Here is a 72089-nt window from a genome sequence, read left to right as displayed (position 1 = left end):
TTCTGTCTACTTTATGCATTACTTACCTAGTATACACATCCTCACGACATTGCATGAAACTGTACACTTGACATTATGGTAGGATTACATGTGCTGCTTGTTTATGTGATGCTTGACAGTGTGACACTACCCTTAGACTTTTGTGATCCCTAGTTCTGTGATATCCTATGTTTCGTTACTCGAATATGGGGAACCTTTTAGCACGAGTTAAGTGGAACTGAGATAAGCATGCAAATTGCATTATTATTATGGGTGCACACATAATAATAATGTGGGGTGCATGTGAGTCCCAGTGAGGCTTAATAAGTGTGAATGGGGTTCTGTTCCATTATCCGATATAATGATAGAATTCCTTAATCTATAGAAGTCATAGTGATGATTGACTTCTACTCAATCGCGATCCTTATCTTTTGCACTCTTCATATATAGAATCATGAGCGGACGGGGCGGACGTAACGGTGGACGTGGAGGTGGCCGTGGCGGTGGACGTGGCAACATCATGATGACTCAGGCAGAGTTAACATATCTGATTAACACATGTGTGGCTGAGGCTTTGGCAACTCAGCAAGCTGGTACGATACATACCAGACAAAACATAGTCCTTAGTCATTTTACACGATTCTCATTCGTGCGTATCTTCCTTTGTTTTAGGTCAACATGTGAACCAAAACCAGAACAATCCACCTATTTGTACGTTCAAAACATTCATGGATTGCAAGCCTCAAACTTTCAGTGGAACTGAAGGTCCTATGGGACTTCTCCGTTGGTTCGAGAAAGCTGAATCTGTCTTTGCTATGTGTAACTGTCCAGCTGGAGACAGGGTGAAGTTTGCTTCAGGCAACTTGGAGGACGGTGCCTTGACTTGGTGGAATGCTCAGGTGCAGATGCTGGGCATTGAGATGGCAAAAGCGACTAATTGGGACAATTTCAAGGAGTTGATTCGAGAAGAGTACTGCCCACGTGATGAAATTCAAAAGCTAGAAAACGAGTACTATAACTTGAAGATGGTGGGATCTAAGATCGAGGCTTATACGAAACGGTCTCACGAACTAGCGAACATGTGCCCTAACTTATCCTGACCACCACACTACAGAATCGAACTATACATCAATGGGTTAGCACCACAAGTTAAGGGCTTGGTCACATCAGCAAATCTTGGCAACTTACCATGGATCATTAGATTGGCTCATAAGATCACTGATCAGGAGGTGGAGCGTGGCTCGCTACCACCACGTGTTGCTGCCACTACTACTGCCACTACTACAACCCCCGCCACTGACATTAAGCGTAAATGGAATGACGCAAACAAGGCGACCAACTCGAACCAGTCGCAAAAGACGTCTGATAACAACAACAGTCGCAGTTTCAGCCAGTCATCTTCGGTCAACCAGAATTAGAACAACAGTCAGACTTCAGGCTTTTATGCAGGAAAACAGCCAAAGGTGTGACAAAGTGGGTCACATGGCGAAAGATTGCAGAACTCTGTATCCAAAGAAGCAACAACAACAGTGTCACACCCCCAAAATCCCACACGCGGAGTACCACCGCTTGGAGGCGTGACTGACCAGGATCAAACCATCAATTATATCAAACATAGCATTTAATAATAATCATAAGTATAATTGATGTTCAAAACCAAACGTTATATATGTAGCGGAAGCATTAAATGTAAAAACCCAAATCATAAGTATCAATGTGTGAATGTAAAAGTGTTTAATATGCATTCACATGTCCTTGTCCACAACGACCCGCTTCTCCTCTGGTGCAAGCTCCAAATATACCTAAGGTCCTGCAAGGCATGCAGCAAATAATCAACAAACTAGTTGAGCGAGTTCACAGAAAGTAAGTTCTAACATGCATAAGTATAGCTAGTGGGGGCTTCCCATGTTTATCCTGGCTAATGAGGGCTTCTCACTAACGGTACTTACTAGACTAACTTCCGACCATGTGTTCTTCTTTACCGAGAACAGGAAAACGTACAGGGTCACGTAGGCTTTACGTGACGTGCCCTTCCCCGAGGACAGTGGTACGCGTGGGGCTACGTAGGCTTTACGCAGCGTGGCCTTCCGACCTGGAAGCCAGTGAATGGTATTGGGTTACGTAGGCTTTACGTAACGTGTCCTTCCCGACCCGGGAGACATATGGCAAATATACTGGGTTACGTAGGCTTTACGTAACGTGTCCTGACTATTCTGAGGACGATGGTCTATAGTCTGGTATATGCGTAAGTACGAGTAATCATTCCACATTCATCATATCCAACCCAATTCCCAACCCGGGAATCCCATGCCTTGGCTGTGTGAACTCACCTTGGTTTGCTCGGCAGATACACAAGTGAACAGGTAGCAAGTAATGGTTAATCACGTCCTATCAAGCATTTATTCAAGTCAGGTTCGATTCACGTATAACACGTAGGGTTAAACAGAGGTAACAAGTTGCAAGCATAAGTCATGGCCCAAACAAAGCCAATCAAATCGTGCGAGTGGTATCCAATCCGTCCGGATGGGCATTCCGTGCGGGTGGCATTTCGTGCGGATGGCCACTGGTCCATCCGGGTGGACAGTTCGTGCGATTTAGCAGTCCGTCCGGATGGTCAATCCGTGCGGGTGACCATCCGTCCGATTCATTTGGTTCGTCAGTCCGTGCGGACAGTCAGTTCGTGCGGTTGGACAGTTTAGCTCGTGCGGACCGTTGATTCGTCCGGATTGACAGTTCGTGCGATTGCCAATCCGTCCGGATTAGCAGTTCGTGCGGACTGTGCTGACTGCTGGTTCGTGCGGATGTCAGTCCGGTTTACAATCCGTCCGGATTGAGATTTGTGTGAATAGCATACTTTGTGCGATCAGTGTCATACAATCGGTTACAACTAATTAATGGTTTCCTTACTTATCGTTTTATTGATTAACAAAATTCCAACCATTTAGCTAACACCAACAAGATCAAACCAGCAAAATTCACATGTTTATCAATAACCCTAATTGAGCATATCCGAATTATCAACATGTCCGGCCGATCATCAAGCATGTCCGGCCGGTTAACATTCAAATCAAAACATAACAAAGCCGATCCTATTAACCGATTTCATGCAATAGCCGATTAACAATTTTCATCAACAACAAACCCGATTATATAACCTGTCCGACCGATTAACAAGCATATCCGGCCGATCCACAAACATGTTCGACCGGTTATCTCACGAATTTATTAACCTATTACCATGTCCGATTCACAACAACATCATCGTTCACCAATTCCTAACATATAACGTGTTCGATTAATAACATGATGGCCGATTACCATAATTCGAAGCAAGCATAACAATTCCTAATCGTTCTAGTCTAAGCATGCAATCATGTAATCACGTACAATCCGGTTATCATGCAACCAATATCCGGTCGGTTAACAAACACGTCTGGCCGGTTAATCAAACATGTTCGGCCGATTCATTACACATATAAATCATTCAATTAGCTAAACAATTAAACACTAACCGATTAAGAAAAGATGATTCGATCAAGGATGATGTCCGATCGGGAGTGTGCTTGTCGTCTTGGGTTCGCGAACGAGAGGGAGAGAGAGAGTTTAGCTAGGGTTTTGTGTGTGTGGAATGTTTTGGTAACCAATGAGAACAAGCAAGTCCCTAATGTGTTTAATTGGTGCGCATAAGGGAGTGGGCCGGCCCATCCGCTTGGGCTGCCCTTGGGCCGAGTGTGTTGTGCGATCCGATTTAATAATAACAAACACATTCAATACGTAATACACGTAGCATATAATAACATATCATTTATTTAAATCAAAGCTCGTAATCATAACAAGTTCACATACGTTGCACAAGGTGGGTCTAAAGTCCGAGTTGTCACATTATCCCCAACTAATTGGAAATTTCGTCCCGAAATTTGGTATGCACTCACTGAGGAAGCTAGATAAACGGTATTGTTCACTGATTTTCCTGGGGTGTCACATCCTCCCCCCGTTGATAAGGGAGTGGGCCGGCCCATCCGCTTGGGCTGCCCTTGGGCCGAGTGTGTTGTGCGATCCGATTTAATAATAACAAACACATTAAATACGTAATACACGTAGCATATAATAACATATCATTTATTTAAATCAAAGCTCGTAATCATAACAAGTTCACATACGTTGCACAAGGTGGGTCTAAAGTCCGAGTTGTCACATTATCCCCAACTAATTGGAAATTTCGTCCCGAAATTTGGTATGCACTCACTGAGGAAGCTAGATAAACGGTATTGTTCACTGATTTTCCTGGGGTGTCACATCCTCCCCCCGTTGATCTGGAATTTCGTCCCGAAATTCCGAAGTAGTAGCTTCAGCCTCAGTAGTGGTTGCCTGGTTCCCGAATAACTGGGGGTACTTTTCTGTCATCCTGTCTTCGCGTTCCCAGGTGTACTCTGGACCACGTTTGGAGTTCCAACGAACTCGTACAAGAGGGATTCTCTTGTGTTTGAGGACCTTCACATCCCGGTCCGTGATTTCAACTGGTTCCTCGACGAACTGCAACCGCTCGTCGATAGTGAGTTCCTTAAAAGGAATGATGAGATTTTCATCTGATAGGCACTTCTTTAAGTTCGATACATGAAAGACATTGTGAACTGCCCCGAGTTCAGCTGGTAAATTCAACTTGTAGGCTACCTTGCCAATCTTTTCCATAATTTCGAATGGTCCGACGTATCGCGGATTCAGTTTACCCCGTTTGCCAAAACGAACCACACCCTTCCAGGGTGAGACTTTCAATAAAACCCGGTCCCCGACCTCAAATTCCAATGGCTTTCTACGCTTGTCCGCGTAGGCTTTCTGACGGTCGCGTGCTGCCGCCATGCGTTGTCGTATCTGTGCTATCTTTTCTGTGGCGTCCACAACAATCTCTGGACCCGTGATCTGACTATCTCCCACCTCTGCCCAGCAGAGTGGTGACCGGCATTTACGCCCGTACAATGCCTCGAATGGAGCGGCTTGAATGCTGGTGTGATAACTATTATTATACGAGAACTCCACCAAAGGGAGATGCTTTTCCCAGCCGTTGCCGAAATCGATAACGCATGCTCTTAGCATGTCTTCAAGCGTTTGGATCGTTCGCTCAGACTGCCCATCCGTCTGAGGGTGATATGCTGTGCTCATGTCTAAACGTGAGCCGAAAGATTTGTGCATCGCTTGCCAAAGTTCTGACGTAAATCGTGCATCGCGATCCGAAATGATAGATGTGGGCACTCCGTGCCTCGAAACAACTTCCTTAAGGTAGACGTCTGCGAGTGTGGAGAACTTATCTGTTTCCTTTATAGGTAGGAAGTGTGCAGACTTGGTGAGTCGATCAACTATGACCCATATTGTGTCGTTCCCACGCTGAGATCTAGGTAAGCCTGTAACGAAATCCATGGAAATTCCTTCCCATTTCCACTGTGGTATCTTAGGCTGCTGAAGTAGACCAGCTGGTTTCTGATATTCGACCTTGACTCTCGCACAGGTCAAGCATTTTCCAACATACGTAGCAATGTGGGCCTTCATACTAGGCCACCAATAGGTTGTGCTGATGTCGTGGTACATTTTATCCGACCCTGGATGTACCGAATAGCGAGACTTGTGAGCTTCATCCATTACAAGTTCGCGTAAACCGCCATAGAGAGGGACCCAAATCCGGCCCGTTACATAGTAAGCGCCGTCTGCCTTCTGTTCCATTTGTTGTCGTGAGCCGCGTAAGGCTTCAGCCTTGACGTTTTCGGGCTTCAATGCTTCTACCTGAGCATCTCGTATCTGTGCTGGAAGGCTAGACTGAATCGTAAGCTGTAGCGCTCGTACGCACCGTGGTAAAGTGTCTTTCCGACTGAGGGCGTCAGCCACAACATTGGCTTTGCCTGGATGATACTTGATAGCGCATTCGTAGTCATTAAGTAGCTCGACCCATCTTCGTTGACGCATGTTCAAATCCTTCTGCTTAAGAATATGCTCGAGACTCCTGTGATCGGTGTAAATCGTGCACCTGGTACCGTACAGGTAGTGTCGCCATATCTTAAGCGCGAAAACAACAGCTCCCAGCTCTAAGTCGTGCGTCGTGTAGTTGCGTTCATGAACCTTTAGTTGACGAGAGGCGTAAGCGATAACCTTGTCGCGCTGCATTAATACACATCCCAATCCCCGAATGGATGCATCACAATATACTACGAAGTCTTCTGTGCCCTCTGGCAGTGAAAGAATAGGTGCGCTGCAAAGCCTATCCTTCAAGTGCTGAAAAGCAGTCTCCTGGGGCTCTCCCCAGCGATAGCTAATACCCTTCTGTGTTAATAGCGTAAGCGGCTGAGCAATCTTCGAGAAATCCTTGATAAACCGTCTGTAATAACCTGCCAGACCCAAGAATTGACGTATCTCTGTTGGCGTACGCGGTGCAGGCCAGTTTCTGATCGAATCTACCTTGGATGGATCGACATGGATCCCATCCCTGTTCACCACATGGCCTAAGAAGTGGACTTCACGAAGCCAGAAGTCGCACTTAGAAAGCTTGGCGTACAGCTGTTCCTTCCGAAGGAGTTCCAAAATAAGACGAAGGTGCTGCTCGTGTTCCTCCTGACTCTTGGAGTAAATCAGGATGTCGTCGATGAATACTATGACGAACTTGTCAAGATAGGGTTTGCACACCCTGTTCATAAGATCCATAAATACAGCAGGCGCGTTCGTTAACCCGAATGGCATGACCAGAAACTCGTAGTGACCATAACGAGTTCTGAAGGCTGTCTTGGAGACGTCCTCATCCCGGACTCTCAGCTGATGGTACCCCGACCTCAAGTCTATTTTCGAATAGTAACACGACCCTTGCAACTGGTCGAATAAGTCGTCAATGCGCGGAAGAGGATAACGGTTCTTCACCGTCACCTTGTTGAGTTCACGGTAGTCTATACACATCCTGAATGTACCGTCTTTCTTCTTCACGAAGAGTACTGGAGCTCCCCAAGGCGAAGAGCTTGGACGTATAAAGCCCTTTTCCAAGAGCTCTTGCAGTTGCTTTGACAGTTCCTCCAATTCCGATGGAGCTAGACGATATGGTGCGCGAGCTATGGGTGCTGCTCCTGGAGCGAGCTCGATCTGAAATTCAACCTGACGATGAGGCGGTAAGCCAGGCAAGTCTTCAGGAAACACCTGAGGGTAATCACGCACAATTGGAATATCCTCCAATTTCTTTTCCTTTGCTGAAGCGTCTGTAACGAGTGCCAGAATGGCAGTGTGCCCCTTTCGTAAACATTTCTGCGCTTTCAAGAAAGAGATGATGCCTACCACTGCACCACTCTTGTCGCCTTGAACTTCGAGAGGTTCCTGACCCGAACGAGGAATACGAATGATCTTTTCACTGCATAAGATCTCTGCCTGGTGTTGGGATAACCAATCCATCCCAATCACGACGTCGAAGCTACCCAAAACTATGGGAATAAGATCGATAGAGAAAGCTTGACCAGCTAGGATAAGATTACAACCCTGAACTACGTGCGTGGCTTCTAGACTTTTACCGTTAGCTAACTCTACTACGTGTTTGGTGGGTAAAAGTGTTGGTGCACGTTTTAGCAGTTGACACATTTTCACAGACATATAGCTTGTATCCGCACCCGAATCAAACAAAACAGTAACGTAAATATTGTCGAGGAGAAACTTACCCATAACAACGTTGGGATCGTTCACTGCATCGCCTCGACCTAGCACAAAAGCACGACCACGAGCTTCATTGCCGTTGTTGTTGTTGTTCCCGCCGTTGTTGTTGCCATTGCCCTGGTTGTTATTGTTGTTGCGGTTCTGGTTCAACTGAGGGCAATCGCGTTTGAAGTGACCTTCAGCCCCACACTGGAAACATCCCCGGTTTCCACGCTGTGGCTGCTGCTGCTGCTGCTGGTTCTGTGGAGCTGGTTGCTGAGGCTGCTGATTCTGATTTGCAGGCCGTGGACTCCTACAGTCTTTGGCCTCGTGCCCCATCTTAAGGCACCTTTGACAACGACCCTTGTTACACGGGCCGTGGTGATGCCTGTTGCAGTTGTGGCACCTGGGTTGACTACCCTGATATCTCCTCTGTCTGTGACCACTAGAGGATTGCTGACTGGGACTCTGATAGTGATCGATTTTCTGCTGCTGAGCTTGTGGCTGAACAGATGCTGAACCTTTGCTGGAATCCCCATCCCATTTTCTTTTACTGTCACCAGATGTAGCAGGAGTAACTGAGGTGGTGACGTTAGCAGTAGCATTAACACGCTTGGGCAGTTTATTCTGATCCACTGCCTGATCAGTGATGCGATGAGCGAGGCGCTGGATCTCCTGGATGTTTTCGAGGTTAGCCGACGTCACGTGGCTCTGAATCTCTGGCGCCAATCCCTTGAGATATAACTCAATGCGCTTGTATGGAGGGTCCACCATAGTAGGACACAGAACGGCCAGCTCATTGGACCGTTTGGTATACGCTTCGATTTCCGATCCAACCATTTTCAAGTTATAAAGCTCGTCTTCCAGCTTGTGTATGTCTTCCCGCGTGCAATACTCACGCTTGATGAGTTCCTTAAAGTCGTTCCATGGGGTGGCGTTAGCAGCTGCCAACCCTAGGATCTGGACTTGGGCGTTCCACCAAGTCAGTGCTATCCCTTCCAAAGTACCAGTAGCAAACTTGACCTTGCGAGCCTCAGGGCACTCGCACATTTCGAATACTGATTCTAGCTTCTCGAACCAGTGGAGGAGTCCAACCGCTCCTTCTGTGCCGCTGAAAGAGTTTGGACGACAGTCCATGAAATTCTTGAAGGTACACACAGGTTGTTGCTGAGCGGGTTGACCTGCTTGGGCGGCTGCAACTGCCGTAGCAATGAGAGCCTCTAGCTGGGCTTGTGTCATGTTAACTCGTCCAGACATGATCTTCATTGTAAAAAGGTAGCGTAGGTAAGAATGGTTCGCGAATAGGGCGATGACAGAAAAGCATAGGCATATAGGTGTTCTCATGAAATCAAAGCATGTGTATCTAAGCGTAGTGCGAGCAAAGTTCTAAGCAGTTCTAGCAAACAGGCAATAAACATAACCTTATTACCTAGGATGTCGAGTCTTGCACGTGGAGCGAAGCGTCGTTGTGGATCGTTGAGAGCACTGTACTGGTTATAGTCCGGTTTTAATGAAACGTTTTCCCATATTAAAACCAAGTTCTCTATAACCAATGGCTCTGATACCAATCTGTCACACCCCCAAAATCCCACACGCGGAGTACCACCGCTTGGAGGCGTGACTGACCAGGATCAAACCATCAATTATATCAAACATAGCATTTAATAATAATCATAAGTATAATTGATGTTCAAAACCAAACGTTATATATGTAGCGGAAGCATTAAATGTAAAAACCCAAATCATAAGTATCAATGTGTGAATGTAAAAGTGTTTAATATGCATTCACATGTCCTTGTCCACAACGACCCGCTTCTCCTCTGGTGCAAGCTCCAAATATACCTAAGGTCCTGCAAGGCATGCAGCAAATAATCAACAAACTAGTTGAGCGAGTTCACAGAAAGTAAGTTCTAACATGCATAAGTATAGCTAGTGGGGGCTTCCCATGTTTATCCTGGCTAATGAGGGCTTCTCACTAACGGTACTTACTAGACTAACTTCCGACCATGTGTTCTTCTTTACCGAGAACAGGAAAACGTACAGGGTCACGTAGGCTTTACGTGACGTGCCCTTCCCCGAGGACAGTGGTACGCGTGGGGCTACGTAGGCTTTACGCAGCGTGGCCTTCCGACCTGGAAGCCAGTGAATGGTATTGGGTTACGTAGGCTTTACGTAACGTGTCCTTCCCGACCCGGGAGACATATGGCAAATATACTGGGTTACGTAGGCTTTACGTAACGTGTCCTGACTATTCTGAGGACGATGGTCTATAGTCTGGTATATGCGTAAGTACGAGTAATCATTCCACATTCATCATATCCAACCCAATTCCCAACCCGGGAATCCCATGCCTTGGCTGTGTGAACTCACCTTGGTTTGCTCGGCAGATACACAAGTGAACAGGTAGCAAGTAATGGTTAATCACGTCCTATCAAGCATTTATTCAAGTCAGGTTCGATTCACGTATAACACGTAGGGTTAAACAGAGGTAACAAGTTGCAAGCATAAGTCATGGCCCAAACAAAGCCAATCAAATCGTGCGAGTGGTATCCAATCCGTCCGGATGGGCATTCCGTGCGGGTGGCATTTCGTGCGGATGGCCACTGGTCCATCCGGGTGGACAGTTCGTGCGATTTAGCAGTCCGTCCGGATGGTCAATCCGTGCGGGTGACCATCCGTCCGATTCATTTGGTTCGTCAGTCCGTGCGGACAGTCAGTTCGTGCGGTTGGACAGTTTAGCTCGTGCGGACCGTTGATTCGTCCGGATTGACAGTTCGTGCGATTGCCAATCCGTCCGGATTAGCAGTTCGTGCGGACTGTGCTGACTGCTGGTTCGTGCGGATGTCAGTCCGGTTTACAATCCGTCCGGATTGAGATTTGTGTGAATAGCATACTTTGTGCGATCAGTGTCATACAATCGGTTACAACTAATTAATGGTTTCCTTACTTATCGTTTTATTGATTAACAAAATTCCAACCATTTAGCTAACACCAACAAGATCAAACCAGCAAAATTCACATGTTTATCAATAACCCTAATTGAGCATATCCGAATTATCAACATGTCCGGCCGATCATCAAGCATGTCCGGCCGGTTAACATTCAAATCAAAACATAACAAAGCCGATCCTATTAACCGATTTCATGCAATAGCCGATTAACAATTTTCATCAACAACAAACCCGATTATATAACCTGTCCGACCGATTAACAAGCATATCCGGCCGATCCACAAACATGTTCGACCGGTTATCTCACGAATTTATTAACCTATTACCATGTCCGATTCACAACAACATCATCGTTCACCAATTCCTAACATATAACATGTTCGATTAATAACATGATGGCCGATTACCATAATTCGAAGCAAGCATAACAATTCCTAATCGTTCTAGTCTAAGCATGCAATCATGTAATCACGTACAATCCGGTTATCATGCAACCAATATCCGGTCGGTTAACAAACACGTCTGGCCGGTTAATCAAACATGTTCGGCCGATTCATTACACATATAAATCATTCAATTAGCTAAACAATTAAACACTAACCGATTAAGAAAAGATGATTCGATCAAGGATGATGTCCGATCGGGAGTGTGCTTGTCGTCTTGGGTTCGCGAACGAGAGGGAGAGAGAGAGTTTAGCTAGGGTTTTGTGTGTGTGGAATGTTTTGGTAACCAATGAGAACAAGCAAGTCCCTAATGTGTTTAATTGGTGCGCATAAGGGAGTGGGCCGGCCCATCCGCTTGGGCTGCCCTTGGGCCGAGTGTGTTGTGCGATCCGATTTAATAATAACAAACACATTAAATACGTAATACACGTAGCATATAATAACATATCATTTATTTAAATCAAAGCTCGTAATCATAACAAGTTCACATACGTTGCACAAGGTGGGTCTAAAGTCCGAGTTGTCACAAACAGCCCTAACAACAGCCCTAACAACAGCAACAGAGGCAGCAACCCCAGCAGAATCGGGGCAACCAAAGGGGATGTTACCAATGTGGCAATGAAGGGCACTTTAAGAAGGATTGCCCACAACTGAACCAGAACGCTAACAATAATGGGAACAATAATCGACAGATCAACAACCACAACGCAGGAAATAACAACAATGGGAATAACGGATGGAATGGCGCTCATGGGCGAGTGTTTACTATTGGAGCTGGTGATGCAAGGAACGATGGGAACGTCGTGACTGGTACGTTCTCTGTCAACGGTATTTTCGCTTCTGTATTATTCGACTCTAGTGCCGACTTGAGTTATGTGTCTTTGGGGTTCAGTCATCAATTAGGGTTAACCCCAACACCTCTCGAAACCAAACACTTACTTGAATTGGCTGATGGTAAGACAATTGAAGCCTCACATGTACACTTAGGGTGTAAACTCGATCTCTTGGGTCAAGTATTCGACATTGACCTTCTTTTCGTCACTCTTGGTAGCTTTGATATATTTTTTGGTATGGATTGGTTTTCAAAACACCCAGTCGATATACTTTGTAAGGAGAAAATCGTGCTTGTACCTCTCCCTAGTGGGGAACCTGTAACACCCCGTGTTACGAAAGTCAAAGTCAAAGTCAAGATTGAAGTCAAAGGAAGAAAAGATTGCTAATTGCGATCTGCCACTCCTTGCTACACTACTGTTTTGACTTCTTTGATTTGTAATCTATCTATTTATTTTATCGCATTAGTTTTATTATGTGGAGTACTTGTTAATGATCGAGGTTTAATCGCTATTTATCGCATGTTTTATCGCTTTATCACTTATCGCATTGCAATCGCATTCGCAATCCGAATTATGCGTTCTGGATATTGTTTTACGTGTGTGTGCTATTTATGTGTTACTTGTGCATGTTATTTATATTTATGTTGTAGTGAATAATCGAAACGCAATCGCAACTCTATCGCAATCGAATCGCAAATGCTAAACGCTGGTTATTTAGGATGATTGTATGTTAGATATAGTAATTGTGTATTTATTATTAATTTATTTCATCGCCCGCTCGAAACGCATCGCAACGCTCAACACGAGAATCGAAACGACAAAACTCAACACGCCGGACACCAGGATCGAGTGGCCGACCGATCGAGTGGCCTTCCGATCGGATTGCCATCCGATCGGTGGCTCATCCGATCCTTTGCACCTTTCCTCTTTTGGAAACCCTATAAATACCCTCCTATCACATCATATGTGATGTGACCGCTCTCTACTCGACCCAGCCGCACTCCAGCCTTCTTTCTCTCGATTCCTCGCGATTCTTGTAAGTATTCAACCTAAATCTTGTACTTCTATGATCTACACGCACTCCTTCATCTTTTTCTCTTTGGAGTCTCGACTTTTAATCGAGAAATCAGTGGATTTGAGGTGTTCTAGGATGATGTCATCATGGAGTTCTTATGAACTTCAAGTTTTGACTTCATTCCACAAAGAACAACTTAGATCTGAATGATTTCCACATGAATCAACAACGGTTTCGCATAGATCTACACAGATTCATGGTTAAAAGGATTGAAAGATGGTTTTCTAACTTTCTTTCAACTCTTTTACACTCAATGCACTCAAATCCGATAGAATCGGAGGTTGTTCTGATCTTCTACTCTTTCTTAGTGATGCATTGGTTCAAGATCTGAATTCTTTTCGCAAGACAACCGATCTCAAGTTAAACAAAAACAACTGTCTCGAACCGTGGACTAACCGGACTAGGGTGATCCCTGTTCGATCGGATCACTTAGGTAATGATGGGGTTTCTTTTGTTTAGCAAGTTATCACACCGTCTCGATCAAAACTACAAAACTTTCAAAACAATCAAGTGTCAAAGACGATCAGGCCGTTGGGACGGATTGTCGTCCGATCGGATTGCCATCCGATCGGACAGCCATCCAATCGGCTCACACTTGGTTCCACACTTAAACTATTATTTCAACTTTTCAAAGTTTTGAACGTCGAACGGATTGCCGTCCTATCGGATTGCCATCCGATCGAACGACCACCCGAGCATGTGACGTTTGGAACTTCAACACTTGAACAATTTTCAACATGTTCAATGCATAATCAGTAACCAACGGATTGACACCCAATCGGATTGCTATCCGATCGAGTGACAACCTGCTGTGAAGTTGTTCTCACTAAGTGTCCAACCACTCGGATCGCTAGCCAATCGAACCGTCGTTCGATCGATCTGCCTGAAGGGTAAAGATACTTCTCTGTTTTCGAAGCCATCATACACAAACACATCCTTACCAAACAAGATGTCAATCCAATCGAATGGCCATCCGAATGGATGACCATCCGAATGGATTGACATCCGATCGACTGGCCATCCGATCGGATTGCCATCTGATGCGTGTGAAGTGTGTTATATTTTAGGTATATATTTTAAGCCCTTTTTACACTTTTTAGCCAAGTTTTAAATTTATAAAACACGATATTTACTAACACTAAACACACATATGGGAAAGTGCACCCATCGTGGACGTAGTATAGTGTTGGTAAGATACCGAGGTCGTCCAAGGACACAAGAGCTTTTAGTACCGGTTTATCCTCAACGTCTAACCAAATCAAAATGTTAGAAAAATGTTTTTAAACTAAGAAAATAAAACTAACTAAAATGCCGAAAAATAAAATAAAATAAAAACAGATAGATAAGATGAATCACTTGGATCCGATTCGTGTGTAGTGTAACCTTTGATTATTTTCGCAATTTTGCACTTGTTTAAGAGATTATCTTAGTTATTGTAGTAGGCCCCTCTTTTGAAGGCGACGATACCCTCAACCCAGTAGTTTGAGTCAGCAAGGATACAATCCTAAAGGGTCGGATTATTGAAAGATAATTAATTAAGTTATTAATGCATAATGTGGTAGGCCCCTCTTTTGAAGGTGACGTTACCCTCAGCTAAGTAGTCCGAGTCAGCAGGGATACAGTCCTAAGTAGCTGCGTTAAAGTTTTAATAGTAGTTTAACTTATGAGGGGATCAAAGAGTTTGTACCCCCGCCATCCAATACCTGTGGATATTGAAGGAGGTCCTACTAAATTTGACCCAGGTCCTTTGCAGGATCTATACACTGAACAATGGCAAGACTCTTACCAAACCGTTCCCTTAACCCCCGACGAGGTAGCCAACATACCTCCATAGAGACCGTGGAGATATGAATGGTGAAAATCTTTTATTTTATATAGACAGTAAAATAATGCCAAGACACCACAGACAAACGATAAGGAAGAATCACCTTCAACATAAGAAACTTGTAATTAAAGTCATTAATACAAAACCATTTAAAAAGTGCAAAAGATTAAAAATAAAAAGTATTACACTAAACACTTGTCTTCACCAAGTGATGTAAGAGACTTAGGCAAACATGGCCTTTGATTGTCAAGAACTCTTACGATCAATCTTGGATCCCGAGACGACTCACACACTCTATGATGGATAATGGATGATGGTGGTGGATGGTGGTGTTATGGTGGTGGTGGGTGGTGGGTGAAGTGTGAGAGAGGTGGTGTGCCAAGGGATGAGTTGCAAGAGCTCCAAACACTCCTATTTATAGGCTGAACAGAAGCTCGTGCACGGCCCCGTGTCCGCTGGGCACGGCCCCGTGTCCATCTGACTCTCTCTCTCTTCATTAATTGTAATTCGCAATTACAATAAATGCGCCTGCAGGAAGTTGACCACGCCCCCGTGTCCGCTGGGCACGGCCCCGTGGTGGGCAATAGAAGCTTCTATAAGTTTGTCTTTTCTGCTGGCACTTGGGCACGGCCCCGTGCTCGCTGAGCACGGGGCGTGTTCAGTCTTCTGTCTTCTTTGTTTTGCTTGGGAAGATGCTGTCGGGGGGTCGGGCATATCACTTTTGTTTCCTTTCTTGTATTTATGTTAGATTTTGCTGTCTTTTTTGCTTCTTTTGTTATTTTGAGCTCATTTAATCTTGAAAATACAAAGGGAAGACAAAAGCACACTTTTTCCAACATTAGTATTAAAAAGGGTTAGTTTTAAGCCACAATTGATGTAATTTATATGTTGCATTTTGTGCACATCAAATACCCCCACACTTGAATCTTTGCTTGTCCTCAAGCAAAACTCTTTATAATGTGGCTTTATTCACTCCCAAATTGAATGGGTAGAAGAGAAGGTTTTTGGGCTTGTCATAGAGTTCACATATATACAAGTTCACATACCTCACGGGGGAATCACTCAACACTCGGCCGAAGGTGTATTTTTAGTGAATCTCTCGAGAGCGGCATGGAACTTACTTCTACCATAAGCTTGCCAAGCAATCAATCTTCCTCCTTTTTAACTATATACCTTTGTAAATATCAAGAGGACTTTTTGGGTGAAGGGTTAGGCTTGGGCTAAAGGTGGGTGGTTGGGTTAGTGGTTAGTAAAAGGGTGAAAAGCGTAACAAACGTCGGTTTTTGAAAGACTTTTTATTTTTCACATTTTTATTTTATTTTGATGAATTGTTCAAACAAAGTTATTTTTTTGATGAACTTGTTTGTTTGTTTGGTTTCATCAAAATATAATAAAATTATATTTATTATTTTTTTTTTCAACATAAGTCATAAGAAAACCGAACATTGTTACTAAAAGAAAGGGGTTAAAAATAAAAAGGTTTAGGTGGGTGAAAAGGGTGATTATGTTGGGTTAAGAAATGAAAAGGTTTAGGCTCAAAGGGGTTAACTAGGGGGAGTTTGGGTAGGTGGTAAAAAAAATTGAAAAATAATGGTGTAGAATGAAAAAGGGGTTAGTCCTAAAGCATCCATCAATTACTTACTCAGGTTTAAGTTGGTAAGGACCGGGAATGTATTGTTGTGGCAAGTTCTAGAGTCGTACGAACCAAGCGGCTATCCACACAAGAAACGAAAAATGAGCATTTAGTGCAAAGATATATATTTGTATGTTCGTTAAAGGCTCAAAACTCACTTTTGTGGGAAAGGGTTTTTTTGTGATCAAGTATATATAATCAAATTTTAGCTAAGTTTGTCATGCCTTTTCGTAATTTTCTTATGTTGGTTCTTTTTTTATCACGACGCTATCGGTTGTAAACTTGTAAAAATATAACCTTGTTAGAACTTGAATTTCCAACTTAAACTTACACAAGTAAAAAAAATGAAAATTTTTGAAAAAATTTGGGGTGATTAGCGGTTCCAATAGAGTTTTGTGTAAGGCTTGTTATTAGGACTTGCAAAATTCAAGGTTTTAGCATCCCCCCCACACACTTAAATTACACATTGTCCTCAATGTGTCCCAAAAATAAGTTTTTAGGTTGATTGAATGTGTAAAATGGTGTTAAAAGCAAAATTTTATGTTACTGGCATCCTGGACACGGCCCCGTGGGGACCGGGCATGGCCCTGTGTTCAGGTGCCAGCGACAAAAATTAAAGAAAAGAAACAGAAGCCTGGACACGGGGGCGTGTTTAGTGAACACGACCCGTGTCTAGTTAACTGAACTGGGCAATTTTCTGCAGAGTGTGTAGCACGGGGCCATGTTGGGCGGACACGTCCCGTGCTGAGCTTACTGTAATGAAGAAATTGTTGTCGGATGGCCCTGTTTTCGTGTATGGGGCTATGTTTCTCGTTTCACCCGTTATCCTTTACCATCCCGAGTATTTATTACAACATCATCCAAACCTTAAAACCATCATTTCATTAAAAACCGTCATAGAGAGAATTACATAGTCCTAAAATACTAGTAAGTTAGATAAGTAAGCACAAGAAGCTTAAACCAAGGAGTTCTATCCTACAAGTTATTCTAATTAGCAAAATTTTCGAGAAGATAGTAGTCTCGGTTGGATGCGGCTTCATAGAACTCCTTCCTCCGGGTATGGACTCCTCATATGTCGGCGAGCCACTCCTCTATCTCCCTCGGGAGGAGGAAGGAGGGCTCGTTGGCATTGGTTTGAGGAGGTGTAACTTCCACCTGGACTTCTTGTGGATTTTCAAGAGGGGGTTCCGCTGGAATGTCACCCCATCCGGTAGGGTTGTTGACTCCAAGTGCTAGGTTCCAATCCTCTTGAGGGAGGACGGGTTCCATGGGAGGTGTTACAAGAATATTTAACCTCTGGTGCAAGAGGTTAATCTCTTGAAAACTATTTTCCAACCCCGCCGTAAGATAGTTTATACGGTCTATTAGGACCTCCTCTACCGAAATCATTTCATCGAGAGCTTCCCGTAGCGCCATGACGTAGTGTACAAGGGTAGCTTCAATGGAAGGCCTACTTCCACTTCTACTGTTTCTTGAATTCACTGACGATGTTCCACTGTTTTCACTTGACATTCTACGATAATAAACCGAAAACAACCTATTTTAATGAAACAGTACCTTGGACACGGCCCCGTGCTCAATGAGCACGGCCCCGTGTTCATCTTTCTGCAGAATTTTGAAACAAGGAATCTTGAAGTTTTAAGTTATTTGTCTAACTTGTGAAGCCTTTTTGAACAATAGTAACTTAAAACAATGTTATACAACTTATTTTTAACAACATTCTTTGAACAAAACTCAATAATCCTTGCCATAAAGCTTGAAATATCAAACTTTAATGGAGGTTTTTGGAGAAAGGTGAAGAAGAAGGAAATGGATAAAAGAAGAAAGGACAAGATGGTTGTTGGAACCTTCTTTTAGAACATACCTAGGATGGTAGGAGAGAAGATCCCTTCAAATCTTTGTCCCTGGATGGTCCAAATATGCAGGATACTTGGCTGCATTTATAGAAAACGACAGCATGCTGGACACGGCCCCGTGTCGGCTGGACACGGCCCCGTGCGCAGGCAGGATCCTGACACAGTTTGTCCGTATTCTGACGTAAGGTCAGAAAGGAATCTTTTTGTAGGATCGATCTCCGACCTAAACGAGTCGTTCGGAAGAGCTCAACTCCGTTTCAGAGGCGGAAACAAGGAAACGGATGCGTACACAGCTTGTATTACACTCTAAACCTCTTGTATATTGATTTAACAATGTATTCGATTACAAGGAAAACCGGCAATACCTCGGTACCAAATCTGAACAACGTTACAAATGATTTGACAAAGTGACCTATTTATAATAGTTAGGAACCGCCCCAAATGACAGGACACAAAGGCGGTTCAACTAACTTGCCATAAAGGCGGTTCCACCATGTTGCCTTAAACGCGATTCCACATGGTTGACGTATAAGCGATTCCACTGCTTCCAAATAGGCGGTTCTACAAGGTTGACTTCAAAAGCTATACTCTTTCTTCTTGTGAACTCTTGATTGGACCATACTTTGAAGACTTCTCATTGGACCAACCAAGTATCCAATAACAACAACTTACCAACATGTTTTGTCATTTTGTGAGTGCTTATTTCTTGTGACTTTAGACATTAATCGGCCAACATTATATTTGTGAAATCATGACATCACTTGTGATGTCACTTGGGTGATGTCACTCGTGATGTCATGGCTGACCGGATCCGCATCGCAACCAGAACTCGACATTAGACGTAGTCGACAGATGACTGCACCAACAGACTCCCCCTCAGATGTTGACGAGTCTAAAGTGTCGAGTCTTCAACGACTTCAGTCTTTAACAGTCTCCGGGCTTCTTTCTCTCTATCTTCAGACTCCCCCTCTCGATTTGCTGGCATTCCTTTGATCTTCAGCAACATCTTCAGGATCGACGTCTGGCTTTCCTGCATAAACTCTACCTCAGAGTAAATTTCTTTCACATATATTTATCAAACATATGAACTTGCACCAATCCAGATTCTCATTCAAAACAAACTCAGATTGTGATGAACCACTTGAAAAGGTTAGATTATGAAAACATTTTAATTTCATACAAACACTCCCCCTCAAGTATTGCTCATCATGTTTAGCACTCGGAATTTTGAAAATCAGCTATTCAACATCAGTTGTCGAAAATCTTTTTGAATTTTCAAAAATTTATGCTAAAACACACCAAAAATATTTTTGAATTTTTCTGAAAGAGAAACTGAAATGCAGAAATGAAATATTTACAAACAATATTTTTGTGAATTCGTGCAAGAGGATCATATCAGTTTTGAGACAAATCACCAACACCGTTAAGCTTTAAACATTCTCAGTTTTAAACAATTTACCTAGATTGTCAGTATGTTTGTCCACTTAAAATTTCAACACAAATTTCAATCGATTCGAGATACGATATTAATGTTTTAGAGACTTAAACTTAATTGTGTATCACTCCACTTGAATATACTCCCGTATCCAGATCCCAAATATTCAGTCTTACAGGTGAGTATACCACAGATGATATCTGTAAAGGGGTTAAATGCGAAACCGTGAGAGCTCAGGTCAGAACTTCCGTTCAGCAGAGAGATGACGGCTCGACTTTTGGTGGGTCCCCTTTAGAGGATCTTTTTGCATTTCAACAGCAGCGACTATCAATTTTATTGTTTCATCAGCATGCTGAGGGCGAAGCTTATGTTTCAAAGCTTTAGCAGAAAGTATTATCCGGGAACTAGGTCAGTACTTCCATACAGCAGAAGTCCCGGGATAATACCCAGATATCACTGAGTATAAAGACCTAGTATCTCAGAATACGGGACCTTTCAAACAAGATTTCGGGGGTTACCCATATATCCAAGAATAGTTACCCACAAATTAAGCAAGTTTGATTTAGGTTTATATCTCGTTTCAATTTACTAAATGTGCGAAAATCTACTAACACATCCGCAGTAATATCGTTTAACACTTTTTAACTTTACATTTCTTTAGCGTGCCGTGATAGTCCACTGATGTACTATCATTTCCTCTTTTTCGCAACAAAACTCATTTTTGAATTTTATCATGTTTTTGGCTTTTTCAAATTTTCAAATGTTTTTGTATTTTCTGTTCTCCCTGCAACGAAAACACGTAACTTTAGATTTATCAAAACCTAAAGTAGACACATGTGCATCAAGAAAGTCATTTCTCCCGGTAATAGTTTTGAATTTCTCAGCCCGACGAAGAACACTCGCAAGATACCATTTGATATCCATAAGTTCCATTTCCTCGGCGTCTATTTGGTCGTAATCCTCTTTGGTGAGCATAGGATTTCCTATTCGACCGGCTACAAGACCTTCATAGGATAACAAAACAGAACCCAGCAGTGCCATGTGGTCTTTAGCAGTGTCTTCAGAGAAGCTTTGACCTTCTGGAAGGTTGAGAGCTATGTTGCACTGAATTATGTATCCATTTCCGGTTTTCGTACTCTGAGACTGAAAGCTTGTGTTAGTCTCTTTCGGATTCACACTCGGAAACGATGAAAACCCGCTGCTGCTCTTGTTTGAACCCTGATCAGCTTTCTCAGATGAATCTCCAGCACTGAAGGCGGTTTGAATCTTTGGACTTCTTTCAGCTTCAGAAACTGGAACACTACCTTTATAGTACATTTTAACATCCTGTTGACCACCAGGACTGTTCATTCTAGCGATCTTTTGTTGTTCAAGATTCTGAGCCTCTAATTTTTCAATAAATTGCCCAATTGTCAGTCCGTCATAAACACCCGTGTTTTTCAAGATCATTAAATACGTTCCCCACTCTTTCTGAGGTAACGCATCAGCCAATTTATCCACATACTCTTCACGTTGTTTATCAACACCAATCATTGTTAATGATCTCACTAAGTGACAATATCGTTCAATTAGCGCCTTAGTATCCTCTCCTGGTAAACTGCTAAAAAGATCGAACTCTTTCTTGAGTAATGCCTTTTTGCTTTTAACCATGCTCGCACTACCCTCGAACTTGACCTGAAGAGCATCCCATATTGACTTAGCAGTTTTGTCATGTTCTAACAGATTGAATATATCTTCTTTAATCGCCTGCTGTAACAAACTGATCATCATTTTTTCTGCTCTGTACATTGCACGTTCTTGATCTGAGAATTCGGATATTTCTTTTACAACATTCATCTCTGTTCTCGGTAACGAATACTTCTTCAAAATGCATTCCCACGATCTGAGATGATTTGCCTGAACCCAGTTTTCAAAACGATCTTTCCACCCGTAGTATTCTTCAATACTCATAAGTTTCGGGGGTTTCTGGGTGGTTCCCGTCTCATTTTCAAGATTCATGGCTTGAGCAATCGCGGCTGGAGTACTCGGTGTAGCAAATGCGTTGAAGAATTCAGAACTCATGTTTCAAGAGTCAGATGATATTTCGAGCAATACCTGACAACGCACAAACAAAAACACAATCAGTTTAAAGATTTATCAATAAATGGAAACGAAACTGGTACTCGAACTGATGATCAATTCTGTGCTGACTGAAAGTTGACACACTTTCTGGACTGAAATTTGACAAACTGTGAACTCCAAACTGTACGAACTAAGACCAATTTTCCTGTGAATTTGACCTTTCAAACTATCTCATGTGACCTGAACACACTTTCAAAATTTGATTAATGAGTGGTGCTATATAAATGGACGGTGATGAAACAATTTTTAAAGCAAATTTGAATTGGGCCAAACTCAATGTATTTGGGCGGTGACAATAAAATATGTTTGGGCGGTGGATTAAAAGTAACTGGGTAACTGGCGGTGGGTGTAATGTTTAAAAGTTAACAACAACCAAAGTATTAATGATGGGCGGTGGGTAACTGGATTGGGCAAGTAGGGCAGCAAGTGGGCTAGGATTGGGCCTCACATTCAACCAATTATATGAATACACTTTTGGGCGGTCTAAACAAAAACTCAAACACACTTTATAGGGCTGCACAAATTCCAGTGGTCGACAACAAATTTGCAGTTTGATTTGGCAAGAGGGGCGGTTGATTAATAGGTAAGGTTGGGCGGTGACCTAACAGCAATCAACACATAATACCTTTTTTAATACTTGACACTTAGTGGCCAACAACAATCAGTGATGGGCTTTTATCAATTTTGGGCGGTGGAATATCAAGAACTACAATTGGGCCAAGTGGGTGGTTAGTTCACTTTACTTAAATTGGCGGTAGAACATGCAATATGGGGCAGTAGCTACACAAAGGATTGGGCAGTTTGGGCGGTGGTCATAAAAGCGATGTCATAAAAGCTAGTCACGTGAAGTAATCCTATGAGCGATCCAGGTAGGTCTAATGAGCGGTCCATATCATTGACTAAAAGGCGGTTCAACACATTACACTTTTGAGCGGTTCAAGGATGTTCCTATGGGCGGTTCTGAAATGTCATTATGAGCGAGTCATGCATGTAATATACGAGCGGTTCATAGCAATGTTTCGAGCGGTTCCAGACACTATTTCGAGCGGTTCCAGATGTATGGCACCCGCTTATTTGGAAGTAGGTTGAACCGCTTATACGGCACCCGCTTTTAAGGCATGTATTACGAACGGTTCCCGAAGTGACGTCAGCAAACACAAACCGCTTTTTAAGCAAAAATTCAATTTTAATCAAATTTCATCCGAATTAAGGTCTGAAACTTTCCAGGTTTTGTTAAAACATGATTCCGCACACCATATGTAAATTGAAGCAATTTTGACCGTAAAAAGTTGCGTTTTTCGAAAAAGAAAGGTGTAGAAGCAGAAAAATGATGAACAACGAGCTGTATATGCGAGATCTCCTCCTCCTTGGCTCTGATACCAATTGTAGGATCGATCTCCGACCTAAACGAGTCGTTCGGAAGAGCTCAACTCCGTTTCAGAGGCGGAAACAAGGAAACGGATGCGTACACAGCTTGTATTACACTCTAAACCTCTTGTATATTGATTTAACAATGTATTCGATTACAAGGAAAACCGGCAATACCTCGGTACCAAATCTGAACAACGTTACAAATGATTTGACAAAGTGACCTATTTATAATAGTTAGGAACCGCCCCAAATGACAGGACACAAAGGCGGTTCAACTAACTTGCCATAAAGGCGGTTCCACCATGTTGCCTTAAACGTGATTCCACATGGTTGACGTATAAGCGATTCCACTGCTTCCAAATAGGCGGTTCTACAAGGTTGACTTCAAAAGCTATACTCTTTCTTCTTGTGAACTCTTGATTGGACCATACTTTGAAGACTTCTCATTGGACCAACCAAGTATCCAATAACAACAACTTACCAACATGTTTTGTCATTTTGTGAGTGCTTATTTCTTGTGACTTTAGACATTAATCGGCCAACATTATATTTGTGAAATCATGACATCACTTGTGATGTCACTTGGGTGATGTCACTCGTGATGTCATGGCTGACCGGATCCGCATCGCAACCAGAACTCGACATTAGACGTAGTCGACAGATGACTGCACCAACACTTTTGGTGGACACGGGGACGTGTTGGCTGGGCGCGGCCCCGTGTCGAAAGGCTGATTATGAAGTTTGTCTATTTTCAAGGAACTAATCCGGATCAGGCGGTTCCTTACTGGATGGAACAACCCCAAAATGCCTAAGATACCTCAATTGATCTAGGTTAAGACGAGAATGCAAGAGGTTGTCGGTGAGGGTGATTCCTATGCTAAATGTAGGTGGACAAGTCCAACCCTTTCCCGGGCTCTCGTTAAAGAAGGTGTATGCTGAATCGCTCAGGTCTATGTATGCATCGAACGAAGTCGATGGGGAGTCCTTCACGGCACAATCGGCACAGGGACGACTATCGTCCAAGTCTTTGCTAGAGTTGAAGGTATTATCGGGAGCAGCGAGGTTGTTTGAATGCGACCCCAACACTTCTTCTTGGTAATCGTCTTGAGATGAATCAAGGAAATCCATCTTAAGTTCTTTTAACCAATTAAGAACTAGATCTTCTAGTTCAAATAGTTCATCAAGAAGCATTTCTCCTAGAATATCTGGTTGGGCGCCTTCGAGGGAGAGATAAGGATTATTTTTACTTTCGCCCCTCTTAAGGATACAGGCAAATGATGGGTCTATATAGTGGGGATTATAATTTAGAAAATAACATTCTAATTCTTTATGACCGCCTCCACATAATTGACACCACGTACCATAAGAGTGCCGAATGTAAAAAAGATCATTATCACTCATTTTTGTGTCAGAAATTACCAACCGTCGGGATCTTACGGTTCTGTTTTCAGTAACTGAATCTTGGGCACGGGGGCCTGTTGGGTGGGCACGGCCCCGTGTTCAGCTTACTATCTGACTTAAAACAAGATCGCCAGTTCCAATGATTGGGCACGGGGGCGTGTTCAGCGGGCACGGCCCGTGCTGAGTTCTGCAGAAGCTGAAAAATTAAGAAAATCCTAAAAAAATAAAAAGAAATAAAAAAAAATTGATTAGGTCGTTGATTCCTAACTTTCTTAAAATCCTTGTGTCCCCGGCAACGGCGCCAAAAACTTGATGCGCGTGAAGTGTGTTATATTTTAGGTATATATTTTAAGCCCTTTTTACACTTTTTAGCCAAGTTTTAAATTTATAAAACACGATATTTACTAACACTAAACACACATATGGGCAAGTGCACCCATCGTGGACGTAGTATAGTGTTGGTAAGTTACCGAGGTCGTCCAAGGACACAAGAGCTTTTAGTACCGGTTTATCCTCAACGTAACCAAATCAAAATGTTAGAAAAAGGTTTTTAAACTAAGAAAATAAAACTAACTAAAACGCTGAAAAATAAAATAAAATAAAAACAGATAGACAAAATGAATCACTTGGATCCGACTCGTGTGTAGTGTACCCTTTGATTATTTCGCACTTTTGCACTTGTTTAAGAGATTATCTTAGTTATTGTAGTAGGCCCCTCTTTTGAAGGCGACGTTACCCTAAACCTAGTAGTTTGAGTCAGCAAGGATACAATCCTAAAAGGTCGGATTATTGAAAGATAATTAATTAAGTTATTAATGCATAATGTGGTAGGCCCCTCTTTTGAAGGCGACGTTACCCTCAGCTAAGTAGTCTGAGTCAGCAGGGATACAGTCCTAACTAGCTGGGTTAAAGTTTTAATAGTAGTTTAACTTATGAGGGGATCAAAGAGTTTGGACCCCCGCCATCCAATACCTGTGGGTATTGAAGGAGGTCCTACTAAATTTGACCCAGGTCCTTTGCAGGATTGATACACTGAACAATGGCAAGACTCTTACCAAACCGTTCCCTTAACCCCCGACCAGGTAGCCAACATACCTCCATATAGACCGTGGAGATATGAATGGCGAAAATCTTTTATTTTATATAGACAGTAAAATAATGCCAAGACACCACAGACAAACGATAAGGAAGAATCACCTTCAACATAAGAAACTAGTAATTAATGTCATTAATACAAAACCAATTAAAAAGTGCAAAAGATTAAAAATAAAAAGTATTACACTAAACACTTGTCTTCAGCAAGTGATGTAAGAGACTTACGCAAACATGGCCTTTGATTGTCAAGAACTCTTATGATCAATCTTGGATCCCGAGACGACTTACACACTCTATGATGGATAATGGATGATGGTGGTGGATGATGGTGTTATGGTGGTGGTGGGTGGTGGGTGAAGTGTGAGAGAGGTGGTGTGCCAAGGGATGAGTTGCAAGAGCTCCAAACACTCCTATTTATAGGCTGAATAGAAGCTCGGGCACGGCCCCGTGTCCACTGGGCACGGCCCCGTGTCCACTGGGCACGGCCCCGTGTCCACTGGGCACGGCCCCGTGTCCATCTGACTCTCTCTCTTCATTAATTGTAATTCGCAATTACAATAAATGCGCCTGCAGGAAGTTGACCACGCCCCCGTGTCCGCTGGGCACGGCCCCGTGTTGGGCAATAGAATCTTCTATAAGTTTGTCTTTTCTGCTGGCACTTGGGCACGGCCCCGTGCTCGCTGAGCACGGGGCGTGTTCAGTCTTCTGTCTTCTTTGTTTTGCTTGGGAAGATGTTGTCGGGGGGTCGGGCATATCACTTTTGTTTCCTTTCTTGTATTTATGTTAGATTTTGCTATCTTTTTTGCTTCTTTTGTTATTTTGAGCTCATTTAATCTTGAAAATACAAAAGGAAGACAAAAGCACACTTTTTCCAACATTAATACTAAAAAAGGGTTAGTTTTAAGCCACAATTGATGTAATTTATATGTTGCATTTTGTGCACATCACCATCCGATCAGATTACCATCTGACACTTAGTGCAAAGTACCGTTTATCGCACCGTTTAACGCGCCGATTATCGTTTACACTATCGTTAACTGTTCAGGCTAATCTCTCTCAACACTCCCTTCAATCCAAGAGAGTGTTTACCTGTTAAACACAATCTGTGAGTATACTCAATCCCTTTTTTCTTTATGCACATTTGGGTGTTACATACGTTACCTATATTCAGATCACATCAAACACACAACGTAAACACTATTTATACGCTAACCGTTATTGCATGCTACATGTTATTCGATGAATGCTTGTATGTTATGTTAACACAGTGATTGTTGCTTGACACCTTAGCAACGATAGTACTATAGTTTGGACTCAGCATGTCACACCCCCAAAATCCACGTGCGGAGTATCACCGCTTGGGAGCGTGACATGACCAGGATCAAGCCACCAATCATATTGAACATGTAATAAATAGTAATAATAATAATCCATCAATACGAAAGGTGTGTATCAAACCAACATAATTAAGTGTAGCGGAAGCATTTAAGTAAACCCAAACATAAGTTTTAATGTGTGTAATATCATAAGTGTTCAAATAGCATTCACGATCCTTGTCCACAACGACCTGCTCCTCCTTGTGCAAGCTCCTTAATGTACCTAAGGTCCTGCAAGGCATGCAGCAAATAATCAACAACTAGTTGAGCGAGTTCACAGAAAGTAAGTTCATAACAGTAATGTGTAAGTTCATCTAGTGGGGGCTTCCCATACAAGTATATACTATTGGTGAGGGATTCTCGCGTTTATCCTTTACAATGGGGGCTTCCCATTATGGTACTTACTAGACTATTTGCAACCATGTGTTCTTCTTAATCCGAGAACAGGAATACGTACTAGGTCACGCAGGATTTACGTGAGTGCCCTTCCCCGAGGACAGTGGTACGCGTGGGGTTTACGCAGGATTTACGTAAGTGTCCTTCCGACCCGGAAGACAGTAGTGGGTATTAGGTTACGCAGGATTTACGTAAGTGTCCTCCCGACCCGGGAGACAATGGTAGATACTAGTTTACGTAGGTTTTACGTAAGTGTCCTGACTATCCTGAGGACGATGGTCTATAGTCTAGTGTTTTCGTAAGTACGAGTAATCATTCTATATCAACGTTCCAACCCAATTCCCAACCCGGGAATCCCATGCCTTGGCTGTGTGAACTCACCTTGGTTTGCTCGGCAGATACACAAAGAGAGAGAGAGTTCTTGAACTAAAGTGGTCAACCACGTCCTAACAGGGTTACCACACAAGTCAGGTTTTGACTTAAGTAATACGCGTATGTTTACACAAAATCTAACAAGTCACGAGCACGTATAGTTCATGGCAACACGTTGGGTACGTTAACAGTCAAGAATATATCATATTCATACTTGTGCGATCCAAACTATAAACCCATATGTACCCGGCCCATCATCATACAAACAATTAACACATCTCGGCCCAAATAAAATTAACATAGGCTTGTGCGCTTCGGATTGGTGTTGTGCGATTGGGCAACCCAGCCCAATAAACCATCCGGCCCAACAGTTTAATAACTTGCACACTAACATACTTGGCCCAAATACATAACAAATAACATTACATACTCGGCCCAAATAAAGTAGTGTACGTGTGCCTTGTGCGATCCGATTAATACCCAGCCCAACATGTCATTCGGCCCAACAGTTAATGGACATAACACTTTGTGCGATCCATGAAGGCTTGTGCGATCGGCCCTGTTATACGATGGATGGTTTTGGGCCATTCGGCCCAACAGTTAAGCTGATCCGCTAACCTTGTGCGATTTAGGGGATCTTGTGCGATCAATACCCCTTGTGCGACCGGACCAGACTTGTGTGATTGGACCTCTTGTACGCTTGAGAGGTCTTGTGCGATCAGTTACAAGTTTCCGTGAATTAAGCAATCAGTTACAACAATCAATTGTTTCCAAATTCAACATTCTATCAATTAACACAATTCCTATTATCTGCCTAGCAAACCATCGATTAAACAGGACTTTTATTACCAATTCACATGAACCCTAACATCATATCATATTATCATCTAACAATTCATATAACCATATAGCCGAGAACATCAATTAACCCGATTTACCTAGCTCATTAACCAGCTATAATCCGATTAAATCTAGACACACACATGGCCGGTTATCATGAGTACTACCATTACGATTTAACAAGAATACCAACATCATCACGATCATGCAAACCGAACATGTAACCATACATCAACACTAAAATCACCATTCAATTATCAACCCTAATCATTCAAGTCTAAGCAATGAAATCATGTAATCATTCAATTAAACAAAACAATACAGACACTAACCGATTAGGAGGTAACAAAGGTGATCCGAGTAGTATGAATCTTCGGTTAGAAAGGTGTGTGTGCCGTCGGGTTTCCAAGCAAGACGAGAGAAAGAGAGAGAGTCTAGGGTTGTTGTGTGTTGTGATTTTTTGGTAACAAATGAGAAACAAACCCCCCCCCCCAAGGTTGTTTGTTCACGTGAAAGGAGAGTGGGCCGAGCCCAACTCGGTGCTTACTAATCCGAATGCAAAGTGTAGAGCCCAAAAGGCTTGTGCGGTCCGAAAGGTGTTGTGCGATTCGAGTTGTCTAGTGTTGTGCGGTTCAATACATACATGCACACATAATACACATAAAACAAAACATTCATTAAATCATATAATTCAGTTCTCATAAACACGTAACGTTACATCAAAGTAAGTCTAAAGTTCGGGTTGTCACATTATCCCCAACTAAATAGAAATTTCGTCCCGAAATTTGGTATGCACTCACCGAGGAAGCTAGGTAAGTTCAATCGTTCACTGGTTTTTCCTGGGGTGTCACATCCTCCCCCCGTTGATCTGGAATTTCGTCCCGAAATTCCGAAGTAGTAGCTTCAGTCTCAGTAGTGGTTGCATTGGTTCCGAATAACTGGGGGTACTTTTCTGTCATCCTGTCTTCGCGTTCCCAGGTGTACTCTGGGCCACGTTTGGAGTTCCAACGTACTCGAACAAGAGGGATTCTCTTGTTTTTGAGGACCTTCACATCCCGGTCCGTGATTTCAACTGGTTCCTCGACGAACTGCAACCGCTCGTCGATAGTGAGTTCCTTAAAAGGAATGATGAGGGTTTCATCTGATAGGCACTTCTTTAGGTTTGACACATGAAAGACATTGTGAACTGCCCCGAGTTCAGCTGGTAGGTTCAATCTGTAGGCTACGTTGCCGATTTTCTCTACGATCTCGAATGGTCCGACATATCGCGGATTTAGTTTGCCCCGTTTGCCAAAACGAACCACACCCTTCCATGGTGAGACTTTAAGTAAAACCCGGTCCCCGACCTGAAATTCCAATAGCTTTCTACGCTTGTCCGCGTAGGCTTTCTGACGGTCGCGTGCTGCCGCCATGCGCTGTCGTATCTGTGCAATCTTTTCTGTGGCGTCCACTACAATCTCTGGACCCGTGATCTGACTATCACCCACCTCTTCCCAACAGAGAGGTGACCGGCATTTACGCCCGTACAATACCTCGAATGGAGCGGCTTGGATGCTGGTGTGATAACTATTATTATATGAAAACTCCACCAAAGGGAGGTGCTTTTCCCAGCCGTTGCCGAAATCGATGACGCATGCCCGAAGCATGTCTTCAAGAGTTTGGATCGTTCGCTCAGACTGCCCATCCGTCTGAGGATGATATGCTGTGCTCATGTCTAGTCGTGAGCCGAAAGATGTGTGCATTGCTTGCCAAAGTTCTGACGTGAATCGTGCATCGCGATCCGAAATGATGGATGTGGGCACCTCGTGCCTCGAAACAACTTCTTTAAGATAGACGTCTGCGAGAGTGGAGAACTTATCCGTTTCCTTTATAGCTAGGAAGTGTGCAGACTTGGTGAGTCGATCCACGATCACCCATATGGTATCATTCCCACGCTGGGATCTGGGTAAGCCCGTAACGAAATCCATGGAAATTTCTTCCCATTTCCATTGAGGTATCTTAGGCTGCTGAAGTAGACCCGCTGGTTTCTGGTATTCGACCTTGACTCTCGCACAGGTCAAGCATTTTCCAACGTATGTAGGGATGTGGGCCTTCATACTAGGCCACCAGTATGTAGTGCTGATGTCGTGGTACATTTTGTCCGACCCTGGATGTACCGAGTAGCGAGACTTGTGTGCTTCGTCCATCACAAGTTCGCGTAGACCGCCATAAAGTGGGACCCAAATACGCCCCGTTACATAGTAGGCGCCGTCTGCCTTCTGTTCTAACCGCTGTCGTGAGCCGCGTAGGGCTTCTGCCTTAACGTTTTCTGGTTTCAATGCTTCTACCTGAGCATCTCGTATCTGTGCAGGAAGGCTAGACTGAATCGTAAGCTGTAGCGCTCGCACGCGCCGAGGTAAAGTATCTTTCCGACTGAGGGCATCAGCCACAACGTTGGCTTTGCCTGGATGGTACTTGATAGCGCATTCGTAGTCGTTCAGTAACTCGACCCATCGCCGTTGACGCATGTTCAAATCCTTTTGCTTAAGGATATGCTCGAGACTCCTGTGATCGGTGTAAATCGTGCACCTGGTACCGTACAGGTAGTGTCGCCATATCTTAAGCGCGAAAACAACAGCTCCCAGCTCTAAGTCGTGCGTCGTGTAGTTCCGTTCATGTATCTTAAGTTGGCGTGAAGCGTAAGCAATAACCTTGTCGCGTTGCATTAACACACATCCAAGTCTCTGAATGGATGCATCACAATAAACCACGAAGTCATCTGTGCCCTCTGGCAAAGAGAGGATAAGTGCACTGCAAAGTCTATCCTTTAGGTGCTGAAAAGCAGTTTCCTAGGGATCTCCCCAACGGTAGGTGACACCCTTCTGTGTCAGTAGTGTAAGTGGCTGCGCAATCTTCGAGAAATCCTTGATAAACCGTCTGTAGTAACCTGCCAAACCCAAGAATTGGCGTATTTCCGTTGGTGTACGTGGTGCAGGCCAGTTTCTGATCGAGTCCACCTTGGATGGATCGACATGAATCCCATCCTTGTTCACTACGTGGCCTAAGAAATGGACTTCACGAAGCCAGAAGTCGCATTTCGAAAACTTAGCGTACAGCTGTTCCTTTCGAAGGAGTTCCAAAATAAGGCGTAGATGCTGCTCGTGTTCCTCCTGACTCTTGGAGTAGATCAGAATGTCGTCGATGAGGACAATGACGAACTTGTCAAGGTAGGGTTTGCACACCCTGTTCATAAGGTCCATAAATACGGCAGGCGCGTTCGTTAACCCGAACGGCATGACAAGAAACTCGTAGTGGCCGTAGCGAGTTCTGAATGCTGTCTTGGAGACGTCCTCATCCCGGACTCTCAGCTGATGGTACCCCGACCTCAAATCTATCTTGGAATAGTGACACGACCCTTGCAACTGGTCGAATAAGTCATCGATGCGCGGAAGAGGATAACGGTTCTTCACCGTCACCTTGTTGAGTTCACGGTGGTCGATGCACATCTGAACGTACCGTCTTTCTTTTTCACGAAAAGGACTGGAGCTCCCCAAGGCGAAGAGCTTGGACGAATGAAACTCTTTTCCAAGAGCTCTTGTAGCTGCTTCGACAATTCCTCCAATTCTGATGGAGCTAGACGATATGGTGCGCGAGCTATGGGTGCTGCTCCTGGAGCGAGCTCGATTTGAAATTCGACCTGACGGTGAGGCGGTAAGCCAGATAAAGTCTTCAGGAAACACCTGAGGGTAGTCACGTACAATTGGAATATCCTCCAATTTCTTTTCTTTTGCTGATGCGTCTGTAACGAGTGCCAAGATTGCGGTGTAACCCTTCCGCAGGCACTTCTGAGCCTTCAAGAAAGAGATGATGCCAACCACTGCACCACTCTTGTCGCCTTGGACTTCGAGAGGTTCTTGACCAGAACGTGGAATACGAATGATCTTCTCACTGCATAAGATCTCTGCCTGGTGTTGGGATAGCCAATCCATCCCAATCACGACGTCGAAGTTACCCAAAACTATGGGAATGAGATCGATAGAGAAAGCTTGACCAGCTAGGATAAGATTACAACCGTGAACTACGTGCGTGGCTTCTAGACTTTTACCGTTAGCTAACTCTACTACATGTTTGGTGGGTAAAAGTGTTGGTGCACGTTTTAGCAGTTGACACATTTTCACAGACATATAGCTTGTATCCGCACCCGAATCAAACAAAACAGTAACGTAAATATTGTCGAGGAGAAACTTACCCATAACCACATTGGGATCGTTCACTGCGTCACCTCGACCTAGCACAAAAGCGCGTCCCCTAGCCTCGTTGCCATTATTGTTGTTGTTCCCTCCGTTGTTGTTCTCGTTGCCCTGGTTATTGTTGTTGCGATTCTGGTTCTGGTTCAGTTGAGGACAGTCGCGTTTGAAATGACCTTCAGCCCCACACTGGAAACATCCCCGGCTTCCACGCTGTGGCTGCTGCTGCTGTGGGTTCTGTGGTGCTGGTTGTTGCGGTTGCTGGTTCTGATTTGCAGGCCGTGGGCTCCTACAGTCTTTGGCCTCGTGACCCATCTTGAGACATCTTTGACAACGACCCTTGTTGCACTGGCCGCTGTGATGCCTGTTGCAGTTGTGACACTTAGGGTGAAACCCTTGATACCTTCTCTGTCTATGACCACCATAGGATTGCTGACCGGGACTCTGGTAGTGATCAGTCTTCTGCTGCTGAGCTTGAGATTGAACAGATGCTGAACCTTTGCTAGAATCCCCATCCCACTTTCTTTTGCTGTCACTGGGTGTAGTGGGAGTAGTGGCTGAAGTGGTAGCACTGATGCGTTTGGGCAACTTGTTCTGATCCACCGCCTGATCCGTGAGGCGATGAGCAAGACGCTGGATGTCTTGGATGTTATCGAGGTTAGCCGACGTAACGTGGCTCTGAATTTCTGAGGCTAGACCCTTGAGGTACAACTCGATACGTTTGATAGGAGGGTCTACCATGGTAGGACACAAAATAGCCAGTTCGTTCGATCGCTTCGTGTATGCTTCTATTTCTGACCCCGTCATCTTCAAATGATAAAACTCATTCTCCAACTTGTGAATATCATCCCTTGTGCAGTACTCACGCTTGATGAGTTCCTTGAAATCGTTCCATGGGGTGGCGTTAGCAGCTGCCAACCCGAGAATCTGAACTTGGGCGTTCCACCAAGTTAGTGCTATTCCTTCTAACGTGCCAGTGGCGTATTTCACCCTGCGAGCCTCAGGGCATTCACACATTTCGAAAACTGACTCTAGCTTCTCGAACCAGTGGAGGAGTCCCACTGCCCCCCTCTGTGCCGCTGAAGGTACTTGGACGACAGTCCATGAAGTTCTTAAAGGTGCAAACTTGCTGCGCTGGTTGACCTATTGTGTACGAATAGGGCAAAGTTTAAATACAAGGGCTAGTTTAGGAATGTAGGATCTAAAGATCCTAGCGTAAGTTATGACTACAGGATATACTACCTGCTTGAGCAGCTGCAAGTGCCGCAGCAACTTGAGCTTGAACGAGAGCCTCTAGCTGGGCTTGAGTCATGTTAATTCGTCCAGACATGATCTTCATAGTAAAAGTAACGTAAGTGAGAGTGGTTCGCGAGTAGGGCGATGACAGAAAAGTGTAAGAACGTAGGTATTCTCATGTAATAAATTCATGTGTATCTAAGCGTAATGCGAGCAAAGTTCTAAGCAGTTCTAGCAAACAGGCAGTAAACATAAACCTTATTACCTAGAATGTCGAGTCTTGCACGTGGAGCGAAGCGTCGTTGTGGATCGTTGAGAGCACTGTTCTGGTTATAGTCTGGTTTTAATAAAAACGTTTTCCCATATTAAAACCTAGTTCTCTATAACCAATGGCTCTGATACCAATCTGTCACACCCCCAAAATCCACGTGCGGAGTATCACCGCTTGGGAGCGTGACATGACCAGGATCAAGCCACCAATCATATTGAACATGTAATAAATAGTAATAATAATAATCCATCAATACGAAAGGTGTGTATCAAACCAACATAATTAAGTGTAGCGGAAGCATTTAAGTAAACCCAAACATAAGTTTTAATGTGTGTAATATCATAAGTGTTCAAATAGCATTCACGATCCTTGTCCACAACGACCTGCTCCTCCTTGTGCAATCTCCTTAATGTACCTAAGGTCCTGCAAGGCATGCAACAAATAATCAACAACTAGTTGAGCGAGTTCACAGAAAGTAAGTTCATAACAGTAATGTGTAAGTTCATCTAGTGGGGGCTTCCCATACAAGTATATACTATTGGTGAGGGATTCTCGCGTTTATCCTTTACAATGGGGGCTTCCCATTATGGTACTTACTAGACTATTTGCAACCATGTGTTCTTCTTAATCCGAGAACAGGAATACGTACTAGGTCACGCAGGATTTACGTGAGTGCCCTTCCCCGAGGACAGTGGTACGCGTGGGGTTTACGCAGGATTTACGTAAGTGTCCTTCCGACCCGGAAGACAGTAGTGGGTATTAGGTTACGCAGGATTTACGTAAGTGTCCTCCCGACCCGGGAGACAATGGTAGATACTAGTTTACGTAGGTTTTACGTAAGTGTCCTGACTATCCTGAGGACGATGGTCTATAGTCTAGTGTTTTCGTAAGTACGAGTAATCATTCTATATCAACGTTCCAACCCAATTCCCAACCCGGGAATCCCATGCCTTGGCTGTGTGAACTCACCTTGGTTTGCTCGGCAGATACACAAAGAGAGAGAGTTCTTGAATAAAAGTGGTCAACCACGTCCTAACAGGGTTACCACACAAGTCAGGTTTTGACTTAAGTAATACACGTATGTTTACACAAAATCTAACAAGTCACGAGCACGTATAGTTCATGGCAACACGTTGGGTACGTTAACAGTCAAGAATATATCATATTCATACTTGTGCGATCCAAACTATAAACCCATATGTACCCGGCCCATCATCATACAAACAAGTAACACATCTCGGCCCAAATAAAATTAACATAGGCTTGTGCGCTTCGGATTGGTGTTGTGCGATTGGGCAACCCAGCCCAATAAACCATCCGGCCCAACAGTTTAATAACTTGCACACTAACATACTTGGCCCAAATACATAACAAATAACATTACATACTCAGCCCAAATAAAGTAGTGTACGTGTGCCTTGTGCGATCCGATTAATACCCAGCCCAACATGTCATTCGGCCCAACAGTTAATGGACATAACACTTTGTGCGATCCATGAAGGCTTGTGCGATCGGCCCTGTTATACGATGGATGGTTTTGGGCCATTCGGCCCAACAGTTAAGCTGATCCGCTAACCTTGTGCGATTTAGGGGATCTTGTGCGATCAATACCCCTTGTGCGACCGGACCAGACTTGTGTGATTGGACCTCTTGTACGCTTGAGAGGTCTTGTGCGATCAGTTACAAGTTTCCGTGAATTAAGCAATCAGTTACAACAATCAATTGTTTCCAAATTCAACATTCTATCAATTAACACAATTCCTATTATCTGCCTAGCAAACCATCGATCAAACAGGACTTTTATTACCAATTCACATGAACCCTAACATCATATCATATTATCATCTAACAATTCATATAACCCTATAGCCGAGAACATCAATTAACCCGATTTACCTAGCTCATTAACCAGCTATAATCCGATTAAATCTAGACACACACATGGCCGGTTATCATGAGTACTACCATTACGATTTAACAAGAATATCAACATCATCACGATCATGCAAACCGAACATGTAACCATACATCAACACTAAAATCACCATTCAATTATCAACCCTAATCATTCAAGTCTAAGCAATGAAATCATGTAATCATTCAATTAAACAAAACAATACAGACATTAACCGATTAGGAGGTAACAAAGGTGATCCGAGTAGTATGAATCTTCGGTTAGAAAGGTGTGTGTGCCGTCGGGTTTCCAAGCAAGACGAGAGAAAGAGAGAGAGTCTAGGGTTGTTGTGTGTTGTGAGTTTTTGGTAACAAATGAGAAACAAACCCCCCCCCCAAGGTTGTTTGTTCACGTGAAAGGAGAGTGGGCCGAGCCCAACTCGGTGCTTACTAATCCGAATGCAAAGTGTAGAGCCCAAAAGGCTTGTGCGGTCCGAAAGGTGTTGTGCGATTCGAGTTGTCTAGTGTTGTGCGGTTCAATACATACATGCACACATAATACACATAAAACAAAACATTCATTAAATCATATAATTCAGTTCTCATAAACACGTAACGTTACATCAAAGTAAGTCTAAAGTTCGGGTTGTCACACAGCACCTGTCGTGGACATGGGTTGTTAAGGGCTTTACTTAACGTGTCCCAACGGGGATATGTGTTGCGCATTCTACAACTCGCAGTCATGTCTGTGCATATTTCTCTGTTGATAACCTACTTGCCTTCACTTTATACATGTTACATGCTGGTTATGCGTAAACTATTCCGAACTCTGTTATGCTATATCAAATTTGTATGCTCACCTTCATACTATGTGTGTTGACCTCTATTTTAACGTATGTGACAGGTTTTTGAATGCTTAGGATGTTGTGCTTGCCTGCTTTAGTGGAATCAAGTACGGAGGAGTCTAGAAACAAACCAAACACAATTTATTTATTTTGAATCTGAGTTGTCAGAACAGAACTATTTGTCTTTGAATTGTCTATAATAACTATGCTACTTGTTATGTCTTGGTATGGGACGTGGTGCTTAAATAACTGGTAATCGTAGTTGTTATGGAAACTCCTGGACAATCTGTTTCGCTCAGTGCCATGCCCCGATGTTTCCACCATCGGTTGGGGTGTGACAGATTTGTATCAGAGCCATAACTATAGGGAATTAGGCAAGACTCGACCAGGTCCGGGTTGATGTCTTAGAGACGACCTAGTCTATAGTCTAAGTACCAACAGACCGACTTGTGCATGCCCTTTAGGGGTTATCGTACGAGCTTACTTGCTATTCCTCGCTATTCTCACTTACACTACACTATCACTGCACACTATTTTTGAAAATGAACAAGTGATTAGGTCAAGATTAGGTGTGAGAACCGCAAACTCTCGACTAAATCGCCTGTTCGACCCATTTTTATATCCATACACATGAGAAATTGCGTTGAATCAGGAGTGGAAGTATGTACTTTGATGCAGAATTTCTTCTCTATTTTATCAAAACAGGAACTAAGCTGATAAGTCAGGGGTGAAACCCGAACCTTGACAACTTATTCCGTTCTTATTTTGGTTTTTATAAAACTCTCACCAAAGTCTCGACGGATTCCAACGACTTGAAGTCACACTGTGGCTGGGAGGATGTGTGTCGTTTGCCTAAAATTGAGGCGAGAGCACAGTCCCAAATACCAAAGTGTGCACCAAAAGTCCTTGTGAATAGTCGAATCACTTTGGGTAGTCGACGTCTATCGAGCCTTAGACAACCTATCTCTCGATTTTATGTGTTTCAATTCTGTAGATCCCTGCCGTTAACTCTGATGATTCGTCGTTTTTATGTGGATTTTATGTGATTATGTGATTTTACCTGTTTATGTGTTTCGATTTTTGGTGATTTATTCGCTTTTCGCTCTCGCTTTGAACGACACACACAACTCGCACTGCACATCTATCTCAAAATGTTAACAAATCACTGCTACTTGTGGATGAACGCAAGCTACGTTACTCGCTTATGTTATACTGCTCACTGTGTACTCGCTAATCGCAATCGCTAATCTCGAACGTGCACGAACTTTGAATGATAGGTTCCTATATTCTGACTGCCTCTTGTGCATATGTGCCTTGCGTGCTTACGTGCCCCTCCGTGCTTATGTGTTATGTGATTATATGCTTATGTGATTTTGTGCTTATGTGTTTGTATGGTTGATTGTGTTCCTGAGCTTTAGTAGTAGTACGTGTGAGGTGAGATTCGATTATATAGCGATTTGAATCCTATGGCGCTGTCTGTTGCAGACAATGTTGTCATCTGGATCATTTCCTTCTCGCTCTGCTCGCTGCAATAACAATGACAAACGCATCGCCTCTTTGGTCGCTAAGCAGATAGCGAAAGTCATTCCCCAGATTGTTAGTGAGCTGAATGAAAACGCTAGCAAGTCTTCTAGAGAGTCTCGGACTGATACTCCTAAAGCTGCTTTTAGCTTCAAATAGTTCAAAGCTTGCGGTCCGAAAGAATTTACCGGCGAAGATGGTCCGACGACCATGTTTCAATGGTTCGATTCGATTGAAGTCACTCTGCGTCAGAGCAACTGTCCTGACAATCTCCGAACTGTTAACGCCACCGACGTCTTCCAGTCCCGCACTGTAGACTGGTGGACGACCGAGAGAAATAAGAGAGGAAATGACGCAGCTTATGGATTGACGTGGGACGAGTTGAAGGACCTGATGATGAAAGAGTTCTGCCCTCCCCACGAGCTCCAAAAGTTGGAGGACGAGTTCTGGCATCTAAAGTAGAAGGATGGTGACAACGCTGCTTTAACCGCTCGCTTTAAGCAACTAAGCATAATACATCCATGCTCTGCCAAACTGTGTGGCTGATTTCGTTCAAGCTGCCAAGACGACGACAATCGAGGAAACTTTTCTACTCGCTGCTGAGATCAACGACAAGCGAGTCAAAGCTGGGTATTGGGACAAAGCTTCCAAGAATCTGCATCAAGCCACCACTGCCGCAACCGCTGAAACCGCCACCTCACCGCAGTCTTCAAAGTTCTCTCGTCGCAAGACGAAGAACAAGAACAACAGTAGCAAAAATTGCGTTGTCACCACTACTGCCCCGCTTCAAGCTGTACCCACTTCAAGCTGTACCCGCTCAACAGCAGCCTCAACACCGCCAAGTAGCGGCACCGGTTGCCAATGCACCGCCAGCAAAGTGTGCATACACTGGTCCTCACCCGGCTTGCCCTACTTGTACCTATCACCATCCAGTGGGAATCGCCTGCAGATACTGTGTGCATTGCAACATGTACGGCCACTTCACCGCCAATTGCCGTACAGGTCCACGTCAAGCTACAGCTCCAGCTCCTGCTCAATAAGCTCTACTTCCCGCCCCTCAAGGCCAGTAAGCGGCTCCTGCACCCGCGATCCATGCTAGAGCTTGCTTCGCGTGTGGTGATCCCAACCACTTCGCGAATATGTGCCCGGATCGAGTGGTGAAGAAAGAGCCACAACAGCAGCAGTCCCAGCAACAGCAGCAGCAGCAACAACAACAACAGCCAGCAGCCCGCGAACGTACTTTAAACATCAATGTCTGCCAAGCTCAAGCCGATAACAATGTGGTTAATGGTACGCTCCTTATGAATGGTATATATGCTTCGTGTTTGTCTGATACTGGAGCCGATAACTGTTTTGTGTCATTTGAATTCGAAAAGCTCCTTAATCGTAAGCGTGCCCATCTCCCCTCGATGTTCAATGTTGAAGTTGCCACCGGAAGAACCGTCGCTGTCAATTCTGTTCTTCGTGATTGTACTCTCGAACTCAACAATCACATATTTCCTATCGACCTTATTCTGATGCAGCTCGGTAGTTTTGACGTCATAGTAGGCATGGACTTTCTTCGTGAAAACCATGCTGAAGTTGTTTGCTTTGATAAGATGATTTGATTCTCGCTCGCTAATGGTGATCAACTTTGCGTGTATGGCGAATCTCCCTCGAAGAAACTCCAACTCATGTCGTGTGTCCAAGCTAGCAAGTATCCCCGTAAGGAATACCAAGCTTTCTTGGGTAACATTGTAGTAGCAGAGAAGGAAAAGAAAGGGAATTCAGGAGTGAGGGATGTTCCCGTGGTTTGTGAATTCCCTAACGTATTACCTGATGAGTTACCCGGTTTACCACCAAGTCGTGATATCGACTTTCGTATCGACCTTATTCCTGGAGCAAATCCTGTTGCTAGAGCTCCTTATCGACTCGCTCCGTCCGAAATGCGCAAACTCTCGAGTCAGCTCCAGGAATTTCTTGATAAAGGCTTCATTCGCCCTAGCACCTCTCCTTGGGGCGCACCAGTCCTTTTCATCAAAAAGAAGGATGAGTCGTTCCGGATGTGCATCGACTACAGGGAATTGAATAAGCTAACCATCAAGAATCGCTATCCCCTGCCTCGAATCGATGATTTGTTTAATCAGTTACAAGGTGCTACATGTTTCTCGAAAATCGATCTACGCTCAGGCTATCACCAATTACGCATCCAATAGGAGGATATACCCAAAACCGCTTTTCGCATTCGTTATAGCCACTATGAGTTCATTGTTATGCCTTTTGGTTTAACCAATGCGCCCGCAGTTTTCATGGATCTGATGAATCGCGTGTGTAAACCATTTCTTGACCGCTTTGTCATCGTGTTCATCGAAGATATCCTGATCTATTCCAAGTCGAAAACCGAACACGCGCAACATCTACGTTTGGTTCTCGAGCTACTCCAAGGGAATCGACTCTATGACAAGTTCTCCAAGTGTGAATTTTGGTTAGATGAGGTTCAATTCCTCGGTCATATTATCAATAGTCAAGGTATTCACGTCGACCCCGCGAAGATCGAAGCTGTTAAGAGTTGGGTTACGCCTAAGAACCCCTCTGAAGTCCGTTCTTTTCTCGGACTAACGGGCTATTATCGCTGATTTATCAAAGGATTCTCTAAAATCACCGTGCCGCTTACTTCTCTCACACACAAAGACAAGCCTTTTGTTTAGGGAACTGAATAAGAGTCTGCCTTTCAAACCCTCAAGCATATGCTCTGCAATGCTCCCGTCCTTGCTTTACCCGACGGAAACGATGACTTCGTCATCTATTGCGATGCCTCGAACCTTGGTCTTGGTTGTGTTCTCATACAACGGGATAAGGTTATCCCTTTCGCGTCTCGTCAGCTCAAGATCCATGAGAAGAACTATACAACCCACGAGCTCGAGCTAGGCGCAGTTGTTTTTGCGTTGAAGATTTGGGGACACTACCTTTATGGTACGAAGTGTACGGTCTTCACCGACCATAGGAGCTTACAACACATCTTCAGCCAAAAAGAACTGAATATGCGTCAACGCCGATGGGTGGAACATCTCAATGATTACGATTGTGAGATTCGTTATCATCCTGGTAAAGCAAATGTTCTTGCCGACGCTCTAATCCGACGAAGCTATTTGCATAGCGTTCGTAATATCCAAGCCCAGCATCATCTAGAAACTCTCATCCGCGAAGCCCAACATGCTTGTTTCACCGAGCGCACTTTGAGGAAGGAAAGCATTCTCAACGATTGAGCCCAGTTAGTGAATAAGTCGAATGAGATATTCCATTATCTGGACCGAATTTGGATCCCTAAGCGGACCGATTTACGACACATTTTGATGGACGAAGCCCACAAGTCTCGATATTCTATTCATCCTGGTGCCGATAAAATGTACCAGGACCTTCGCTACAAGTACTGGTGGCCGGGCATGAAGAAAGATATCGCAATCTATGTTTCGAAGTGCCTGACTTGCTCAAAAGTCAAGGCTGAGCACCAAAGACCCTCTGGCTTACTCGTCCAACCCGAGATCCCTGTGTGGAAATGGGAGAGCATAGCCATGGACTTCATAACAAAACTTCCGCGCACGCCATCAAGTCACGACAGCATCTGGGTTGTCATTGACTGTTTGACCAAATCTACTCATTTTCTGCCGATACGAGAAGACTACAAGGTAGAAAAATTAGCCCGAATCTACACCAATGAGATCATTTGTCGAGATGGGACGCCTGCCGACATCATCTCTGACCGCGATGGTCGGTTTACCTCACGTCTTTGGGAAACGTTTCAATCTGCTCTCGGTACTACGCTTAATCTAAGTACCGCTTTCCATCCCCAAACCGACGGTCAGACTGAAAGAACGATTCATACCCTTGAAGACATGCTCCGTTCGTGTGTCATAGATTTCGGTGGTAATTGGGACGCATACTTACCTTTAGTCGAATTCTCATACAATAACAGTTATCATTCCAGCATTCAAATGGTACCGTTTGAGGCATTATATGGAAGAAAATGGCGATCGCCTACTGTATGGCTAGAGATCGGTGACGCGCAAATAACCAGTCCTGAGCTGTTGCAAGAAACGACTGACAAAATCCTCCAAATTCGAGACAATCTGCTGAAAGCTCGGAGTCGTCAGAAACGTTACGCCGATAGACCACGCAAGCCCCTTGAATTTCACGTTGGCGGTCACGTACTCCTAAAGGTATCACCTTGGAAGGGTGTGGTCAGATTCGGCAAGAAAGGGAAACTCGCGCCTCGAGATGTTGGACCCTTTAAGATTCTGGAATGGATCGGCAAAGTGGCCTACAGACTCGAACTACCGGAGGAACTTAGCAACGTCCACCCGACTTTCCACGTTTCGAACCTCAGAAAGTGCCTGGCTGAGCATGATTTACATGTACCACTTAAGGATCTTCAAGTGGACGAAACATTACACTTCGTGGAGAAGCCTGTCGAGATCAAGGACCGACAAACCAAGCAGCTCAGGCGCTCACGCATTCCCATTGTGAAAGTTCGCTGGGAAGTCAAACGAGGCACATAGTTCACTTGGGAACTCGAAAGCGACATGAAGGAGAAGTACCCGCAGTTATTTGTTACGGCTAAAACCTAATTTCGGGACGAAATTTCCTTAAGATGTGACAACTGTCAAAAATCCAGGTATCCGTACAACTAATTAATCTTGATCAATGCTTAATGACTGTGCTGAATTACAATGAATGACTTGAACTGCTTTCTAATTATTGCTTTATACACACATGTGCATCACATATTGCAAATGACATATCATTGATTTCATGAGAACTTTATTGACTCAAATGATGCGCGAAACAGAGTTAGCACAGTTAACAGACAAACCGGGAAAATGCTGACGGAGTTCAGTACATAGACATACAGTGTTTTGAGACATAGTACGAGCCAGAAACTAAGTACTATGCTAGTATAGAGTGTAGGGAAGCAAGGATCACAAAACTGCATTTCTAGGTGATAGTTTAAGTGCCGGAAAGTGCCTAAAACTCACCCAAAGTGCTGAATTTAGCAAAATTCAACAAAAATCAGCATTTTAACAATCTTATTTTATGCAGAAACATGGTTAAATGGTCCTGAATGCTTTCCTAAGTGTCGGGAATTAAAAGTGTCACAAAAAGATACATAAAGCACACTAAACTACAAGGTTTAGCACTTTAACAAACCAGTATCCAACCGAACAACCGGTTGAATTTAGCAAAATTCAGCAAAAATCAGCATTTTAACAATCTTGTTTTATGCAGAAACATGGTTAAATGGTCCTGAATGCTTTCCTAAGTGTCGGGAATTAGAAGTGTCACAAAAAGATACATAAAGCACACTAAACTGCAAGGTTTAGCACTTTAACAAACCAGTATCCAACCGAACAACCAGACACTACCCAAAACATCAAATTTACACTAGAAGCACTGTTTTAATGTTTCCAAGCTAGTTATGATCCCCAAACATCATAACACCTCCTAAAAATATCTAATAACTGAAACACGTAACGAACACTTGGATTTGAACTAAATTGCAACTAAAGGTTTAAGCCTACACCTAGAACCCCCCCCCACCTATGGGACGACCATGCCTCACCCCCATACCTCCAAGATTTTATTTCTTTATTAAATTAGATCTTGTTTTTACTTTTTGCAACATATTACACATGAGTTAAATGGAGAGGATGGTTATAAGTATGACATAAGAGATCAAGAGTTAATAATTCTCACACACTCAAACACACACTTAGCTCTCTCTCCCTCTCCTTGTGCTCTCGGTCGTGAGTCACCACAACCACCACCATCATCATCCAACCTTCTTCATACAATCCATACACTTACAAGGGTGCTAGAAGCAAGGACCTTCTCTATTTGCTATTATCCACTCATTTTCTACTCTTGAATCATCCCTAGCCTTGTGCTAGTGGTAAGATCCTTGTACACTCTAGTTTACTTCTATTTTTAGTGGTTAATGATGAATCATGATCAAAAATATTGAGAATACTAAAGAATCATATGAAGTAAACATGAATATAAGCTTGTTTTGTAAAGATATCTTCATAAATATGAGTTGTTATGCTTGTTCATCTTTGATTGTTTGTAGAAGTGATGTTAATCATCATAAGTTCTTCCTAAATCATGATTAAAAACATAGTTTAGCAAGATGTGAAAGTAGAAATTGTTGTAGGATGATGGATCATCCACACTTAAAGCATGAACTTGAAAGAAATAATGTTTTCTTGAAAAACCATGATTAAAATGAGTTGTTGATCATGCGGATCTAAATATTTATGAAGGATTTCAAAGAAACCAAGTTAAAAACATAAGTTTCATATAATCTTGGTTCTTACATAATCAAGACTTGTATTTAGTGATTACACAAGTATAGAAACACTTGTGTAACAAGAAAAATTTCATTTAGAAACATTTTTGGAAAACATGATTACAAGTTGTAAACATCTAAGTCATGCAAGAATGATGTTTTTATATAAACAACCACACTTTGAAGGATAACTAAACTCACTAAACACACTACCAAGTTACTACAACTTTTCATAAACTTTCAAGTTCATAAAGTAGTGGAATAAGCATGATTTTGGCAAAATTGGTAAGTGTAAGTTATTTAGTGTTGATTGTGGATTGATTGTGATGATTTTACAAAAGAAAATGATATGCTTGAAAGCATGGAAACCTCCATTTTTAGGGGAAACTATGGCAAAATTTTCTAAAAATATAAACACTTAGAAAAATATTTTCAAACAAATATTTACAAGTGTATTTTAACCATGAGTTTTTCATATAAACTTTGTCATAATTTTTGGTTACAAAAATACAAATATTGGAGGTTGGTTTTATAAATAAAAGTGGCTAAATATATATTTAGAATATATATATACAATTAGGACACACATGTGTGATTATGTGTATACTTTGTGTAATACTTATGTTGTTTTAGGACTTAAAATAATATAACACATTAAAACACCAAGAACTACAATCCAAAATATTACCAAAATCCCAAGGAATAAGCATACAAGTTACACACAAAATATTGGCGAAACCGAACAAGAAATGTAACTTACGAAATATTCCGGAACTAAATTCACAAGTATATTTTGGTAAATAATATTTTGGACACAAGGAAACGAAAATATGATTTTTATGATTATCACAAAGTTATATCATATTTTGACAAAGGAAAAATATAGCATTTTTGACAAATATAAACATATATATTTTCCTTGGAATTATTAGAAAATATATTATTTTTGGGAAAATATATATTTTCTTGAGTAAACTTGAAATACATTATTTTTGGATAAAAATAAGTTGATATATATTTTCTAAAGTTAGACTTGAAAACATTTCTTAAATATATATAATTTCTCGAATAATATTTCTCGAATAATATTTCTTAAATATATATATTTTGGAAATATATATATTGTTGGACTTTTATTAGAAATAAAATTCCGGAAAGTTTAATATAAATTTAAGTATATGAATACTTAATGGACAAAATAAAATACGAATTCTCACACGTATAAATACTCACGGGAATACGACACCAATAAATGGCAAAATATACAAATACAAGAAAACGATTACACATGTAAAAGATACCCCCATCCCTGGGAAGAAAATACAAGTATCAATATTTGGGAAGTATTAAGTTAATATATATTGTTTAACAATTATTCCAAAATTTAATAAATATAATTTAAGTTAAAATATTAATTATTTTAACAATAATTATATAACTTGGAATAATGTCAAAGGCATAAAAGAAACGTAACTCAAAGACATTAACACTGAACCAAGGCACGGCCCGTTCGTCTAATAGACATTAGTACGTTGTAGGTAGTCGTGTTCACCAAACGAGCTTTGAGTTACTGTGACTCGAAGACGCAAGACTGTGAGTTCATGTCCCCCTTTTCTTTAAAACTGTTTTGTTTATTAACTTCGGGGGTGAAGTACATGTTACAAAATGATTACATACAATTACAAGTGGTATGGTTAGATTTGGAAAGTACAGTAGATCATGTGAATGGGTAGGCGCACTCCTAAGACCATTAATCCTCGTGTTAGTACCGTAGGACATGAGTGATAGATCTATTTGGGTGTAGCGAGCCCACACCCATGAGGACCGGGGTTGGCCCATGAGTGACTATGTCTTACAGCCAGAAGCCCGGTACAAATCTGCTAGGTTTGAGCCTTCCTACGCCGTTGCACGTATGTTAATGGCCTTGCAAACCATTAATCGATCTGTTTCCTTGTTTGCTTTCATACCGGGATTTACAAACATAAAAACATATTTTCAATGATACAAAGGTTTATACATACACACAAACAAACACATAAACTCGCTCAACTTTTGTTGATGTTTTAAACTACATGTATTTCAGGGAATTAGTAAGTGGATCTGGCGGGCGTTGGAAGTTTTATGCTGCGTTAGGAATAAAGATGTCATCCATGGTCCGTGGGTTTGGTCAGTGTGTCTTATTCCTGGATGAGACACGTCTTCCAAACCTTGGTTTTATTTAATATCTTTTGATGAGTCCTTAGTTAACTCATAAACAATTTGAATGGTTTGTGAAACTTGAAATTGAAGTCTACGTTTTAAGACAATATCGTTATGTTTAAACTTATTTAATGGATGACAAATTTATGGTTTTATCATATAGTTGATGTTATGATTGAATGCAATGGTATTAAGAAAGTCACACCATAATCATGTTTCCGCAAAAGTCAGGGTGTGACAGCTTGTTATCAGAGCTTCGATTATAGCGAACTAGGATTACTTCTCGAGTCTAGACTACAATCAATAGGGCTCTCACGAAAATATTTTTACAACATATTTTCATTGCATACACAAAACGCCCAGATCCAGGAAGACAAACATTTTTACAAACAAAAGACACGAAACACATTTCAAAATTTATGTTCATGGTTCAGTCTGAGAGACTGGGTGGTTCAGTCTGAGAGACTGGGTGGTTCAGTCTGAGAGACTGGGTGGTTCAGTTTGAGAAACTGGGAGGTTTAGTCTGAGAGACTAGGTAGTTCAGTCTGAGAGACTGGGTGGGATAGTCTGGGAAGACTAGGATGGATACGTGAATACCTTGTTATTAATTACATGCTTATTGATGATTGTTAATAGATGTGCATATGTTGTGATTGTTTTGTTACAGACACTATGTCTTCGTCTGAGAGTGGACTGTCTGACACTATCGACCCCATGGCCATTGTTTCGAACGATGAGATTGTCCCAGAGCCAGAGATTTTTACCTCCGACACTGAGAGTAACCCGGAGATGATGTCAGATGACGATGATGATTTCCAGCCTTTTGCACTACCCGACTTTGGCGACGATGTACCGCATGCTGATGGTTTACCCGACGAGGATCCCTTTCTTATTCCTATTCCTGACCAGGATCATCTCATCCTCGGACATCTCGATGGTGAGCATGTCGTGGTTCCGATCCTCGCCCCTTTGCCTCGTGCGGCCTTTCCTCTCAAGGATTTGCCTTTTGATGACGTGTCTGATGATGATGTCGATCTTTTTATTGATGGTCCCCCTAATGATGCCCAGGGTGATGGAGTTGTAGCTGAGGATGCCATTGTTGTTCCACTCATTGAGTTTCCTGTTATTGAGGTTTCCTCTGATCATCGTGTTCCAGATTCTTTCGAGTCTGTATCATCCTCCACTTTGCATGCATTGGGATTGCATCGTTACCCCACTGATTCTGATACTGAGACGGCCCTGTCTGTCGCACCTACTCCTCCACATGACTTTGATCTTGACCTTGAGCTAGACATTGCCCCTGACGATCAGCCTGTTGATGCACCTGCTGATCCTGAGCAGGCACCAGCTCCTGAGCCGATGCCAGCTCCTGAGCCTTTACCTGATCTTGATCCTGTACCATTTGGCATACCTGTTGTTGCACCACTTATACTAGACCCGATTCCTACACCTGCTGACCCTGTTGCTTTTGCTAGTCAGATAGACCCCCGATACGCTTCCACCAGCAATGGGTGGATAGACGATGATGATGTACCTCCTTTTGTTGAGCCAGTCACTCCCCCTCATGCACCTGCACCTATTGATGCTGCCCCATTTCACCTGATTGTTTCTGATGTACACCGCACTGACCTGCCTATCACCTTTTTATAGGACATTCCCGCACCCCGCCCAGGGGAAGGTCCGTCTAGCCAGCAGCCTAGCCATGTTCCACACGTGTCAGAAGCTTTTACTCACCTGCCTGAGTATACACCTACTGCGAATTTTACTTCTTCACCGCAAGGCGAGCCACTCATATGGTTTCCGCCGAACACTATGCCAGTTTCTGATCCCTACCATCCCTCACACTTTATTCGTTACACGAGGGATGAGTTACTCCTGTCTTTGCAGCTTCAGCAGGAGATCCTATGTCGTAGAGTTATGGAGCTTGAGAGGACTCCACGTCCTCCACCTTGTTACGACTCCACCTGCTCCTCTTTTGCCCTCTCCAGATTTTGATGTTCGATTTCTCACCATGGAGCAGCAGATCAGTTATCTGTTGCGTCACGTTTATGATCTTGAGGAGGAGCTAGCGCATGTGCGCAGCTTGCTTTTTGTTCCTCCACCTCCACCTCCTCCTCCACCACCATCAGCATAGCCGGTTTTTGGTTTTATGTAGGTAGCTTGCTTTTGATGAGAGTATTGCTATTGAGCCTAGCTTGCAAAGCCTTTTGGAGACCGCTTTTGAGTACATGATTGTTGTAGACTGATAGACATTTTGGACAAGGGTAGTGTGACCCTGTAGTTCCTTTTGATGTGATACGATACATTTGTAGAAAATGTAACTGTATTTGTGGTCGATGATTTATGAAAGCTCAATCGCAATGTTCTCATTATATGCGTTGTTAAATTATACATTGGTAATATGAATGTGGTGTTTGGTTGCGTTGATAAATGCTATTACATACACGTACTACATACATATATACATAAGACCTGACCTATACAATCTTCTTTTACAAGATACCTCCACGAAGAAACAATCAGTTGCCCATAACAGAGGCAGAACTACAAGAATGGATTTCACAAGCAATCACACAACATAAGGCCTTACGCTCTGAACACAGCGGAGGTACCTCAGGAAATAACCCACCTCACGGTAATGTTTAAGTCACTTAAGACACATTACGTTACGTTTGGACATTCCATGTGCGTTTGCTAATGCTTTCTATGAATGATGATGCTTGTACAGGCTGTACATACAAGCAGTTCCTTGACTGCAAGCCTCTGAATTTCGACGGCACTGGTGGTGCTGTAGCTTTCGTTAGATGGGTGGAGAAAACCGATTCTGTGCTAAGAATGAGCAAGTGTGCGCCGGAGCACCAGGTCACCTACATTTCTGGACTTTTCTTAGACGGAGCTCTATCATGGTGGAACCTCCAAGTTCAGACTCTGGGAGAGGAAGTTGCATATGCTATGACTTGGGACGAGATGAAAGAACTTATGCGCAAGAAGTACTGTTCGAGGGCTGATATTCAGAAATTGGAAACTGAGTTCTAGAATCTAAAGATGGATGGTCCAAAGATTGCTGAGTATGTACATAGATTCCATGACCTGTCTCGCGTAGTTCCTTACATGGTTGAACCGGAGTTCAAGCAAATCGAGCGTTTTATCTGGGGATTGGCACCCCAAATCATGAGCATGGTGACTAATTCAACGCCTCCAACGATCACTGAGGCCATTGATCTGAGTGTGGCATTGACTGAAGAAGCGATTAGGCTGAACAAGTTCTCAATCTCTAATGGAAAGAAAAAGGAGACTCATGTCGAGTCATCAGGAGAGAACAAAAGGAAGTTCTCCAATTTCAAGAAAGGTACCCAAGGAAACAATAGTGGTAACAAGAAGAGGGATATGAATCCGCCAGCCAAGGTTAAGACTGGTGCTGCCACATCTGGTGCTGAGGTTAGAGGAAAAGGATATATGGGCACCCTGCCCAAATGTGATGTGTGTCAGTTTCATCACACTGGACGATGCAGAGCTGGAAAGTGTGAGACGTGCATAAAGGTTGGCCATGCCAAGGAGACCTGTTGGTATGGTGCCGGTCGTGGTAATGGTGGTCAGAGAGGTAATGGTAACGGAAATGGAAAAGGTAACTGTGACACCTGTGCTTGTAATCATTGTAAATAGTTCAGTTATCAATGAAATAATGTTATTTGATCCCGATGTTTGTTTGTTTATGTTTGACATTTTGCATGATTTGATTTTTGTTCGATTTCAAACTCTGTATCGCTTTCTGGAGAGTTATGCGTAAACGTAATCCGTTTAATGCAACAAACACTTCGGAACATCAATTTATGCTTAGCATACCTTAAAAAACCTTTACATAACTTAGAAATAAGTTTTGAGGGCTTTGGTATGGCAAAATCAAGTTTATTCTCTTACAGGGACTAAATTCGACAAACTGCGAAAGTATACCGATTTGAACTGTAACGGACATTTCGGAATATGATCATAAGTTAAGCATACCCTAAATATGTCACACCCCCAAAATCCACAAGCGGAGTATCACCACAGGAGGCGTGACTGACCAGGATCCAGCCACCAATCATATTGAACAAGTTAATTAAACAAATAAAAGTCCAACCACACAATATAAATGGTGTTCAAAACTAGTTAATCAAGTTCAAGACATCAGCGGAAGCATAAAGTTTAAAACCAAAGTATAAGTACAACAGTTCAAATGTTAAACATGGAACTCAACAGTCCATGTCCCACAACGACTCATCCTTTTCGTCCAAGCTCCATGTAAGTACCTAACGACCTGCAAGGCATGTAACAACGAGTCAACAACAAAGTTGAGTGAGTTCCCAGTTGGTTGTCCATTTTAAATTTGTTCCAAAAACCATAAGTTCTTTCGGAAACTATGTGTTAACCAATTCCTTGTTTCCCAAACCATAACCAGTGGGGGCTACCCCATGTTGTAAACCACTAGACCGTTACCATATCGACAACTAACTGAGGAAGTTGTGCCCTACGTCAATGTCTATCATCATTGACTAAGTGCCCAAATCCATTAGTACACGCCCTTCCTACCGGCACGGTGTGAGGCTTGTCAACCCTAATAGCGATATTAACTAATGACCCGCTCGCCATTGGCCCGGCGATTAAGTCGATATAAAAATGAGGGACTTCATGATAGAGTTTTGTCTAGTAAGTTATATGTTGTCGTCCTTCCCAACCGAGGACGAAGGTACGTACTCTTCCCAACCGAGAATACGTAGGTTAAATGTAGTCGTCCTTCCCAACCGAGGACGGAGGTACATATTCTGTTAAAGGTGAATATGTGGGTTTCGTTTTAGTTTCTTAAACCACTGGGAATCCCATGCCTTATAGAAAAGTGTGAACTCACCTTAGTTGGCTCGCCAGACAATTTACATGTGTTATGTTGGTCAACCACACCCTATTATGGTTACCATTTATTAGGACGGTAAACAAGTAATCACGTATAAGCTACACGTATCTAACACGTATTCGTTCAAGTAGTGCACAAGTAACGGTTCATGAATATGCATTTATTACTATCGTATACTCCATACACTTAAACGTTTGATCAAATAAAAAGTGGAAGTGTGCGGATTAAATAAAGGCTTTGGACTTAATTTTTGTGCGGCCCAAGGTGGTAGCGTGCGGCCCACTAGAATTGGACCAATCATATAGACTGTGCGGCCCACTTGCAAGTGTGCGGCCCACACTGGAGTGTGCGGTTGTTAATGTTTGTGCGGCACACATAAGGGTGTGCGGTAATACCAGGCGCAGTTTTAAACATAGATTATCAATGTTATCAAACTTACACTACCAGTTAGCATATATTGGCAATCCATTTTATATGAACACCATACATGAAAAGTGTGACAACTGGCACCAAACCGGTAATTTCCGTACAATTTAATTAATACTGATGACTGCAATTATGTGCTTAAATGTCAACATTGTCTGATTACATACCATACAAGTGAATTCATGCACGTTTTATACTACAAGAATTACTTTATGATAGCGTTGCGTCAGAAATACTAGTAAACTCACCGGTAAGACACATTGTGTCGACAATTCTGCAGAAAGCAGTTAGACAATAAAATTGAGGCCTAGATGTAGGTCCAACGACAAGAATACATTAAAACCCAAGAGTACATACAAGGGTTAACATATAGACTTTCCGGAAGCTAAAATACGCACTAAAAAGCTCCCGAAAGACACTTTAAATGCTGCATTTTACACATTTCAGCAAAATTCAGCATTGTAACAAGATTGTAGCATGTAAAAATATGACAAATTGATCCAGAATACTTTCCTAAGTGTCGGGAATTGAAAATATCACAAAAGGGGACATAAAGGACACTAAACGATGCAATTTAGCACTTTAACGAATCGGTATCTAACCGAACAACCGGACATTACCCTGAATACCAAAATATTGCTAGAAGCATTGTTTATTATTTCTTAGCTAGTTATGATCACTGGACACCCTAACACACTATATAATACACCATACACTTAGACACTAACTAATACCCTTTAACTTTCCACTAATTATTTAACTTAGCATTACAAATTACATTTTACCCCCCCCCCCCCCCATTGCAAGTGGACGGTCACCTTAGTCGCCTCACCCTTTAACAACTCATCATCTTCACTTCACCATACTCTTCCTCTCCCTCTCTAAAGCTCACGGCCAACCCCCTATCCCCACACATCACAATTTTCGATCAAGCTCCATCCATTCCAAGCTTCACCCTTTTATCCACTCGATTTTCACCATTGTTCTTCTCTAGCTTGAAGCTAGTGGTAAGGCTCTTTTGATCTTTGTTTACTTCATATTTTAGTAGATAAAAGATATATTATGTTGATTATCATAAGAACACTAAAAGACATACACATGAATCTTGAATCAGAAGGTGAAATATGATGATATCTTGATGAAATGATGTTGTTTAGTAGATGTATAATATTTGCTTGTTGATTACTAGAAATAATGATGTTAATCATCACATGAAGCTTGCTAGATGATGTTTAAACACTTAATCTAGCAAATGGGAGGATGATTATGTAACAACCTAGAATAATCATCTTCTTGTAAAGACATGAACTTGATGAACAAAAATGATTTCTTGTAAGATGATAAACAAAGTAAACTAGTGAACTTGTAGATCCAAGATTAATGAATGATTCTCCAAGAAAACCAAGTTTAAAATATGATTTTTAGAAGATCTTGGTTTTTACTTAAACCTACACTATTTTTATTAGAAAAACAAGTGCACAAACACTTATGAAACAAGAAAAATACAAAAGATATATTTTTAGAAAAATCATCTTACAAGTTGTAAATGACTAAATCCTTCAAGAATGAGATTTACAAACAAATGAACATGTTTTTAAGGGTAACTAAACCTACTAAATAACAGGGTAGGTTACTACAAGTTTTCACAAAAACTTCAAGTTCATGATGTAGTGTAATTTACTTGATTTTGGCACTTGATAAGTGTTGAATGAGTTGTTGATTGTTGTGATGATTTTAAAAGAAAATAAACACATGTTTTGAAAACATGGGAAACCTCCATTTTTAGGGGAAACTATGCCAATTTTTTTTTAAATTTTGACACTTAGAAAAATATAAGTTTATGAGAAACTTATTCCCTAAAAATGTATCTAAAAATATTTACCAAGGTTTTCCTAATTTTTTGTGTTAAGAAATGACGATTTCTTCAAGATTAAAATTGATATTAAGTATCTATATTTTTGAGAAAATATATATATTTATTGATCACCAAATTTTGTGCTAAGTGTATGTAGTATGTATTATACGTGATAGTGTATTAGGACTTGAAAATACACTAAATACTCGTAAGGAGTGAAGATACAAAAATACACATACAACGTGCTTAGACAAATACAAGAGAATATATTTATGAAAATATATTTCATAGAATAAATAACTTGGACAAGTTATGAACATGAAATAAAGTTTTTGGACAAGATACATAATTCGGGTGAAAAATACAAGATACTTATATTTATTTTTGAGAAAATAATATAAGTAAGATACATAGTTAAAAATATAAATTATTTTTAACACAAGAACACATATACAAAAGATAGTGACTTGTACTTGTGCGATACAAGTCTAGTGACTAACTTTATTAAAACACGTATTGGTCACAACGCAAAATAAGCAAATCCGGTGAAGTTTACGGCGCAAGGAACGCAAAGTTGTGAGTTCATGCTCCCCCTTTTCTTTTAACTATTTTCAGTTTTATAACTTCGGGGGTGAAATACATGTTACAAAAATTACAATGTTAATAAATGGTATGATGGATACAAGAATCGAGGAATAATGATACGAGAAATCGTGTCACGAATAGGGTACCATAAGCACCATTAATCGTGTACATACTAAGACCGCAGAACAAAAGGTTAGATCTAGTGGGTTTTCGGGCAGCCACACTCTTGGTGAAAACTAGTACCGAGTAGTGCTTTTGTGTCTCAGTCGTGAATCGACAACTAGAAAAATGCCTATGGTTTGGATGCTTCCTATTTCGTGTCACATGTTAATGGCCTTGCAACCCATTAACAACATGATACATACAGAAATACGTGATTTATACAAGATACATACCATGTTTTTCATACAAAGTATACAAACGTTCAATACAAGAACTGCATGAATTCACACCAACATTATGTTGACGTTTTTCCAAAAACTTACATGTATTTCAGGTAACTAAAGTGGATGTGCGCACGGTCTTACTCTTGCTCGTGTATGTCGTTTATGTTTGCTTTTGAATAAAGTTGTAAACTGTTCAGACAATTTGTTGTCTCGTGATGTAAACACTTAAACTATGATTTCAGTTATGTAATGTTTGGCATTTGAAGTTATTTTTACGAGCATGTAGTATGTTTACCAATCGTATGCAATGAAAACCTTTCATGATCACACCTCGTGCTTCCGCCTTAGAAAGGGGTGTGACAGATTGGTATCAGAGCTGCGATTGTAGTGAACCACGATTCCTTCTCGAGTCTAGACTACAATCTCTAGGACCCTTGCACGAAAACAATTTTTCAAAAACTTTTCATTGCATAAAACTTCCCGCGACATCCACTACCTGAAACAGTTTACAAGATTCAAGAAAAGACACTATGAGACTTAGAGTGCATTGTCACACCCTGACTTTTGCGGAAGCGTGATTATGGTGTGACTTTCTTAATATCATTGCATTCAATCATAACATCAACTATATGATAAAACCATAGGTTTGTCATCCATTAGATAAGTGTAAAACATAATAACATCGTTTTTAAAACGTAGACTTCAAATTCAAGTTTTACAAATCATACAAATTGTTTATGTGTTCATTAAAGACTCGTAAAAAAATTAATGAATAACACCAAGGTTTGGAAGACGTGTCTCGTCCAGGAATAAGACACACTAACCAAACTCAAAGACCATGGATGGCATCTTTATTCTTAACGCAACATAAAAACTTCCAACGCCCGCCAGATCCACTTTACAATTTCCCTGAAATACATGTAGTTTGAAAAACATCAACAAAAGTTGAGCGAGTTCATGTGTTCGCTTGTGTGCATGTATAAACCTTTGAAACGTTGTAAGTTTGTATGTAAGTCCCTGGTATGTAGCAATAAGGAAAAAGAGATCACCACAGGATTGCAAAGCCAATGATATGTGTGAAGTGATGCAGGAAGACACAAACCTAGCAGGCTTGCACCGGGCTTCCGACTGTAAGACATAGTCACCACATGGTCCACACAGCGGACTCATGGGTGGGGCTTGCTACACCCAAATAGATCTATCACTCATGCCCCTCGGTCCTACATCGAGGATTGATGGCCTTAATCGCCTTACTCATTCACATGATCTAGTAGTAACCCTTCTTTGCTAACCATACCATGTATAAAACGTTTGTAATAATCGTAACATGTATTTCACCCCCGAAGTATAAAACTGAAAACAGTTAAAAGAAAAGGGGGAGCATGAACTCACTGTATTGCGTCTTTAGTATCGTAACTCAAATCCCTTCAGCAAACACGACTACTTACAATGTGCTAATGTCTATTAGACGAACGGGTCGTGCATTGTCTTAGTCTTAGTATTTACGTTCTGAGTTACATTTCCTTTAAGTCTTCAATGTTATTCCGAGTTATAATCACTTGTTAAAGGAATAATTATTTTAACTTTAATTTTTGGAATAATTGTTAAACAATATTTTTGTAATAATACTTCTCAAGTATTCGTATTCGTATTTCTTTCCTAAGAATGGGTATTTCATACATGTTTATCCGTATTCTTGTAATTGTATATCTAGCCATGTAGTGGCGTCGTATTCCGGTGTGTTAATCCAAAAGAATATATATCTTTAGGTCTCACTTAGAAATATATATATAAACCTTATTTTTATTCAAAACAATACATTCCAAGAAAATATATATTTTTCCCAAAAATACTATATTTCTTAATAAACCCAAGTAAAAATATTTTTTTATTAACTTTCCCAAATAATAATACATTTTCTCCTGGCCCAAAAATATGATATAACTTGGTAAAAATCATACTTTCATGCTTTCATATCCAAAATAGTATTTTCCCGAATAATAATACATTTTCCCGAAATATTTTGTAAGTTACGTTTTTGTGTTTGGCTTCACAATATTAGGCGTTTAACTTAAATATTCATTCCTTGTGATTTTTGGTATTATTTTGGAGTTGTAAATTTCATGATAGTTGTTAAGTTATATTATTTTACCCTAAAATAATATAACTATTCCACAAAGTATACAAATATTCACACAAGTGTCTTTAGTATAAAATATATATTTGTCCGATTTTATTTACAAAATCCAACCCCCAATACTTGTATTTTTGTTACAAAAATTTATGGCAAAGTTTATATTGAAAATCATAGTTAAAAATACACTTGTTAGAAAATACTTGTTAGAAAATACTTTCTAAGTGTTTGAATTTTTAGAAAATTTCGCCATAGTTTCCTTTGTAAATGGAGGGGTCCATGCTATTTAGCATATCATTTTCTTTTCAAAAATCATCCAAACAATCAACAACAAATCACTAATCCTCTTACACTTACCAGGTGCAAAGACTATTCAATTTACAATACAACATGAACTTGATCTTTCACAAAAACGCGTAGTAACTTGGTAAAGTGTTTAGTAGCCTTAGTTACCCTCCAAAATATATTTACTACTTGGTAAACTTCATTCTTGAGGATTTTAGACGTTTACAACTTGTAAACATATTCTACAAAAATGTTTATTTATTGGATCTTCTTGTTCCAAAAGTATTTCTACATTTATTTTGTCACTAAAAATAGTGTAGGTTTAATAAAAACCATGATCCTTTAAAAATCATCTTTTTAAACTTGGTTCCTTTAGAAAAATCATCCACAAGCCTTGAAGCTATAAGTTTACTAGCTCACTATATTTATTATTTTACAAAAAATCACTTTATTTAACAAGTTCATGCTCATACTAGAAGATGATCATCTTATTACATAATCATCCTTCCACTTGCTAGATCATGTGTTTAATCACAATCTAGCAAGCTCTATGTGATGATTATCATCATCTCAAGCAATCAACAAGCAAATATCATACATACCCTAAACAACATCATATCATCCATATATCATCATATGTAAAGCTTTATGTTCAAGATTCAAGTTCAAGTTTTTTAGTGTTCTTGTGTTAATCAACATAGTATATCTTTTATCCACTAAAAATATGAAGTAACAAGAGTTAAAAAGAATCTTACTACTAGCTTCAAGCTAGGGAAGAACAAGATGAAAATGGAGTGGATAAAAGCAAACAGTAGAGGTCCTTGATGATCCACAAGCTCCAAGCTTCGTTAGTGACCTTCTTACACCTTAATATCACCCTAGATTGCTTGATGGTGGAAGGAAAATGGTGGAGGTAAGAAGGGGGTGTTGGGCCGTGAACATGGGGGAGGAGAGGAGAAGAAGAAGTGTGAAAGATGATGTGCTAATGTGTTCTTCTTATATCCACTTTAGGGTGCTTGTCCAAAGGGTCTTATGTCTACAAAAATACACTACACAATCTCATCAAATCCAATGGAAGATTTAGGTGAGATTTAAGAAGATTGTGGTGATCTTGGTGGGCCACCCATAATCGATAACTAGCATGGGGGGGGGGGTTAATGTAATTTTGAATGGTAATGTAAGTAATTAGTTGAAAGTTAAAGGTAAAGTCTAGTGTTTTAAGTGTAGGATGCATTATGTAGTATGTTAAGGTGTTCGGGAACCATAACTAGCCAAGAAATAATAAAACAATGCTTCTAGTAATATTTTAATGTTTCGGGAAATGTCCGGTTGTTCGGTTAGATACCAGTTCGTTTAAGTGTCAAGTTATTCTGTTTATTGCTTTTTAAGTACCCTTTTGTGACACTTTTAATTCCCGACACTTAGGAAAGCATACAAGACCATTTTGCCATGTTTTTGCACATTACTAGCTTATTAAAAAGCTGAATTTTGCTGATTAATGCAGAATTCTGCACCTTAAGTGGGTTTTAGGCCTAGTGGTGGAGTGACTTGGGTTCTCCAATGGAGACCCAAGTTCAATTCCCATTAGTGCCACTTTGGTGGCCACCGACACCCGCTTTAAAGCCGGACCGAGGACACTCGAGGTCTCGGGTTAGAAACATGTTTCTTACCCCTCTTTGATGGCTATGGGTATTTGCCGCCAGGGATCCTTGTCGGGTGGTGAACTGGGAAGGGAGATCCCTTCCACGGTCAGGGGTACCGTGCAACTACCCTTAAACTATCACCTAGTGACGCAGTTTTATGGTCCTTACTTCCCTACACACCATACTAGTGTAGTACCTTATCCATGGCTCATACTGGGCCTCAAAACACTGTCCGTCTATGTACTGACATTGTCAGCATGTTTCTGAGTTATCCGCTAACGGTGCTAATTGTGCTTGTGCATCGTTTATGTCACTAGAGTTTGTATGTGATAAATGGTGTGACAGTATGAAATGTGATGCACATGTATGTATGATACAGAAATCAGAAAGCAGTTTAAGTCATCAGTTGTAATTAAGCACAGTTATTAAGCATAAATCAATATTAATTAAACGTACGGATGCATGCAAATTTGACAGTTCTCACATGCACTGGAGTAGCACTTGCCTTTGACTAGAAATTACTTACGATTATGTGTGATAATTGATATTTACATATGCTAGAAATAGAATATCTCAGGTACTTGTGACTTTACCTGAAAGCAGTGGCCTATCAGAAGGGAGAGATACGAGGATGAAACGAACTGTGTGGACTGTGCAAGGAGTTACGTAATTATGAGTGCATACATAATTATGCAATTCAGTGCACAGAAACCACAGTGAGTCTTGTCACGTATAGATTCCCTAAGTACAAGAAAAGGGTAGATGTGAACACCCTTTCCCCAAGCCTATTAAATACTCTTTTGGAGTAATAACTTAGGGTATAAAGACAAGAACCGCCAATGTAAATATCTTATGACACAACAGTATTTATCTATTTATGCATGCTTGTTGCTGTATGAATTGATATGTTTGGCGGATTGTTTGATGTCACTTATGTGGTATATGCATGTGTATATATATACTACTACTGTCTCGTATGACGATATCAAACAAATGTATAACCCTATTGTGTTGTGTTCTGTCAGAACATGGCACCCAAAAGAGCTGTGAATGCTCATGATCAACCTCCTCCTCCCCCACTGCCAAAAACTGTTGAAGAGCTGAACGCTCTACTGGAGGAAAGGATCTCCGCCGCTATCGCCCAGTACGAGGCGAACCATACCGAAGACAGTGGAGGACCAAGCAATGTTAGACGTAATGGGAATGGAGATTCATCTGGAGGAAACGCAGCTTAGGGCTGCACTTTCAAGCAGTTCCTCGACTACAAACCGCTGAACTACGATGGCACTAGAGGTGCAGTGGCATTTGTACGCTAGACGGAGAAGACTGAAGCCACTATCCGTATGAGCAAGTGCACCGCGGATCAGCAAGTCACTTTTGCTACGGGGTTGTTTGTTAATGAAGCATTGACTTGGTGGAACTTGCAAGTCCAAACTCTGGGTGATGATGCCTCGTATGGCATGTCTTGGGATGAACTGAAAGATAAAATGAGAGAAAAGTATTGCTCTCGTGCTGAACTCCAAAGGTTGGAGACTGAGTTTTTGCACTTAACCATGGAAGGTGCTGACATTACTGGTTATACTCGAAGGTTCCACGATCTGTCGAGGGTGATCCCCTACACGGTGACTCCTGAATTTAAGCGCGTTGAACGTTACATCTGTGTATTGGCCCCAGAATTTCGCAGCTTGGTAACTTCGACCAAACCCGCAACAATTACTGAGGCTGTAACTCTGGCTGTCAGCCTTACTGAAGATGCTGTTTGAATGAAGAAGTTATTGTTGAACCCAACAGAAAAGACCGAGACGCATGCTGAGTCCTCCAGTGACAAGAAAAGGAAACATGCAAACCTGAATCAAGCAACCCGCAGCAACAACAAAGGTTCAAACAACAAGAAGCGTGACACTAACCCGCCTCAGGAGGCGAAAACTCTTGCAACTATGAATGACGCTCCTGCCAAAAGGTACCTGGGCACTCTGCCCATCTGTAACAATTGCAAGCGTCATCACGAAGGGTTTTATCGCATTCCAGAATGCGACAAGTGTGGAAAGCTGGGTCACCACACTAAAGATTGTTGGGGAAAAGGAAAGAACCAGAATGGAAATGGTTCTGGTAACAGGAATGGCAACGGAAAGGGGCAAAACCAAGGATGCTTCAGTTGTGGAAGCAATGAGCATTTCTTGAAAGACTGCCCAAAGGGGAACAACGCTCAGGCTCAGGCATTTGTGATTGGAGCAAAGAACACACGCGAGGACCCTAATGTGGTCACCGGCACATTTCTCGTTAACAATCACTTTGCATCCATACTATTCGACACTGGTGCCGATTATAGTTTCATGTCTACGGAATTTAAATGTATGCTTGGGATAGAGTCTAGTAGATTGGATATTCCTTATTCCATAGAACTAGCCAATGGTAAACTTGTTGAATCGGGCGAAGTTGTTAGAGGCTGCACACTAGAAATTGGTGAACGGAGATTTAGCATCGACATCTTACCTATTCAATTGGGTAGCTTCGACATCGTGGTCGGAATGGACTGGTTGTCCAAGAACAAAGCTGAAGTTATCTGTCATGAGAAAATCATTCGCATCCCTTTGACGAATGATGAAACTCTCATCGTACATGGAGAAAAACGAGACGCGCCTCTGCGAATCATCAGTTGTATGAAGGCACAGGAGTGCTTAAGGAAAGGATGTGTTGCTTTCTTAGCACACGTTGTAGATAAGAAGGCTGTGGAGCCGAAACTCGAAGATATTTCTGTGGTGAAGGAATTCCCTGATGTTTTTCCCGAAGACCTGCCAGGACTACCTCCGCAACGACAAGTCGAATTCCGTATAGACTTGGTTCCAGGAGTCGCTCCTGTAGCCAAGGCACCCTATCGGCTTGCACCATCCGAGATGCAAGAATTATCTACACACTCCAGGAGTTGTTGGATAAAGGATTCATAAGGCCAAGCTTCTCACCTTGGGGAGCTCTAGTATTGTTCGTGAAGAAGAAGGATGGAACACTGCGGATGTGTATCGATTACAGGGAACTGAACAAGCTCACTATCAAGAATTGGTATCCGTTACCGAGGATTGATGACTTATTTGATCAGTTGCAAGAATCAAGCTACTATTCCAAGATCGATCTTCGATCTAGATACCATCAGTTAAGGTTCAACAGGAAAGCGTACCAAAGACTGCATTCAGAACACGTTATGGGCATTACGAGTTTCTTATGATGCCATTCGGACTGACGAACGTGCCAGCGGTATTTATGGATCTGATGAACCGCGTATGCAAACCATATCTCGATAAAGTCGTGATTGTATTTATCGATGATATCCTGATTTACTCGCGAACGAGAGAAGAGCACGAGCAACACCTCAGAACCATTTGGGAACTATTGAAGAAAGAGAAACTTTATGCAAAGTTCTCGAAATGCGAATTCTGGATTCGTGAAGTACAGGTTCTTGGTCACGTTGTGAATGAGAAGGGTATTCATGTAGACCCATCCAAGATAGAAGCCATAAAGAATTGGGAAGCCCCCAAAACCCCAACTGAAGTTCGACAATTTTTGGGCTTAACGGGCTATTACCGGTGATTCATCGAGAATTTCTCAAAGATAGCTCAATCGCTAACGACCCTTACGCAGAAAGACAAGAAGTACGACTGGGGTGATATGCAAGAAGAAGCCTTCCAACTACTCAAAAATAAGCTATGCGATGCATCGATACTATCCTTGCCCGAAGGCACTGAAGACTTCGTGGTATACTGCGACGCTTCACGACAAGGTTTGGGTTGCGTGCTTATGCAGCGCCAAAAAGTCATCGCTTACGCTTCAAGACAATTGAAGGTACATGAAAGGAATTACATCACGCACGACTTGGAACTAGGTGTGGTGGTATTCGCCTTGAAGATCTGGCGACATTATTTATATGGTACTCAATGTACAATCTTCATAGATCACAAAAGTCTACAACACATATTTGATCAAAAGGAATTAAACATACGTCAGCGACGATGGGTCGATCTGTTAAATGATTATGACTGTGAGATTAAGTACCATCCTAGAAAGGCAAATGTTGTAGCAGACGCGCAAAGTCGAAAAGAAAGGGTTAAGACCCTAAGGGTTCGAGCATTGGAAATGACTATTCGAACGAACCTCACTGCACATATTCGTGACGCACAACAAGAAGCCCTTAAGATGGAAAACCGTAAAGCTGAATACCTCCGGGGTATGTTGAAATATATGGTGCCAAATGAAGAGGGAACCTTGTACTTTAAGAAGCGTATTTAGGTTCCGCTCTATGGCGGTATTCGAGAAGTCATCCTTAATGAAGCGCACAAATCGAGATACTCGATCCATCCAGGATCGGGCAAAATGTATCAAGACTTAAAGGAATATTATTGGTGGCCGAGACTTAAAAGCGATGTTGCTGTTTATGTTGGAAAATGCCTAACCTGTGCTAAGGTTAAGGCTGAATATCAGAAACCATCTGGTCTACTACAACAACCAGAGATACCCATGTGGAAGTGGGAGCAAATCTCGATGGACTTCATAACAAAATTACCCAGGACCCCTAGAGGGCATGACATGATATGGGTGATAGTCGATCGATTGACGAAATCTGCGCATTTCCTACCAATCCGAGAGAAGGATAGCGCTGGAAAGCTTGCTGAAATATACGTAAAAGAAATTGTGGCACGTCATGGAGTGCCTATCTCAATTATTTCAGACAGAGATGGACGCTTCGTCTCAAGAATCTGGCAATCCTTTCAGGAAGCCTTTGGATCTCAGCTAGTTCTAAGCACGGCATTCCATCCACAAACAGACGGTCAGAGCGAACGGACCATACAAACATTAGAAGATATGCTTCGCGCATGTGTCATGGACCTAGGCGGCAGCTGGGATACTCATCTACCTTTAGTTGAGTTTTCCTATAATAATAGTTATCATACAAGCATAAAGGCCGCACTGTTCGAAGCTCTATATGGCCGCACCGTTCGAAGCTCTATATAGCCGCAAGTGCCGATCGCCCTTATGTTGGGCAGACGCTGGAGATAAACGTATGGTTGGTCCTGAACTAGTACAAGAGACAACCGACAAGATTATGCAGATCCGAGAGCGCATTAAGGCGGCTCGAGATCGACAAAAGAGCTACGCGGATCGTAGACAAAAACCACTAGAATTCGAGGTGGGGGACAAAGTTTTGTTAAAGGTCTCACCTTGGAAGGGCGTAGTAAGATTTGGAAAACGTGGAAAGCTGAATCCACGATACATCGGACCATTCAAGATTTTGGAAAGAATTGGTATCGTGACATACAAGTTGGAATTACCGGAAGAACTTAATGGAGTACATGATACGTTCCATGTATCCAACCTCAAGAAGAGTCCAACACAAGAAAACGTGATCATCCCTGCGGATGAAGTGCATATTGATGACACCCTCCGATTTACAGAACAACCCGTTGAGGTTACAGACTGGAAAGTCAACAAGACTAGGAGGAGCATTGTCAAACTTGTCAAAGTACGTTGGAACTCTAAGCACGGACCCGAGTACAGGTGGGAACGTGAAGACCACTTCAAAGAAAAGTACCCCCACTTGTTCAAGAAAACTCCTGCGAGAGATAGAGTAGCCTGAATTTCGGGACGAAATTCTTTTAACGGGGGGAGACTGTGACAACTGGCACCAAACCGGTAATTTTCGTACAATTTAATTAATACTGATGACTGCAATTATGTGCTTAAATGTCAACATTGTCTGATTACATACCATACAAGTGAATTCATGCACGTTTTACACTCAAAGAATTACTTTATGATAGCGTTGCGTCAGAAATACTAGTAAACTCACTGGTAAGACACATTGTGTCGACAATTCTATAGAAAGCAGTTAGACAATAAAATTGAGGCCTAGGTGTAGGTCCAACGACAAGAATACATTAAAACCCAAGAGTACATACAAGGGTTAACATATAGACTTTCCGGAAGCTAAAATACGCACTAAAAAGCACCCGAAACACACTTTAAATGCTGAATTTTACATATTTCAGCAAAATTCAGCATTGTAACAAGATTGTAGCATGTAAAAATATGACAAATTGATCCAGAATACTTTCCTAAGTGTCGGGAATTGAAAATATCACAAAAGGGGACATAAAGGACACTAAACGGTGCAATTTAGCGCTTTAACGAATCGGTATCTAACCGAACAACCGGACATTACCCGGAATACCAAAATATTGCTAGAAGCATTGTTTAATAATTTCTTAGCTAGTTATGATCACTGGACACCCTAACGCACTATATAATACACCATACACTTAGACACTAACTAATACCCTTTAACTTTCCACTAATTATCTAACTTAGCATTACAAATTACATTTTACACCCCCCCCCCCATTGCAAGTGGACGGACACCTTAGTGGCCCCCCTATTGATTTTGTGTAATCTTGCTAAGATATTATGAGATCTTATGAGATTTACAAGAGATCATGTAGTGTACTTCACAAACATAATGACCAATGGATATTAGAGAATTGTGGATTATAAGAAAGCTTAACAACTTATCATCTTCACTCACCATACTCTTCCTCTACCTCTCTAAAGCTCACGTCCAACCCCCTATCCCCACACATCACCATTTTCAATCAAGCTCCATCCATTCCAAGCTTCACTCAAGTTGTAAGGAGCCGTATTAGAAGGTTTGGTGAGCTCGGATCTTGAAGGACCTCCATCTATAGCTTTTATCCACTCGATTTTCACCATTGTTCTTCCCTAGCTTGAAGCTAGTGGTAAGGCTCTTTTGATCTTTGTTTACTTCATATTTTAGTGGATAAAAGATATATTATGTTGATTATCATAAGAACACTAAAAGACATACACATGAATCTTGAATCATAAGGTGAAATATGATGATATCTTGATGAAATGATGCTGTTTAGTAGATGTATAATGTTTGCTGGTTGATTACTAGAAATATTGATGTTAATCATCACATGAAGCTTGCTAGATGATGTTTAAACACTTAATCTTGCAAGTGGGAGGATGACTATGTAACAACCTAGAATAATCATCTTCTTGTAAAGACATGAACTTGATGAACAAAAATGATTTCTTGTAAGATGATAAACAAAGTAAACTAGTGAACTTGTAGATCAAAGATTAATGAATGGTTCTCCAAGAAAACCAAGTTTAAAGTATGATTTTTAGAAGATCTTGGTTTTTACTTAAACCTACACTATTTTTATTAGAAAAACAAGTGCATAAACACTTATGAAACAAGAAAAATACAAAAGAAATATTTTTAGAAAAATCATCTTACAAGTTGTAAATGACTAAATCCTTCAAGAATGAGATTTACAAACAAATGACCATGTTTTTAAGGGTAACTAAACCTACTAAATAACATGGTAGGTTACTACAAGTTTTCACAAAAACTTCAAGTTCATGATGTAGTGTAATTTACTTGATTTTGGCACTTGATAAGTGTTGAATGAGTTGTTGATTGTTGTGATGATTTTAAAAGAAAATAAACACATGTTTTGAAAACATGGGAAACCTCCATTTTTAGGGGAAACTATGCCAAAATTTTTATAAATTTTGACACTTAGAAAAATATAAGTTTATGAGAAACTTATTCCCTAAAAATGTATCTAAAAATATTTACCAAGGTTTCCCTAATTTTTTGTGTTAAGAAATGATGATTTCTTCAAGATTAAAATTGATATTAAGTATGTATATTTTTGAGAAAATATATATTTATTGATCACCAAATTTTGTGCTAAGTGTATGTAGTATGTATTATATGTGATAGTGTATTAGGACTTGAAAATACAAAAATACACATACATCGTACTTAGACAAATACAAGAGAATATATTTATGAAAATATATTTCTTCATAGAATAAATAACTTGGACAAGTTATGAACATGAAATGAAGTTTTTGGACAAGATACATAATTTGGGTGAAAAATACAAGATACTTATATTTATTTTTGAGAAAATAATATAAGTAAGATACATAGTTAAAAATATAAATTATTTTTAACACAAGAACACATATACAAAAGATAGTGACTTGTACTTGTGCGATACAAGTCTAGTGACTAACGTTAATAAAGACGTATAGGTCACAATGCCAAATAAGCAAATCCGGTGAAGTTTACGGCATAAGGAAGGCAAAGTTGTGAGTTCATGCTCCCCCTTTTCTTTTAACTGTTTTCAGTTTTATAACTTTGGGGGTGAAATACATGTTACAAAAGTTACAATGTTTACAAATGGTATGATGGATACAAGAATCGAGGAATGATACGAGAAATCGTGTCATGAATAGGGTACCATAAGCACCTTTAATCGTGTACATACTAAGACCGCAGAACAAAATGTTAGATCTAATGGGTTTTCGGGCAGCCACACTCTTGGTGAAAACTAGTACCGAGTAGTGTTTTTGTGTCTCAGTCGTGAATCAACAACTAGAAAAATGCCTATGGTTTGGATGCTTCCTATGTCGTGTCACATGTTAATGGCCTTACAACCCATTAACAACATGATACATACAGAAACACGTGATTAGTACACATATAGTACATAATTTCTTGCATGTTTTGCTATGTATGTTCACTTAGCATGCTAGCACATTGTTTTACATTACATTTTATGTTATGTATGTCCATTTAGTGCATACTTAGTACATTGTTTTACATTACATTTCTGTTGCATATGTTTACTCAACATATGGACACATTGTTTTACATTTCTGCCTTGTATGTTCACTTAGCATACTAGGTACATTGTTTTCATAAAACATGCTTACATTTGGTATGACATTTGGTTGTTTAACAAACTAAAATACGTCAATTAACATTAGCTACACCGCTCGGTAGTAAGTAATGGTACCATAGGACTTGACAACTCCCATTCCTGATATCCTAGGTTTGTTTGGATGTAAGGAATGACTGAATCTGAAAACATTTTGATAACCTTTACTCTAAGGTTATCCTACAGTCTCAAGGCTTGAATGTATACGTTTAACATATCGCATAAGTATTTATCAGTATAGCATGCATTTTTACAAGACATACTTTTGATTTAAACTGTGTTTTATATCAATTACATTGTTTTGTACATTCTTCTTATAGGGTTGAGTAAATACTTTTATTCACTATAAATTACATTTGTTTACACATAAACATTTTATCATTTGTTTGAACATTACATTTTGGTGGTTTGTTTGGGTAAGTGATTTACATAACGAGGCAACGTGTAATACAATAAAAGCATGGTGGATACGCCGTTGGTACTTCCTATATATAAGTGCTTTTTATGATATTGCATATCGTAGCGTTATAAAAACCATTTCAATTTAGACATATTACATTTTACACAAGTAACATACTTCCACATAAACATTGTTTTACGAACAACTTATTTAATACAAACTCATTTTACTTGGTAACTTATTTAACCATACATCTTTCTTTTATATATATCATCTAATTACTTATTGATTTTCATACGATTTATAAAAGAAAACACTTTTAATAAGATTCATGACTAACTTTTTGTTAAAACATTTTCTTTCAAATACAAGTCATGAATCCTATTTAAACTAAACCTATGTATCTCACAGTCATTTTTATGCTGACGTGTCTATTTTCACATGTGTTTTCAGGAGCTGTTGCATAGGATGATCGAGACACACTAGGGCGGACCTGTGCCTTAGTGACTTAAAAATGAAGCTAGAACTAGTTAGATTTTGTTATGTACTCTCGTTTTCTTTGTTTGAGACAATGTATCCCCTGTTTGTTTATAAATAAAACATAACTTTAAATACCATGGTTGTGAATTACAACACTCCCCGACGTTTCCGCTGCGGTTTAGTTGTTTTACGCGGTCGGGGTGTGACAGAAGAATTGGTATCAGAGCCAATGGTTATAGGGAATTAGGGTATTAGTAATGCTTTGACCTAGACTATAAACTTTCTAGGACCCCAACACAAGTTATCTTGTGTTTAGATCTTAAAACATGCATTTCATCTATCCTTAGGTGATTACCCAAAACAAGAACTCAATTTTCCAAAACGATTTTTAAAAATCAATCATCTGTTTTTAAATGATTTGTTATAAGGTTTTGAACCCTCCTATTTTTCGGAATTATTTTGAAAATTTAATCATCCGTTTTTGAATGATTCTTTTGGCCTTGTGCCTTCCAAGTTTTCAAAATCTCGTCAAAGTTTTGGGTTCTAAATAGTGTGAACACATGCAAACTGGAAGGGTGAATGCCAGTACCCTGGGTTTTCTGTCTAAGGCTAGAGTGTTCGTATAAATCCACATAATCGGACCAGTCACTCTTACCTGGGAACTCTTGGGGCGAGTGTTCACTTATAGGCGAGCATGTCTTCGCGATACATTATTTTTGACCCATTTACTTTGATTAGTCAGTGTGTGTCGTTTGTTTGCTTTGTGATACGGACGAATGACCACCATCTTCGCTTTGTATTTTTGTATCATCTCATTCTTTTCATCTAACCATCTCACTCGTTTTCTCTCCTGTTTTCCTCTTTTAGAATGCCTCCTCGACGCGAAAATCCGCTACCTAATGCCGAAATGGCAGCTATTATGGCGCAGTACATGGCTGTTTTACTCCCAGACATTATTGCTCAAGTTAACCAAGCTAACAATAACCAGAATGCTCCATGCAACTTCAAGAGTTTCAATTCGGCTAAACCACTCAAGTTCAGTGGTTCTGAAGGGGAACTGGGCTCCTACAGTGGTTCGAGAGCATTGAGAGTATGTTTCGTCATGTTCAGTGTCCTGATATTCGGAAAGTCAAGTTTGCTTCCAGCGTTTTTCAAAAGAGGGCCCTTACTTGGTGGAATGGAGTTATGAGAGACCGTGGTGCTGAGGTTGCGTTAGCACAGACTTGGGCCGAGCTTAGGGCTCTTATGATGAGGGAATTTTGTCCTCGTCACGAACTGAGAGCTTTAGAAAGAGAGTTTGATAACTTAAAGCAGGATAGTGCTGAGCACCGGGCTTACACTGATAGGTATGAGGAATTGAGTTTGCTATGCCCTACCATGGTTACCCCACTCGAAAAAGCTATCGAGAGGTATATTGATGGCTTACCTGACTCCGTACAAGACATCGTCACTGGTAGTAACCCTACCACAGTTCGTCAGGCAATCGAGTCAGCTGCGACATTGACTGAGTCGCAGGTCCGAAAGGGTAAGCTACACAGGAAGGGTGACAAGGGTAAGAAACAGGTGTCTCATAAGGGTGAAAGCAAGAAGGGTAAGGAAGCTGGGTCTACAAAGAAGTCTAGGAAGCGCAAGGCTTCCCAAAACTTCTCCGTTGCCGCACAGGCCAATCAAGCTGCTCCAAATCAGCCTGCGCAACCACTTGCCAAGAAACCATACCTTGGCAATGCACCTCTGTGCAACAGGTGTAACGGTCATCATCAGCCGCACATCCAGTGTCGTTATTGTACCAATTGTGGGAGATCTGGTCATCTTGCAACCACATGTCGTCTTCCTTCGAATCAGAATCGAGCAGCTCAGAACCCAGCTCAACAAGCTGCTCAGCCTTCTGCTCAACAACAGGCTCAAGCTGCACGACCTCACTACCAGCCTTGTTCTTGCTATAACTGTGGGGATTTGACCCACTACAGAAACCAGTGTCCAAGGCTGGCCAACGCAAATCAGGCTCAGGCTCGAGGTCGAGTCTTCAACATGAATGCTAATGAGGCGCGAGCAGACAACGAGGTGGTGAACGGTACGTTCTTTGTTAACAATCAGTCTGCTTCTGTTCTTTTTTATTCAGGTGCCGATAAGAGTTTTGTGTCGTTATCTTTTGAGCCATTGCTTTGTATGTCTAGAACGAAACTAGGAAAGCCTTTGAAAGTAAAAGTTGCTAGTGGTGATCCCATTGTTCTCGATTCTGTTCTTCGTAACTGCCAGCTGAACCTTAACAACCATCTTTTTCCTGTTGGCCTTACGCCAATGCAACTTGGGAGTTTCGACATCATAGTGGGTATGGATTGGTTAGCCAAGCATCACGCAGAGGTAGTTTGTTTCGAAAAGATTGTTCGTGTTCCGCTCTCGACAGGTGAGATCCTACAGGTTCGTGGTGAGAAACCTGCTAGTAGCCTCAAGCTCATGTCTTGTACTCAGGCTCGGAAGTATCTGCGAAAGAACTATGTGGCCTTCTTGGCACATGTCATAGCAGATCAAGGCAAAGGTAAGTCTATTCAAGATATCCCTGTTGCTCGGGATTATCCTGAGTTGTTTCCTGAAGAGTTACCTAGTTTACCCCAGCACGCCAAGTCGAGTTCCGTATTGATCTTGTACCTGGTGCAAATCCTATTGCCAGATCTCCATATCGTCTTGCACCATCTGAGATGCAAGAGTTGTCTAAGCAGCTTCAGGAGCTTTCAGACAAAGGTTTTATCCGTCCTAGGTTTTCACCTTAGGGTGCTCCCGTTCTTTTTGTCAAGAAGAAGGATGGATCTTTTAGGATGTGTATCGATTATCGTGAGCTTAACAAGCTTTCCATCAAGAATCGATATCCCCTACCTCGCATTGATGATCTCTTTGATCAGTTAGAGGGTGCTACTTGTTTTTCAAAGATTGATCTACGTTCTGGGTATCATCAACTTCGTGCGCATGAAGAAGATATTCCCAAGACTGCTTTCCGCACTCGATATAGGCATTATGAGTTCACAGTTATGCCTTTTGGTCTG

The 72089-nt window shown here is 41.5% G+C and overlaps 1 protein-coding gene across 1 annotated transcript; it reads left to right on the top strand.

Moving 5' to 3' along the window:
• Window positions 1–47834: 47834 nt before the first annotated feature.
• LOC110919730 (actin cytoskeleton-regulatory complex protein PAN1-like) lies at window positions 47835–49157 on the top strand. The gene is made up of 2 exons (XM_022163989.1): window positions 47835–48767; window positions 48813–49157. The coding sequence occupies exons 1-2, from the start codon at window positions 47835–47837 to the stop codon at window positions 49155–49157; spliced, it is 1278 nt and encodes a 425-aa protein (XP_022019681.1).
• Window positions 49158–72089: the final 22932 nt, after the last annotated feature.

The sequence above is a fragment of the Helianthus annuus genome, chromosome 12, assembly GCF_002127325.2.
Source record: "Helianthus annuus cultivar XRQ/B chromosome 12, HanXRQr2.0-SUNRISE, whole genome shotgun sequence".
Taxonomy (NCBI): Eukaryota; Viridiplantae; Streptophyta; class Magnoliopsida; order Asterales; family Asteraceae; genus Helianthus; species Helianthus annuus.
The sequence above is the reverse complement of the archived record's forward strand: the minus strand, read 5'-3'. Positions and strand labels throughout refer to the sequence as shown.

Excerpts from the sequence above, each read along its gene's own strand:
- LOC110919730 (XM_022163989.1), top strand. The coding sequence starts at position 47,835 with ATGTCTTCGTCTGAGAGTGGACTGTCTGACACTATCGACCCCATGGCC. Across the intron at positions 48,768-48,812 it reads CTGCCCCATTTCACCTGATT|GACATTCCCGCACCCCGCCC; the intron begins GTTTCTGATGTA and ends ACCTTTTTATAG.